Below are 72,089 nucleotides of genomic sequence, written 5' to 3' on the forward strand. Positions count from 1 at the left end.
ATAGTTCCAGGAGAGACAACTTAAGAATCATTGGTCTACTAGAAGACCATGACAAAAGAAAAAGCCTAGACATCATCCTACAGGAAATTATCCAAGAAAACTGCCCTGATATTGTAGAACAAGAGGCAAAAGTGCAGATTGAAAGAATCCACAGATCACTTCCTATATTTAATCCCCAACTGATAAAACCCAGGAATGTTATAGCCAAATTCAAGAACTATCAGACCAAGGAAAAAATATTACAAGCTGCTAAGAACAAGTAATTTGGATACCATGGAACCACAGGGAGGATAACACAGGGCTGCATCTATACTGAAAGACTGAAAGGCATGGAATATAATATTCCAGAAAGCAAGGGAACTAGGTCTACAACCAAGAATCAACTACCCAGCAAAACTGACTATATTTTTACAGGGGAAAGTATGGTCATTTGACAAAATAGAAGAATTCCAAGCATTTGTAAAGAAAAGACCAGACCTGAGCAGAAAATTTGATGCCCATGCACAGAAATAAAGAGAATCATCAAAAGGCAATTAAAAAAGGGGGGGGGGGGAAGAAAACAAAAAACAAAAAAATTTTAAAGACATCCAATAAGTTAAAATGATACATATCCCTATAAGAAAAGAGGTCATTAGTAACTCTTAAAAATTGTTATTATCACCTGGCCAGCCAAAAGAATTATATTTAGAGAAAACAGTGACAAACTGTATAGTAGGAAATGCCAAGACATTAATATGTATACAGATATATGTATGCATAAATACACACACACACACATATATTTACAAATAGAGCTAAAAAAAGAGGCTAATACTAAAAGAAATGGGAAAAGAAACTGAAGGGGGTAAATTTACATGTCACAAAGAAGCACATGGCAAGAGTGGGGAGAAAATCAATACACTGGAAGGAGAAAGAGGTTGTAATTAGGAAATACTCAACTCTTAGGTGCATTGAAATTGACCCAAAGAGGGAAGAACAATCCAATCCATTGGGGCAGAGAATTGATTTGCGCCCTATAGGGAAGTAGAAGGGTAAGAAATGGACTGGTGGGGAGGGAAGTAGTACAAGGGAGGGAGAGGGTGGGGGGGTAATTTAAAAAGACTGTAAAGAACATAAGGGGGGAACAAGAAGGGAGGGCAGTAGAAAGGAAAGTAAAATAAGGGTGAGAATTAGGGGGACTGATTAAAAACAAAACATTGGTATCAAAGGAAATTGTGAAAGGAGAAAAGGCAGGACTAACAGTAGAAATCAATATGCTGGGAAATACACAGTTGGTAATCATAACTCTGAATATGAATGGAATTAACTCACCCATAAAACACAAGCAAATAGCAGAGTGGATTAGAATCCAAAACCCTACCATATGCTGTCTACAAGAAATATACATGAGGAAGGTAGATATGCATAGGGTCAAAGTAAGAGGATGGAGCCAAATTTATTGGGCATCAACTGATGAAAAGAAGGCAGGAGTCACAATCATGATATCTGAGAAAGCCAATAAAAGAGATAGGGAAGGTAATTACATCCTGATAAAAGGCAGTATAGACAATGAGGAAATATCAGTACTCAACATGTATGCACCAAATGGCATAGCATCCAAATTTCTAAAGGGGAAACTTGTGGAGTTCAAGGATGAAATAGATAGAAAAACTATACTAGTGGGAGACCAGAACCTTCCTCTATCACAACTAGATATATCAAACCAAAAAAATAATAATAATAATAAGAAAGAGGTAAGAGAAGTGAATGAAATCTTGGAAAAATTAAAGTTAGAAGATATATGGAGAAAAATAAATAGGGACAAAAAGGAATATACTTTCTTTTCAGCAGAACATGGTACATTCACAAAAATTGACCATATATTAGGACATAAAAACATTGCGAATAAGTGCAAAAGAGCAGAAATAATAAATGCAACCTTCTCAGATCACAATGCAATGAAAATAATAATTAGTAAGGGTACTTGGAGAGGCAAATCAAAAATTAATTGGAAATTAAATAATGTGATTCTCCAAAACCAGTTAAAGTACAAATCATAGAAACAATTAATAACTTCATTGAAGAAAATGACAATGATGAGACATCCTTTCAAAACCTACGGGATGCAGCCAAAACAGTACTCAGGGGGAAATTTATATCCTTGAGTTCATATATTAACAAACTAGAGAGGGCAGAGATCAATGAATTGGGCATGCAAAGTAAAAAATTAGAAAGTGAACAAATTAAAAATCTTCAGAGGAAGATTAAATTAGAGATCCTATAAATCAAAGGAGAAATTAATAAAAGTGAAAGTCAAAGAACTATTGATTTAATAAATAAGACTAGAAGCTGGTACTTTGAAAAAAACAATAAAATAGACAAAGTACTAGTCAGTCTAATTAAAAAAACAAAAGAAGAAAACCAAATTGACAATATCCAAAATGAAAAGGGAGACCTCACCTCTAATGAAGAGGAAATTAAGGCAATCAATAAAAACTATTATGCCCAACTATATGGCAATAAATATGGCAATCTAGGTGATATGGATGAATACTTACAAAAATATAAATATCCTAGACTAACAGAGGAAGAAATAGACTATCTAAACAACCCCATATCCGAAAAAGAAATTGAACAAGCCATCAAAGAACTCCCTAAGAAAAAATCCCCAGGTCCAGATGGATTCACAAATGAATCCTATCAAACATTCAAAGAACAACTAATCCCAATATTATACAAACTATTTGGCAGATTAAGCAAAGAAGGGGTTCTATATTCCTTTTATGACACAAATACGTACTGATTCCAAAGCCAGTGTGAAGATTGGATTTAGGTATTTCCTGATTGTAACAATGAAGATACTTAGTTTAACAAAATCAAGAATGTCTTGGGAACTTTAAATTACTCCACCCTACTTAGACATACTTTAGGGGAAGATAAAGTTGTAATCTCCTGATTGAACAATGAAGGAACTTAACTCTTATCTTATAGTGAAGCTAGAACTTTAAGTTAAGTCTATTTTAAGATCTTAATACAAAAAATGTGGTAAGTAACTATAAAGGTTAAATTAACCACAAAATGGTCAAGTAGCTTAATTCAAAAAGATTTTAAGTAACTAAAAAGGTTAAATGAATCACAAAAAGTTCAAGTAACTACCAAAAGGTGAACTTAACAAAGAAGTGTTAAGTAACTCTAAAGATATAATCTAATAAAAAGAAGATGAGAATTAAAAGTATGGGTAGTCCTGGAGAAAAGACTTTGATGTGATTGGTAGACATGAAAATTTAAAGGAGGAGACACAAGGGTGAAATATCTATATATTTGGATCAGTTCCTCTGTCTAGCACTCTTTGCGGCAGAGAATTGGCTGATAGCAGCCAACGTGCTGGCCTTTTGGCATCTTAGCGTGGCTACAAGCTATAGTCTGGTTCAGTGGTGAGTTTCTGGCTGAGTTTCCCTCCTTTACTTTTACAACTTTATCCTCTTAGAAGCCTCTAATCTTCAGAGACCTAGAGGCGGGGATTTTAAAACTTCCCCTGTCACAGCCCAGGCAGGAGTATCCTATATCCTCTTCCCCTCCTTCTCCTTAAATTCCCTCCCTCTATATTAATTAAATTACCATAAATTTCCAGACTGATTTGGATATTTTATTTGGGATTTTCCCAGGCAACCAATTAACTCTTGATTTTAAGTCACAACCCTAAAATATTCTTTACACCAGGCAGGTCAAAAACAAAGAAAACTATAGACCAACCCCCTTAATGAATATAGATGCAAAAATCTTAAAAAGGATACTAGCAAAAAGACTCCAGCAAGTCATCACAAGGGTTATTCACTATGACCAGGTAGGATTCATACCAGGAATGCAGAGATGGTTCAATATTAGGAAAACCATCCACATAATTGACCATATTAACTAGCAAACCGACAAAAATCACATGATTATTTCAATAGATGCAGAAAAAGCCTTTAACAAAATACAACACCCATTCCTATTGAAAACACTAGAAAGTATAACAGTAGAAGGGCCTTTATTAAAAATAGTAAACAGTATATATCTAAAACAATCAGCAAACATAATCTGCAATGGGGATAAACTAGAAGTCTTCCCAATAAGATCATGACCTGAATATAAAGAAGGAAACTATAAGAAAATTAGGTGAACACAGAATAGTATACATGTTAGATCTTTGGGAAAGGAAAGACTTTAAAACCAAGCAAGAACTAGAAAAAAATCACAAATGTAAAATCAATAATTTTGATTACATCAAATTAAAATGTTTTTGTACAAATAAAACCAATGCAACCAAAATTAGAAGGGAAGCAACCAATTGGGAAACAATCTTCATAACAAAAACCTCTGACAAAGGTCTAATTACTCAAATTTATAAAGAGCTAAACCAATTGTACAAAAAATCAAGCCATTCTCCAATTGATAAGTGGGCAAGCGACATGAATAGGCAATTTTCAGATAAAGAAATAAAAAATATTAATAAGGACATGAAAAGGTGCTCTAAATCTCATAATAAGATGCAAATCAAAACAATTCTGAGATATCACCTCACATCTAGCAGATTGGCTAACATGACAGAAAAGGAAAGTAATGAATGCTGGAGGGGATGTGGCAAAGTCTGGACATTAATGAATTGCTGTTGCAGTTGTGAATTGATCCAACCATTCTGGAGGGCAATTTGGAACTATGCCCCAAGGCCACTAAAAGACTGCCTACCCTTTGATCCAGTCAATAGCACTGCTGGGTTTGTACTCCAAAGAGATAGTAAGGAAAAAGACTTGTACAAGAACTTGTACATAGCTGCGCTCTTTGTGGTGGCCAAAAATTGGAAAATGAGGGGATGCCCTTCAATTGGAGAATGGCTGAACAAATTGTGGTATATGTTGGTGATGGAATACTATTGTGCTCAAAGGAATAATAAAGTGGAGGAATTCCATGGGAACTGGAACAACCTCCAGGAATTGATGCAGAGCGAAAGGAGCAGAGCCAGGAAAACATTGTGCACAGAGATCGATACACTGTGGTACAATTGAATATATTGGACTACTCCATTAGTGGCAATGCAGTGATCCTGAAGAACTTGGAGTGATCTATGAGAAAAAACACTATCCACATTCAGAGGAAACCTGTGGAAGTAGAAACACAGAAGAAAAAGCAACTGCTTGAATACATTGGTTGTTGGGACATGGCTGGGGAGGTAGACTCTAAATGATCACCCTAATGCAAATACCAACAACATGGAAACAGGTTTTGATCAAGGACACAAGTAATATCCAATGAAATTGCACGTTGGCTGCGGGAAGGGTGGGTAGAGGGGAGGGAGGGAAATAATGTGATTATTGTAACCAAGGAATAATGTTCTATTTAATCAATTGACTAAATAAATTAATTCAAATTAAAAAAAAAACATAAGAGCTGATAGTAATATGAATTTTGCAGCTCTAGAAAAAGAACACTGCATTTAGAAATGGAGATTCCAACTTAAAAAAAAAATACTTTTGAACAGATCTAGACTGAATGTCTTATTGTAGGATGAGTATGAACTGTTTTTCTGTGATCCTTATGGACTAAATTATATAAATAAGGTTTCCTTGGTGCCCTAGACACCCTTAGCAATCATCCTGCAATATTTAATACCTTTTTGGCAGCTTTTTTGCTTTTCTGAGTTTGTTTGATTTAAGAAATATATATATAGCCTGCCTGCTGCAGTGAGGGGTGAGTTTGGTCATCCATTTGAAATATCCTATGTGTTGTAATGACCTGTTATAGAAATTATGGTTTTCGTAAGTGATAGAGGGAGAAATTTATCTTAGAAACTTTTCTCCAGGCCTTGAATAGGAATAAAGGATAGAAAAAGCATTTATTAATTACTGTGATAATTTGATGTTGCCCTACATGTTTCAGAGATCAGATGAAAGAATTTGGGGAATGTATTGCATATATACATACGTATTGCAGATGCTGGGGTGTATGGGGTGTTCAGGGAGGGGTAATATCTCTGGTATGGAGGGCTTGTCATGCCCTCCTAGGGCAGCTCTCCAGCCTCTGACCCCCACCTGACACCCAGCTCTCACTTGTGGCTCCCAGTAGCTGCTAGCATGCAGCAGTGGCCACACCCCGGGCAATGGCTTCAACAGGCCGGCTAAACCTTGTGAGAGTAGCCATTGGGTCGTTGACCCCTGGTGAACCAGGGCTTTGCTCACCCAGCATGTGAAGACTGTTTCAGCTGAATAGACGGAAGAAACCAATAAGAAGGTTCAACGGCTGAGATGGAGACGCAGCAAAGCACTGTGGAGTGCTTAGGGCGTGTTGGAGCACAAAGGACAACACAGCCATCCAATGCAGCTGAGGAAGTCTCCAGGTGTAACGATTTTTTGTGCCACTGGACCCAGGCTTCCAACACCGAGAGAGTGGGACTGTCTCTGTGTATCGACTTTTCCACTTAAATCTCCTTCAAGCACAAGTGTCTTTGTGCACACTCATCTATAATAGATGAAAATGCACAAAGACAATCATCATCCTTGGTTACTGAGAGACCACTACTCTACTATTGCAGATGCTAAGAAGAATTTTTACCCAGAATACTTTGGTTTCTTACCTGAGGGTGAGGGGGTGACTTGCTGTCAGCATCAAGCCCCCAGTCCATATTGAAAGAGAATCAAGTGCACTGGGAGCTTATTTGGAGCCAGATTTTTCTCAAAGAGGAGCTATTTCTCTCTCTCTCCCTCTCTCCCTCTCTCTCTCTCTCTCTCTCTCTCTCTCTCTCTCTCTCTCTCTCTCTCTCTCTCTCTTTTTAATTGGTTTTGAGTCAGGTCAGCCATTTCTAAGTACCAAGGTAGGTCAACCTATAAGAATTTTTTAAATGCTGTGAATTTAAATAACTATGTATCTGAAAAACCATGTATTCTGACTGAATATTATCTCTCAGTCCATGGCAGGCCTAGACACTCATGAAAAACTCGATTCCTGGATGTCTGGGAACTGTGCCACTTGGATTTTGTTAACACTCTTCTGTATAATGCTTGGAAGGAGGAAGGTGCTTAATACTACAATGCTTGAGCCTATCAAGTCACTAGAGAGCTATCTAAAATTGGAATATGGACAAATTTCCCAAAGGTGCCTCAGCTGATTTTCTGGAGACAGCAAATATTTAATGGGGGGGAGAGATTGATCAATTGAATTTTCTTCAGGCAACTTGACATTACAGAATACAAGGGACAGGTATTAGGGATTAAAGAGTCCTAAAGGAGTGTAGGGACATGTTCACACCTTATTAGGAGATATCAAGTCAGCATGAGATGACTAGTCATGGATTGATTGAAGAACCAGCACAGCTTGTGGCTTTTAAAAAGCAGGACACATTCTCTGAGAATTTAGACAACAGTTCTTAGAAGCACTGATAACATAATTCTGCAAAGGGGAGAAGGGGTTTCTTTCCCCTCATTGCACCTCCATGGCAGTATCCAGTGGAACAGATTCAGATTATAACTCATGTTAGGCATACTAGAGGAAGAAGAAAACAGAGAAAGAGAGGAAGAGAAACACACAACAGAAGGGAGAAGGAGAGGGAGAGGGGGAGAGAGAGAGATTAAAAAAGAGTTTTCCCTGATAGTTGATTGAGGAATTGAATTACCTATCAAAGCAATAGAGTAACAAGTCAGGGAATCTAATGGAATGACCCAACCTGTGAAAGGACCAATGTAAGAGTTAAAATAGTTCTCTGTCATAAACTGTAACATTTAAAAGAGTGGGAGCCGTAAACTGTAAGAGTTAAAATAGTTGTCTGCCATAAACTGTAACATTTAAAAGAGTGGGAGCCATAAACTGTTATAATTAAAATGGTTGATGTTGTAAACTGTAGTGAGTTAAAATGGTGGAAGATATAAATTATGATAGATATAAGAGAGGGTGAGTAAATTTGACTGCAGAAAATATGTTTCACTACAGTGTCTTGGTTTCTAAATCAAATATATAAGGTGGTCTCCAGGGAAATATTCCCAATTATTCAATATACCCAAGTCAACTGGGTTTTATAGATATTTTAATTAATAATACAATGAGTAATTAAAGGAAAGAGAGAAAAAAGGAAATAAGTATGAAGGGCCTTAAGCCAACATGGCCTAGACCTGAGACTTAAGAGAGCGAGATCAGTCAATCAGTCTTTTATCACTCACCACAAGGTCTGTCTAAAGCAAGCATGTCTGGGGAACAGAGTCTCCCCAGAGGGAGTTCCAGCCAGAGTCAGCCTCCCAAGGGACTTCTTCTCAAGAGATCTTCAAAGGGCCTCCTCCAAAAGGATCTATCTCCAAGGATCTATATCCAAGGATCCCTTGCTCAAGAGATTCCTTTTCTTATATAGGGTTTTTTTTCCTATGTCACCTCCCCTAAGTTCTTCCATCTACCAATCACCATAGATGTTTTCTAAAAGACAGCCCATCTGAATTCCAGCTAAGTCCACTAATCCCCTCAGTAAGTCTGAACCAGAGAAAACACAGCTGAGTCAACTAATCCCATCAAGAGAAAACCTGCCCAACCTTTATAGGTACCTAGCATCCCATTGTATCAATTCTAAAAACAGGCATGGCTCAAAGAACTCCTTGCCTTATTATAAGTATGGTTTTAAGTACTTTCATTGTTTAGCAAGGAGTTTTCTCCCCTAAAGCAGTTTTAAGTACGGATGGAGTAGAGGTCCTCCCATAGCAAGGAGTTTTCTCCCCTAAAGCAGTCTTAAGTATGGGTGGAGTAGAGGTCCTCCCATTTCTGATCCTGGCGAGTTCTCACATCAAAATGGGGAATGTTTCCAGTAGGGAATTTGTTCCAATGGAGGATTCCTCAATGTGGAAATTTTTAACATTCACAAGTCTGAGAGATTTCAAGATTTACACCAATATCTGCTATGATTTCCCTTCCTATCTTACTATGGGAGTTGAGACTCAATTTGCATCCCTGTTGATACATCTTCAGTGGAGTGAGGGGTTGTCAGGCTGTATTAAAGTGGCTACTTGAATTTTTAAGTACATAAAAATACCTGTTCATGTGGAGTTGGGAGCAGTCAATTACATATAGATGCAAGAGAGAACTTATCTACCAGAGTGAGGGTTGCATCTTTGTAGAGTATCCTTTTTTAGATTGCAGCTTAAATAAACTTCTGGGCATGGTTGGGGGGGCAGCTAGGTGGCTCAGTGGATAGAAAGTCAGTCCTGAAGATAGGAGAACCTGAGTTCAAATTTGGAGTCGGACACTTCCTAGCCACACATCCTGGCCAGATTTCTTTCTTTCTTTTAATCAGTAAATGAAAGTTTATTATGAAAGTTTTGTGAAAGGAAGCAAAAATATAACAAAACCATATATTCTTTTTGTCAAAAAAGAAGCAGAGAATTAAGAAATGTATTAGTAAAACTCAGGAATATACAGTTTTTGAGCTAAAATGGTTTCCAAGAACCTTTTTTTCCTACAAATTAGCAAGTCATGAAGTAAACTGCTTTGAATCCCTATTCAGTACCCTTTGTCCTCTCTTCACCCCATGAGCCAAAACTGTTATAGTGTCAAACTAGAAATGGTCTTCATTCGCTAAGAAATAATTCATTTCAATGCTCTCCCCTGAACCTAAAACTAAAAAAATTTGGGAGCCAAAAGAAAAGTGAAGAAACATCACAAAAGTTTCTCATTTTAGCTGAACACATGCCCAAAAAGACATAGATCAATTGACTGAATAATTTGACCTCTAATCCCACTATACCACTATTTTATTCATATATGATATGCTGCTGTCCAAATTTCTTAAATACAATTACCTAACCCTCACCATTCTTCTACTTTGGAACTGATGCTTAGTATCAATTCTAAGACAAAAGGCAAAGTTTTAAATAAGTAAATTAAAAAAACACTTCCTTTTGTTAACTGTTTTAAATGACCTTACCACTGTTTCATTCTATTATAGTTTGGGTCTTAAATGATAAGGTGACTAACCTGAGTGAGGCCTATATAACGACATACCCAATGCAAATGCCATACCTATTGGGAAACTGTATGAGGGAATCACAAAAACATGAAAAACTCTCAGAGCTTAGCAACATCAACGTGAATTTCCTTGACCACACATATTATGCCTCCCTGCTAAAGTACTCTGCACATATATGCTGATTCTGTACAATTGATTTAGCTCTTTATAAATTTGAGTAATTAGACCTTTGTCAGAGGTTTTTGTTATGCAGATTGTTTCCCAATTGGTTGCTTCCCTTCTAATTTTGGTTGCATTGGTTTTGTTTGTACAAATACTTTTTAATTTGATGTAATCAAAATTATTGATTTTATATTTTGTGATTTTTTTTTCTAGCTCTTGCTTGGTTTTGAAGTCTTTCCTTTCCCAAAGATCTGACATGTATATATAGTTTCCTTTTTTTTATTCAAGTCATTCACCCATTCTGAGTTTATCTTGGTGTAGGGTGTGAGATGTTGATCCAAACCTAATCTCTCCCATACTGTCTTCCCATTTTCCCAGAAGTTTTTTTTATCAAATAGTGGGTTTTGGTCCCAAAATCTGGGATCTTTGGGCTTGTCATCAATTTCTTGCTGAGGTCACTTAGCCCATGTCTATTCCACTGGTCCTCCTTTCTGTCTCTTAACCAGTATCAAATTGTTTTGCTGACCTATAGTTTGAGATCTGGGACTGCAAGGCCTCCTTCCTTCACATTTTTTTTTCATGATTTCCCTGGATATCCTTGATCTTTTGTTCTTCCAAATGAACTTTGTTATGGTTTTTTTTCTAATTCAGTAAAAAAATTTTTGGTAGTTCAATGGGTATGGCACTAAATAAGTAAATTAATTTGGGTAGGATTGTCATTTTTATTATATTAGCTTGCCCTACCTATGAGCAGTCAATGTTTTTCCAATTGTTTAGATCTAGTTTTAATTGTGTGGAGAGTGTTTTGTAGTTGTGTTCATATAGTTCCTGTGGTTGTCTCGGCAGATAGATTCCCAAGTATTTTATATTGTCTAGGGTGATTTTAAATGGAATTTCTCTTTCTAATTCTTGCTGCTGAGCTGTGTTGGAAATATATAGAAATGCTGATGACTTATGTGGGTTTATTTTGTATCCTGCAACTTTGCTAAAATTATTGATTATTTCGAGTAACTTTTTGGTTGATTCTCTAGGGCTCATTAAGTAGACCGTCATATCATCCTCAAAGAGTGATAGCTTGGTCTCCTCATTGCCTATTTTAATACCTTCAATTTATTTTTCTTCTCTAATCGCTATAGCTACTGTTTCTAGTACAATGTTAAATAATAGAGGTGATAATGGGCATCCTTGTTTCACTCCTGATCTTATTGGGAAGGCTTCTAGTTTGTCCCCATTGTAGATGACGTTTGCTGATGGGTTTAGATATATACTGTTTATTATAAATCAAGCCATTCTCCAATTGATAAATGGGCAAAGGACATGAATAGGCAATTTTCAGTTAAAGAAATCAAAACTATTAATAAGCACATGAAAAAGTGTTCTAAATCTCCTATAATCAGAGAAATGCAAATCAAAACAACTCTGAGGTATCACCTCACACCTAGCAGATTGGCTAACATGACAGCAAAGGAATGTAATGAATGCTGGAGGACATGTGGCAAAGCGGGGACATTAATTCATTCCTGGTGGAGCTGTGAATTGATCTAACCATTCTGGAGGGCAATTTGGAACTGTGCCCAAAGGGTGCTAAAAGTCTGTCTGCCCTTTGATCCAGTCATAGCACTTCTGGGTTTATACCCCAAAAAGATAATAAGGAAAAAGACATGTACAAAAATATTCATAGCTGTGCTCTTTGTGGTGGCAAAAAACTGGAAAATGAGGGGATGCCCTTCAATTGGGGAATGGCTGAACAAATTGTGGTATATGTTGGTAATGGAATAGTATTATGGTCAAGGGAATAATGAACTGGAGGAATTCCATGGAGACTGGAATGAGCTCCAGGAAGTGATGCAGAGTGAGAGGAGCAGAACCAGGAGAACATTGTACACAGAGACCAATACACTGTGGTACAATCGACTTCTCCATTAGTGGCAATGCAGTGAGTCTGAACAACTTTGAGGGATCTATGAGGAAAAACAGTATCCACATCCAGAAGAGAAACTGTGGGAGTAGAAACACTGAGGATAAACAACTGTTTGATTATATGGGTTGAGGGGACATGGCTGGGGATGTAGACTGTGAGATTTAAAATGGTTGAGGTCTTAAACTGTAGTGATTAAAATAGTGGAAGATATAAATTGTGATAGATATAAGAGAGGGTGAGTAAATTTGACCACAGAAATATGTTTCACTACAGTGTCTTGGGTTTTAAAATCAAATATAAGGTGTTCACCAGGGAAATATTCCCAATTATTCAAATACCCAAGTCAATTGGGTTTTATGGAGATTTTAATTAACAATACAATGAGTAATCAAAGAAAGAGAGAGAAAGTAAGAAAGGAATAAGTATGAAGGGCCTCAAGCCAATATGGCCTAGACCTGAGTCTTAAAAGAGAAATCAGTCAGTTTTTTAGCACTCACCACAAGGTCTGACTAAACAAGGATACTAGTGACACCAGGCCAGTGTCCTTCCTCAAAGAGTCTTCCAGCCAGAGATTGTTTCAAAGGGCCTCTCTCAAGAGCCTCCAGAGCTCCTACCCCAGAGGGACAGAGCCCCTCAGAGGAGCCCCTCAAGGAGCTCTCCTTCAGAATGAAATTTCCTCCAAGAGCACTTCTCCTCAAAGAGATCTATCTCCAAGGAAAGAGCCCTTAAGCATCAGTCCTCAAGGAAATGATTCACTCAGAATGAGATCCTCCAGAATGAGAATCAGAAATCGAGATCCCTGAATGAGATCCAAGCTCTTATTTTTAAGGGCAAAATTTCCTCTGTCACCTCCCCTAAGTCCTTATTACATCTACCAATCACTCCGCCCATTTTGAATTCACAGCTGAGTAGTTTTAATCTCTTTAGTAAGTCAGAAAAAAATGCTGCTGTGTCGACAAATTTCATTAAGAAAAAACCTCTGAATAAGTTATCACCCTTTTAGGTTTAAGTAGTTTACAAGTTGCCCCACCTTTTTAGGTACTTAGTATCCCATTGTATCAATTCTAAAACAGTCATGACTCAAAGAACTTCCTGTCCCTTCCATAAGCATGGATCAAAGTACTTTCATTGTTTAGCAAGCCATTTTCTGTCCTAAAGCAGTCTTAAGTAGGGTGGAGCAGGGACACTCCCATAGCTAGGAGCCCCCACACTCAAGTAGAGTTCTAACCATCTGCTAGGGAATTTTTTTTAAGTAGAAGATTCCCCAATGGAGGAAACCCCTAACATTCATAAGTCTGAGAAATTTTGAGGTTTACAAGACAGACTCTAAATGAACATTCTACTGCAAACACCAATAACATGGAAATAGGTTTTGATCAAGGACACATGTAATACCCAGTAGAATTGCGCGTTGGCTATGGAAAGGGTGGGTGGAGAGGAGGGAGGGAAAGAATATGATTCTTGTAACCAAGGAATAATGTTCTAAATTGACTCAATAAATAAATAAATAAATACTTTTTAAAAAATCCTGATTCTTCCCAATAATAATGTATTTATTTCTGAGAGAGTATATCCTAGGTCTATTGGAGGAAATGTTTTGTAACTGTTCTTATATATCATCACGGTTTCCTTTAACTTAATTGTATAAACTGATTGTCTGTTGGAGTGACCTATGAGCAAAAGTTTTAGGAATGCATATCCCTACGTATTATACTGGACTCAGGGCAGCCCTCCCACCAGAGCAGGGAGTATGCTTCATTTAGATATAAATTGAACAGACCCTAGGTGCCACAAATCCTACAGTCATAATTCCCAAGAAGTATATTGAAAACTAACTTTAGGATCAGAAAAAAACTGAATTTGTCTCACCTCCAATATATCTATATATCTATATATATCTAGCTAATTTATATTCATTAATTTATATTAAGATTTGCAAAGTGCTTTATAAATATTATTTCAATTTATCCTCACAATAACTCTGGGAGATAGGTGCTATTAATATCTCTATATGGTATAAGTGGAAAAAAATTGAGGCAAATAGAAATTAAGTGATACCCAGGGTTTTGTAGCTAATAAGTATCTAAAAAGGAATTTGAATTTAGGACTTCCCAACTCCAATTTGCATACTCTATCCACTGTCTCACATACTTGTATATTGACTTTTTGTCCTTGAACAAGTCTTTGTGACCCAAGTAACTCTCTAAAACAGTAAGTTGTAGAGGTGTTCTTAATATATTGTGGTAGAGTGAGTTTCCTGAGTGGAAGTTACTTGTCCCAATAATATCACAAGGGTAGTTAAAAATAATAACTCACTGTTTCTCTGAGGAAAGCAGTATTTTTGTAATCCTAAAAATATTCTACAAATATGTATTATTATTACAATATTTAGGAAGCAGATTAAAAGCCTCATTTGGCAGAAAGATATCTATCTGAAAGAATAATATGTATGCAAGTTCAGGGGAGAGAAATGTGTTTCTCTTAATGTCCCTGAAGTGGCAAATAAAAAAAAGGAAATATTTATTCACCTATTTTCAGCCAGCCTTTGATCAATGTACAATAGAGAAAAAGAAATTAGTTGAGGTATCTAAGAAAAGTAGGTTGTTGTGACTGAATTAGCTAGACTTCTATCAACTACAAATTTAGGGTTCAATGTTTTCATCTCTTCAATTCTATTTAAAAAGTCATTTGAAGGGAACAATAATTAAGGATTACTACCAAAGTGATGAAAAGGTCAAATGATAGGAAGGAAAGAAAGGCAAAAATAAAGGAAAGTAAAGAAGGAACAAGATGGGGCCCAATGGGAAAAAATAATAACTAGAATCGTATAGAGTTTTAACTTTTATAAAGTGCTTCATATATATTATCTTATTTGATGTATATGTGTACTAAAGTAGTTTGGAAATATACAAGGATAAGAAAAAGTGTCTCTACATGCCTTCCTATATAAGATAAAATGGAGTGGAAGAAGGGATGGCTGAAGGATGGTTACAGAGAACATATGGAGGAGCAAACTACAAATGAAGATATCATTCTTATCTCCTAATACCATCTGGTCTATTGTCAAAGTCATTTTCTCGCTTTCTTTTCTAGTGTCTTCCTTTAAATTATCAGCTTTCACATCTGGTGGCTTCCCAAGTATGCTCAACATCAAATGTATAGTTAGGCCCCTACTTTGTTAAAATACAAGGAACATTTATTAGCATCTACTATGCACCAGATTATTGCTAGGTGCTGAGGAAAATAATTTTAGATTAAATAAAGGGATATTTCCTTTATTCAATTAAATGCAAAGCATTATATTTTTAGGGATGAAAGGAATATTTGAAGTTATCTAGTAAATGGATTCCGACTCTTCCCTGGAAGGCCAAATACTGAAGATGAAGCTTAAATACTTTGGCTATGTAACAAGAAGACCCTGATGTTTAGAAAGGTTGAAGACAATAGGAAAAGGGATGTCAGAGGATAAAATAGATAGTGTTATGGAAACAATAAACATGAACTTGGGTAGACTTTGATAGATAGGAAAAGTTAGAAGGGCCTAGCACTGTGTTGTCCATAGTTATGAAGAGTCAGACAGCACTGAATGGCTGAACAACAGCAAAAGTAAAACCCCATAATTTTTGAATTGAGAAACTTGCAGTTCATTTTAATTTAATTCAACAAGTATTTACTGACCCTTGGACACTTAGTGTTCCAAACACTAAGTATATAAAAATCAGTTTGGTTAGTTAGCATGTATTAAGTACATCTATTAAGTGTCAGGGACTGTGCTAACTTTTGAGATATCAAGACAGGTAAAAAGGTAGTCCCTCTTTTTACAATGTAATGGGGAAGATTACATGCAAATAACTATGTACAAACAAGGCAGAAGTAGGATAAATTAGGGGGAGTCTCAGAGCAAAGGCACTAAAATTAAGATGGAATAGGAAAGGCTTCTCTTTTTTAACCCTTCACCTTCTTAGGATCAATACTAGGTATTAATTCCAAGACAGAATAGTAAGAACTAGGCCAATGGTGGCAAACCTATGGCATGGGTACCCAAGATGGTATACAGAATGCTCTTTGTGGACATGAGGCCACCCCCCTGCTCCCAGAGTTTGTTACTAAAAGGTGGAAGGATTTTGGGTGGAGCTGCTCCCCTCCCCCTCTCCATCACACTTGACATAATTTTTTCATATCCCCAGGCCCTCTGCACAGCAGCCCAATGGGACCTCACAGAGGGTAAAGTGAGCTGTTCATAAGTGGCAGAGCTAGAGGGGAGCAGAGCACTCAGGCCACTCCCCTCCCCCTCTCTACACTCATTGAGGACATTCCTCACTTCACCCACCCAGCAGCCCAATGGGATTGCTTTCTCCTGTCCCTATGTGGGGAGGCAGGCCATTTAATGGGGGCAGGAGCATGGCACTCATTCTGGGGAAGTCAGGTGGAGGAAGCGCCCAGCACTGTTTCTCCAGAAGGTTCACCATCCCTGAGCTAAGCTGCTGGGGTTAAGCTAGGAAGTTTCTGATGTCAGATTTTAACTTGGGACCTTCCATCTCTTGACCTAGTTCTCTATCCACTGAGCCATCTAGCTGATCCTTGGGAAAGCCTTCTTGCAGAAGGAAAGCTTTTAGTGAGAACTGAAGGAAGCCAGAGAATCTCAGAAACATAGATGAAGAAGAAAATTCCAATTAAGGGAAAGGGTCAGTGTAAATGCTGAATCTGGTCAAGAAATGGAGTGTCTTGTCTGAGGAGCAGCCAAGAGTCCAATGTCATTGAATCACAGAGTATGTGGAGGAGAATAAGACATAAGAAGACTGGAAATGTAGGAAGGGTCCAGGTTTTGCAATACTTTCAAAAGCCAAAAGGAAGGTCTTATAATACATCCTGAGACAAAAACTACTATTGAGTATGAGGGAGACATGATTTGCTTAAGGAAAATCTATTTAAAACTGAGTAAAGAATGGACTGAAGTGAGGACACTTGAGGCAGGTGGATCAACCAGTCAGCTATTACAGTAATCTAGGCATGAAGTGATAAGGATCTTTGTCATTGTGGTGGCAGAGAATTAATAAAATATAGTTCTGAGGTCAGAGGGCCTAAGAAATAGCCACACAAAGGAGAAAGTAAAAGAATGATGATCCATTTAAAAAAGACTTAGAAAGAACTGCCAGACAATCAGGAGAACCAAAATAAAACAATGCTACAAAGCCTGACATCCAGGAGGAAAGAACTTAACTGTCTAGTGGAATATGAGACCTCAATACCTATAACTGTTAGACACATTGAATAATTGCATTTCACTCTTATGAAAGAGATAATGTGGTGTAATAGAAAGGATGCTGGATGTGGGGTCAAATCAGAGCTGGGTTTATATAATAGATCTGAAACTTGTGTGACAGAGGAGGACAGGTGAACAACCTTTCCTCACCTTCAGTTTTCCCATTTGTAAAATTGGGATAATTTTTTCTATAATCCTTTCCATATAGATCAAGTGAGATAATGCATGGGAAATGTTTTCTATTTAATAATAATGTTAGTTATTATTATTTCATGTGACTTCTAAGGACTAAGATTATTATCAACTAGAGCAAGAGATGACAGTAATGAGAGAAGGAGATAACATTTGAATTGGGCACTAAAAATGGGCAGTAATTCAAAGGGTAAAAAGGAGGGCATCGAGGAAGTAGGAGAGAAAGAAAGGTACAGAGCTGTCATATTTTTGTGACCTCGCTGACAACAAACATTGCTGTTGCTTATGGTTTATAAAAAAAATTACAGACTTTCCCAAATGACCCTGAGATTGCAATCCTGATTAGGATGACCATTTTCAAGATCCCCTGGGGCTATAGTTCTAGTGGTAGTAAAGCAACTGCTTCCTGATCAGCTTCCAGTGGCTCCTATGCACTGGGAAATCGTCTTCTTGTTCCTTTTCCCTCTTCCCCTGCACATACAATGATTCACACTAATAGAATCATGACAAAAAAAAATAAGGAATTTCAGTATAAAAATTGGACATATATATTCTAATAAATATTGTAGTTGTTTCAGGGACACACATTCTTCCAAATCCCTACAAATAAGTGCCAAAAGTAAAATAAATTAAATTCTTTCCTTTTCCTATGTTCTTTCATGAGTTTTCTGTCTGATATATAGGAATAACAACAAAGAAATGCTGCTGGGTCCCAGGGAATTGAGAGGCTTATCTTCTCTCTCTTAGGGGACCCTTCACTCCCTCTCTTGTACATGGATTAGATTCAGTCCTGAGGAACTTGACTTCCAGAGAGAGAAGCTCTTTTCTCCTATGCTATATGCTGGCAAGTAGCCCTGGGGAGAGTCAATGAAAGGTCAAGTTTGATTTATGACAATGGACATTGTAAATCAAGTAGAGGACAGCTCTTTATGCCTTCCCTACAAATGAAATGCTCAAAACACACAAGCCTCATAAGGGTTCTTGATTAAAAACTTAAATATGAAAAAACAGCTTGTTGGTTGGGGGCAGTTAAGTGATTCAATGGGTTGAGAGCCAGGCCCAGAGACAGGAGGTCCTAGGTTTAAATCTGACCTTAGACACTTCCTAGCTATGTGACCCTGGGCAAGTCACTTAACCTCCTTTGCCAAAAGAAAAAAAAAAGAAAAAAGAAAAAGAAAAAGAAAAAGAAAAAGAAAAGGCAATTTGCTATTGCCATCACACCTTGTGGTAAAGCTGATGTCTTAAAATGCAATAAAACACAAAGCATTTGGTGGGACTTCTGAAAACATTACCCTAAGCTCTGCTTAGGTACCCTAAGTATCCTCAGCTCCCTGAAGTAGATGCTCTACTCCAAGCCAGGCCAGGTGTTAGGCTTCTTCTTGGTGGTTATCTACCTTATTTTAAAAATATTTTCCCTTATTTACATATTTCATTTTCTTTCCCTCCTGTCTTCTCCCCTGCCCCCCAGATCCAATAAATACTTCCACTGTGTGAAGGGTTAGAATTTGGGAGGTAGGAATTTGAACAAAGTCAGGAGAGTAGTTTCTTAAACAAAAATCACTTAGTTAATTATTAGGAAAGTATGGATAGGAAATAGGAGAAAAGTGAGAATAATCTTATAATAGCTTATAACTATATCTAAGATCCCAATCCTAACTAACATTTTCTAAAAAACCCCAAATCTATCTGCCTTCGAGGGCAGTGCCTTCTGCCAAAGCCAGATCCAGGCCTAGATTTCTCTATACTGACTATCTAATAATTTATTCACTATCTAACTAATCTATCTGCCCAAGTTAATCAATAATCAATAAGGCTGTTAAAGCCTTAAATCTGTTTCTCAAACTGCCAGTCCCAGAGAGAGCACTTGGGCCACACACTCCTCATTCTAGGGGCCCCAAAGATAAAGCCTCTTTTCAACTGCCTGCAACTTACTAACCAATTCCTAGCCACACCCTTCTAACTTGCCAACTGACAGCCTGCACAGCAGGGGAGGGGGGAGGGCTCTTACTCAGAAATCTTTTTGCTCTCTTGCCCTTCATTTATTTATTTATTTATTTATTTATTTATTTGCTTATTTATTTATTTGCTTATTTATTTATTTATTTGTTTGTTTATTTATTTATTTATTTATTTTGCGTTTTCATTTTTAATCCATTTTCCCTGGGGACTAAGATGATTGTTGTTTCTTTTTTTTTTTCCTCTGGCCTTTTAAAGAGAAAAAGGGAGAAATTAAGAAAAAACTCTCTTAACAACTGGGTTATAAAAATGTTATTACTTATACCTATTTCCATATCATTTATTTTTGCAATAAAGCAGTCTTTTAAAACCAAAATCCTCAATCATATGTCCATGTAAACAAATGATAAGTCATTTGTTTTTCTTCTGCATTTTTACTCCCACAGTTCTTTCTCTTAATATGGATGGCATTCTTCTTCATAAGTTCCTTGGGATTGTCTTATAGTAGCAAAGTCCATTACACTGGATTGTTCCACAGTGTATCAGTCTCTGTATATAATGTTTTTCTGGTTCTGCTCCTTTCACTCTGCATCAATTCCTGGAGGTTGTTCCAGTTCACATGGAATTCCTCCAGTTCATCATTCCTTTGAGCACAATAGTATTCCATCACCATCTGATACCACAATTTATTCAGCCATTCTCCCATTGAAGGGCATCTCTTCATTTTCCAATTTTTTGCCATCCCAAAGAGTGCAACAACTATGAATAGTTTTGTTCAAACATTTTTCCTTATTATCTCTTTGGGGTATAAATCCAGCAGTGGCATGGCTGGATCAAAGGGCAGACAGTCTTTTAAAGCCCTTTGGGCATAGTTCCAAATAGTCTTCCAGAATGGCTGGATTAATCCACACCTTTGGTGGTTGTCTTCTTCAAGAAGCAGAAGAGTAGTTGCAGGGGGCTCCTTCCAAAGCCCATTTAGCACCAACCTCAGAAACATAGAAATGCCTGAGGCAGCCAATTCTGAAAAGTCTATCTCTCAGGATTCCTGCTTGGTTACCTATGCTCTGATGAAGCCAAAGAGGCAGCCAGAGATCTGATATCCTGACATAACCCAGGCATCATGCTCACACCACAGCAATTCCCTTCCCCCCAGGCATCACTGGGGGTCTGGCAGAGTCTAGAAATTTTCCATGGTTAGCTGCATCATCTCAAAATGCTAAGTGCTGATCCAGAAGACATGGAACCACCAGGCATTCAGTCAATAAACACTTATTTTAATAATTTATATAATTTGATTTAATTTATATTATAATATTTGTATATATGTAACATATAATATAATAAATATAATATATAATTATAATTTAACAACACCTGGTATGTGCAAGAATTGTGCCAGGTGATATAAAGAAAAGGCAAGGACAGTCCTTGTTCTCAAGGAACTCACAGCCAAATGAGACAACATACAGATGCTAACTATGTATGGCTAAGATATATTTAGGTTTGTTTGGAAATAATCAACAGAGGGAAGACATTAGAATTGAGAGAGATTAGAAAATATAGAAATTGGAATTTTTAGCTGACACTTCAAGGAACTCAAGGAAGCCAATTTGGGGGGTATGAAAAAGGAGAGAATTCCAGATATGGGAAAAATCCAAGAGTTGGAAAATGAAGTGCTTTGTTTCAGGAAAAGCAAGTAAGACAGTGCATTACCACTAAATCACAGAGTACATGGGGCAGGGTATGGTATAAGGTATAAGAAGCTGTTATGACTATAATTAAGCTGATAATATATTGGTAATAGGTATTAATGGACGGTTGATAATGCAAAGCTATTATAGTAAACAAAAGCTCTTAGGGTTTAACTATTGTGCAGCTGGTAAGGAGAGGAAATAGAAGGATAGAAACTAGGAGTTAGGAATAGGATAGGAAATATCTTAACCTTATACTAAAAATCTCTAAATAATCCCCCTCCCCCAAAATCTACTGCTTTCTGTGAAGCTTCTTCTTGTCTGCAGAGCAAACCTCCTTACACTATTCTCACTATCTTAAAAACTATTTCTATCTAACTAAACCTATACTAAACGATTAACCTTAAATTTGTAATGAATTCCTTAAAAGTAACATGAAATACCAAAGCTGCAAGAAGCCAACTGTCAGATGTAACTGTCAGAATCTCTTGACAAAGAGTCTCAGACACAGGCCCTCCTTCCAAGTCAAAAAGACTGGACAGCTCCTTCTCCCTTCCCAGAAAAAGCTCTCAGTGAAACACACTCTTCCTCAGCTTCCTTCTCAAAGGTAATTGTCTCAAATAACTAACAGAGTCCTGAGGGATATGGATAATGGACATGATGTAGGTGAAGATACAGAAAAAGAGAAAGTGATTAGTTAAAAAATTGGAGAACCAGGAGAGGTCCATATCATGAAAACATAGAAAGAAGGAAAGAAAAAGAAAAAAGATGGTGATTGAAAGTATCAAAGTCTGCAGAAGTGGTCCAGCATCCTAAGAATCAGGAGACACATTTATTTGTCTCCATTACAGGATGGCAATAGTATGCATTGCAATGGTTTAAGAATTCATTGTGAAATGGTCAGCTTGTCCTGATAGGCCACTCTGCACTAAGCTGCCCTGATTCTTAGAAAACATACTTTGCAGGTAATAACAACTAACACAAAGGGAAATCAGTTAAACTATTCTAGGAATATGAGAAAAAATAGACAGTCCATTGTTGGTGTCATAACAATTAACACAAATTGTAAGAAGTTAAATTATTCTAAGAGTACAAAGTAGCTACATAGAATAGTGGATAGAGCACTGAGCTTGGAAGATTCATCTTCATGAGTTCAAATTCATCTTCAGACACTTACTAGCTGTGTGCAACCCTGTTTGCTTTAGTTCTTCTTCTGTAAAATGATCTGGAAAAGGCAATGGCAAACCACTCCAGTGATGGTGCCAAGAAAATCCCAAAATGAAGTCATGAAGAGTTAGACATAATTGAAATGACAACAACAATGAGTATAGTGTATGTGATTAATCCATTAATCACAATGTTTTCTTAATAGTGAAAGTTTTAAATTTATTTAAGTTTTAAATTTAAAAGTTTAAAAATTTTAAAAATTAAAGTGAAAGTTTTAAAATTATTTTTGATAGCTAAAAAACTACACTGTTCCTGCTTTTCAGAAACATGTAATAATTGATTATTAGGACAGATTTTCTTCACTTTGGGGGTGCTCCAGGAGGAGGGAAACTTATTTAGTAATCTCAGTAATCAATTGAATGTACCATATTTTAATTTAAATGCAGATTTTGCAATAGAAATAGTTTTGAGTTGGAGGTTGCTGGTGGGCATCAGGAATGGCAACAACAGAAATGTTGCAGACATTTTACAAAGAATTTGAAAGTAAAACATTCCAATCTCAATATCATTAATAATCTGCAATCTAACTAACTGATTCGCTAACTATTCTAGCTAACTGATGTTAACATTTCCTCACCATTTAAAGAAAACAGATGGTCCTTACGTCACTCCTCAGAGAGCTGCATTTGCAGAACAGACAGCAAAAAATAGCCCAGCATCCATACATCTTTCTGTACATTTAAGATCTTTTGCCAATGGTCTATAAGTAGATTCTGAAATATTTAAATCTGGAGGGATCAAGAAGGAAATAAACTATTAAAAATTGAGGACAATCATAATTCACCACACAAGCTTTTGCCTTTAGCATACATTTTCTCTCTTCTCAAAAAGTTCAGCACTTGGCTCACCACCTTTTTCTCTTCCCAAACTTATGCCCTTTTACTAGGGGCTTTATTTAACATTCCTATAGATGTTCCCTCAAGCTCCCTAACTTTCCAATTCCTCAACCTTCTTAAATCATATGATTTCTTTCATTCTATCTCAGGCAGACTTAGGAATTGTGATACACTATAACTCACCATCTCTTACAAATGCCCCACTTCCCTAATTAGAAACTCTGACATTCCCCATAATCTTCTATCATTCTACTTATCCCTATGTCCAAACCTATTCTTTGCCCTGAAACCCCCAATTCTTCCACTTCTCAGTACTTTCTTAAGCTTTTACCTCTATACTGATTTTACTTTCCTCCTGTTATGTCAAACCAATACTTAGTCATTTCATCTCTATACTATTCTCTGTCATTAAATTCCTAATCTCATTGCCACTGGTCTCTTGCCAAACCTCAGCCCTGGTTAACTTTAAGCAGTCTCTTCTTCTCTCTCACAAAAGCAGCTGAAGAATATATTACAACTAGGTGATCTGATAATATATGCAAGAAATTCATGTTTTCTGACCTCACCAGGATCCTCATAGTTAAAAGGAAATCCTTTTAATATTCTTAAATAATTTCATATTTTGCTCCCTACAGAACCTATTTCAAATCTCTTCTCTCCTCAAACTTCCACATAGCTTCCTCTTATTCTATACCCCATCTGAGAATCCTACATATTATTTTACAGAGAAATTGTATGCCATTCAATGTGAATTTCCTTTCCTCTCATTCTCTTTATCTCAAAATCCCTAGATAACACCTCCTGCTCTCTCCTCCTTTCCCCAGGCTCTGAAAAAGAGGTAGCCTTATTTTCTTGCCATGTCCAACTCCTCTATGTATATACCAATAGTTAGTATTGATTCTATGACAGAAGATAAGAATTTAAAAATAAAAAAGAGAAACAGCAGATCAGTAAATTATGTATGCAATTTAAAAAAAGATAATAGAACAAATTAAAAGTCTAATTAAACACCCATATAGAAATCCTGAATATAAATGGGAAAATTAATCAAAAGGTTTTTTCAATCCATTGAACAAATAAATAAAACTTAAATCTGATTTTATGGGGGAAAAAAACAAAAAATAGGTAAACCATTGGTTATTTTGATTTAAAAAAAAAAAGAAAGAAAACCAGTTTACCATTATCAAAAATGAAAAGGGTGCCAATGAAGATGAAATTAAAGCAATTTTAGGAATTATTTTTCCCAATTATATGCCAACAAAACTGCAAAGCTAGGTGAAATATGTGAATATTTTTTAAAATGTAAATTGCCTAGATTAACAGAAGAAATAAAATACTTAAATAAGTATTTTAGAAAAAAAATCAAACAAGACATAAATGAGCTCCCTAAGAAACACCCTCCATGATCAAATATATTTACAAGTATTCAACTACCAAACATTTAAAAAAGTTTATCCCAATAATATATACACTATTTGAAAAAAAATAGGTAAAAATGGAATCCTAACAAAACCCTGCTATGACACAAATATGGCTTTAATATCTTAATCAGAGAGAGCAAAATATTTTTTAAAAGCTATAGAGTATTTTTCCTAATGAATATCAATACAAAATATTTAAATAAAACATTAGCAGGTAATTATAACAATATATTACAAAGATCAGATATTTTGATGAGGTAAGATTTATGCCAGGAATGCAGGGATACCAGGAAAACTATAAACATAATTGACAAGACTACTAACAAAAATAATAAAAATACACAAAAAACCCATATCTTTATGGATGCTGAAAAAACTTTTGATTAAATGCAATACCAATTCCTATTAAAATGCCAGAAAATATAGGAACAGATGGAGCTTTTCTTAAAATGATAAGTAGTATCTATCTAAAACAAAAAACAAGAATCATCTGTAACAAGGATAAAATTGATGCCTTCTAAATTACATCAAGGGTGAAGTAAGGATGACCATTATCCGTGCTATTACTCATATTGCATTAGAAATCAGAAATTGCTAACTATAGCAATAAGACAAGAAAAGGAAATAGGAAGAATAAGAACAGATAAAGAAGAAACAAAATTATAACTCTGCATATAATATGATGGTAAACTTAGAAAACCCTATGAAATCAACAACAACAAATCTAGCTGAAACAATTAAAACCTTTGGTGCAGGTTGCAACATATAAAAAAACACATATAAATTGTCAGCATTATAATCAATCATCAATAGATGATAATGCACAAAGACAATTGTCATTCTCGGTCACCACTATAATCTATTACCAAAGAATCTCAGCAGGAAGAGACAGAAAGAGAAATTTCACCTAGATTAAGTGTCGATAATACAAAATTTTGGCATTTTACTTGTGAAGACAAACTCAAGAATTATTTTAACACAATTGCAAAAAACTTTTCATACAAATAAGGATAAATCTCAAAAGGCTAGAGAAAAATAGGCTGAGTCAATATAATAAAAATGACAATTTTACTGAAATTAATTTATTTAATGTCATATTAATCAAACTACCAAGGAATTGTTTTATAGGTTTTTTAAAATCATAAAATTAATCTGGAAATATACAAGGTCAAGAATATCAAGGAATCAATAGGAGAAAAAAACATTAAAGAAAGCAGTCTAGCAGATCCAGATTTAAAGTTATATCATATCAAACTATATTATGTCAAAGCAATCTGGTACTGGCTAATAAGAAATAGAGTTGGGAATTAATGAATAGATTAGCTACACAATACACAGTGGCAAATGATTGTAGTAATCTAATGTTTGATAGGCCTAAACATTCAAGTTTTGGGGACAAGAACTTACTATTTAACAAAAATTGCTGGGAAAACTAGAAAGCAGTTTGGTGGAAACAAGGCATAGGCATCTTATATCATATATCAAGATAAACTTAATCTGGGTACTGTGGAAGAGAGGAATGCTGAAGTAAATGTAAGGACTGGATTTGCAAGATTATCTCATGAAAAAAGGAGATAGAACTGTGACTGCCAACAGGGTATGGGAATGGAACTTCCAGCTAAGAAAAGGAGAGGAGCAGTTGGGGAAGGGCTTTTCCCTTTTTGAAATGAGGAGAGGAGCAAAAATTCTCATTGAGCCTACTTAAGCTACAAATCTCTTGTTGAGCAGAAAAAAGATCCAGACTAATCATCTGTTTTACAGTGGTTGGATAGAGACTTTTTGTTTTTTTTTTTACCTTTGGGGAAGGCAGTAGCCTATCCTTCAGAAGACTCCTTTAAAGCTATATTTCTGTGCCAAGAAATACCATCATCTTGAACCTACAAAGATACTAAGATCGTCTGGGACTTAGTGCCTAGACTTGAGTCTCAAATCCCTGAAGAAAACTATAGGAAGAAGATATGTCAGGGACTTCCTGTTTCCTCTTCCCTGATTTATTCTGTCTATCTCTTTATCTAATAAACAGATATTTTCAACTTACTGAGAACTCAGACATCTTAAATGTACTAAAGGGGGATCATAGATACAATCAATTATAGAAGAAAGAGATTAAAGGGGATTTCCTCTTACCCTTCAGCTCTGGTCAAATTTAACTCCATTTTCCAGACAGCTCTGCCTGGAGTGGGGGTTGGGGGAAGAAGTGGTGTTCCTCTTTATCTGTTCCCTCCCTCTCAGTGACTTGTTAAAACTTTGGTTCCTGATTCCATGCTAGTACAGTACAAGATTTAGATGTAAAGGATCATATCATAAGCAAATTAGGGGAGCATGGAAAATATTACCAGATGGATCTATATGTATAGGAAATGTTTATGATCAGAGAAGAGATAGAGAAAACCTCAGGAAGGAAAATGTATAATTTTGACTATATGAAATTTAAAATATTTTGAATAAAACCAATGCAACCGAAATGAGAAGGAAAATTAGAACTGGCAGGAAAAAAAATTTAAATCAAGATTCTTTAATAAAGGCCTCATTTTGTGAATATGTAGGAAACTAAGTCAAACTTATAAAAAAATGAGTTGATATATGATCAAAGTATATAGAACAGGCAGTTTTCAAAAGAAAAGTGAGCAGAACTAGAAAGTCATTGTACACAGTAACAATAATCTTGTAAAGGTGATCAACTAGGAAAGACTACTCTGATCAAGACAGTGATTCAAGATAATTCAAAAGATCTTATAATAAAAAATGCTGTCCACTTGCAGAAAGAGAACTGGTGAACTCTGAATGGAAACAAGTATGGTGTTTTCACTTTATTTTTATTGTTTTTTTTTTTTGCAATGTAGCTATGTGGAAATTTGTTTCACATTATTTAATATGTGTAATTACTTTCATATTGCTTGCCTTCTCAATGAGTAGAAGAATGACTGGAGGAAGGGAGAGAATTTGCAACTCAAAATTTAACCAAAAAGAAATGTCAAAAACATATAATAAAAATTTTAAAAGCTTTATACTCAAAAATGTTTAGGAACACTTATTAACTTAATATTTTCCCCTAGTTTCCCAAGATTCAATTTTAGGCAAAACATTGTTCTAAGGAACAGTTCAGAAACAAAGTTATAAGTGGAAAATAACCTTCTGCACTCCTTCTGCTCCCCATAGTTCTAGGAGTCTATTTCCTCCACTGCTAGACTAGTAAACCCAATATCTTCCACTATATTTCATCTTGAGAATGTGTTCTCCAAATACCATGTAAATATTTCTCCACTTTCTTCAATAATCATATTGGTTCAAAGAAGATAGTTCTAAAACACTCTTTACTTATTGCCAGAAAAGTTTGTGTTCCCAATATGCAGAACCTTGTAAGAGTGAACTCCTTTATTTGGGTTTTGCTAATTACTAACCATCTCTCAGTCTATCAAAAGCAGTCCATTTTAAGTAATTTAGCAAAATGCCTGGCACATAGTAGTCACTGAACAAATATTTATTTATTGATTGATTAACACTGCTAAATAGAGACTTCTGGTGCCAAGATGGCAGAGTGAGGCAGAAACTTGTTTAATCTCTCCCAAATTTCCCTGTAAAAAACTTTAAAACAAAACCTCTTACTGAATTTTGGAGAATTTAAGTGTTTTTACACCCAGGACAGCTTACAGGGTCAGTAGGAAAGATCTATTTCTGGAACAGGCTACTTATATAAGCCAGTGACAGTCCTCACCTCCATAGGAACAAGCCTTCAAAACAACACAAGCCCCTGGCAAGGCCCTGCCCCCAATAGAAACTAGCAATGAGGCCTCTACCCCTAGTAAAAGATCTACCTCCAGTGAAAGCTAGCACTGGCCAACATGGGGACTTTGTCCCCAGTACAGGTCAACAGAGAGGCACCTCATTGTGCAAGCAAACAGTGATGTTCCCCACTGTATGAGCCAACAGCAAGACCTCCCCAGTGCAAGCCAGAAACAAGACCTCCCACGTGTGCAATAAAATAGGTAGGCTATAAGGCATTGTGAAAACCAGCAGCAAAGACCTAAGCCCTGGCACAAGAGGCTTGGGACAGGACCCTCTTCAATCCAGGATCAGAATCCAACTTTAAAATACAGTGAAAAGTTATAAAATAAAATGTAAAACTAAGCAAAAAAAAAAAAACCTAACTTTTCAAAATTACTAAGGTTACAAAGAAAATCAGGGCACAAACCTAGAAGAGGATGACAATGTCAAAATGGCCACATACAAAACCTCAGAGAAAAATGTGAATTATGTCAAGCCCAAAAAGAACTCCTAGAAGAGCTCAAAAAGGACTTACAAAATCAAACAAGAGATTTAGAATAAAAATTGATAAAAGAAATGACAATAATGCAAGAAAATCATGAAAAACAACACAACAGCTTGGTAAAGGAAATACACAAAATGGGAAAAGATATACCAAAATTAATCAAAGAAAACAATATCTTAAAAAGTAGAATTAACTAAATAGAAAAGGAGATATATAATCTTACTAAAGAACATAATTCCTTAAAAATTAGAATTGGGTAAATAGACTAATGACTCCATAAAATATCAAGAAATAATCAAAGTCAGAAGAATGAAAAAAAAAATAGAAGACAATGTGAAATTTTTCATTGGAAAAACAATTTACCTGGAAAATGGATCCAAGACAAATCACTTAAGAATTATTGGTCTACCTGAAAACCATGACCAAAAAAGGAACCTATATATCATCTTCAAGAAAGCATCAAGGAAAACTTCCCTGATATTCTAGAACTAGAGAGTAAAATAGAAATTGAAAGAATTCACCTTGGGATCTGAAAGAGATCCCAAAATGAAAACTCAGGAATATTATAAGCAAGTTTAGAAATTCCCAGATCAAGGAGAAAATATTACACTCCCCCAAATAGAAACAATTCAAATATCATGGAGCCATACTTAGGATAACATAAGTTTTAGCAGCCTGAAATATGATATTCTTGAGGGCAAAGGAACTAGAATTGCAACCAAGAATCACTTGCCCAGCAAAACTGAGCATATTCCTTCATGGGGAAAGGTAGACATTTAAAGAAATAGAGGAATTTCAAGAATTTCTGATGAAAAGACAAGAACTGCATAGAAAAATTGACCTTCAAAGAGAAGACTTGAGATAAGAATAAGAGAATAAACAAAAAAGAGAAATCATATAGTATTCCATAAGGTTAAAGTATTTATTCTCTTGTGTGGGAAGATAATACCTATAATTCCTAAGAACTTTATCAATATTAGGACAATCAAAAGATATATACAAAGAAAGAGGGCATGCATGTGAATTGACCATAATGGAATGATACCAAAAAATTCAGAAAACCAATGAAGGAATGAGAAAGAGGACTACTCTGGAAGAAGAGAGAAAGGAGAGAAAGAATGGGGTCAATTATCTCAAATAGAAGATGCAAAAGAACTACTACAATGGAGGGAAAGGTGGATATGGGGGTGCCAAGCAATGCTTGAATCTTATTCTCATCAGACTTGACTCAAAGAGAATAGCATACACATTCAATTGCATATAGAAATCTATCTTATTTCACAGGAAATGGGAATAAGAGAAATAGTTGGCAGGAATGATAGAAGAGAAGACATTGGGGAAGGTGACTGTAAGACAGTTTGTTAGGAGGGATAAGGTGAGAGGTGAGAGGAAGAAGAAGAATAAATAGGGGAAAGGAGAATGGAGGGAAATAATTCATTTTCATAACTATAAATGTGAGTAGAATGAACTTACCTATAAAATGGAAGGAGTTAACAGAATCCTACAAAATTTTATTTATAATGAACATTTGAAACAGAGACACAGAGTAAATGTAAGGAACTGTAGCTGAATCTATTATGCTTCAGCTGAAAGTAAAAATAGTAAGGGTAGAAATCATGATCACAGATAAAGCTAAAGCAAAAATAGATCTAATTCAATTGCTAAAAGTTGCCATAGGTAATGAAGTAAAAATTGATACTTAACATAAATGCACCAAATAATATAGCACTCGGATTTTTAAAGAAGTTAAATGAGACACAGGATTAAATAGACAATAAAACTATAATAGTAGGGGGACTTTAGCTTCCTCTTCTCAGAGCTAGAAATTTCTAAACAAAAAATAAGAAAGAAAGTAGTTAAAGTGGCAGATAAAAATATTAGAAAAGTTAGATATAATAGATTGTTGAATAAAATTAAATGGGAATTGAAAGGAATAAATAAACCCTTTTCCTCAGCAGCGCATAGAACCAACACAAAAATGACTATATATTAGGGCACAAAAACCTTATAAACATAGAAAAGCAGAAATATTAAGATCACAATGCAAAAAATTACATTCAATAGAGGGCTTCGACACATTAAAATTAATTGGAAACTAAACTAATTTTAAAGAATGAGTAGATAAAGGCAGCTAGATAGCAATGTTTGGAGCACCAGGCCTGGAGTGAGAAGGACCAGGATTCCAATTTGGCCTTAGATACTTCCTAGCTGCATGCACCTGAACAAGTCACTTAACCTCAAATGCCTTTCCCTTGCTGTTCTTCTGTCTTAGTATTGAAACTATGAAGATAAGGGTTTATTTTTAAAGGAAAAAATAAAAGAAACCCTCAATAATTTCATCAAAGAGAATGCCAACATTCTAAAATTTTTGAGATGTGGACAAAGCAGTACTTAAGAGAAAATTTATATCTCTAAAAGCTTCCATTAATGAAATAGAGAAAGGTTAGATCAATGAATTGGGCATGCAACTAAAAACCTAAAAAAAGAAAAGAACACACGAGAACACCCCAATTAAACACCAAATTGCAAATCTTGGAAATCAAAGATGAGATGAATAAAAATTGAAAGTATGAAAACCATTGAACTAATAAAACTGGAAATTGATTCTATGAAAAATATGAACAAAAATGAGTAAGCCATTGGTTAAATTTATTTTCAAAAGAAAAAAAAGAGAAACAAATTGCCAGTATCAAAAATGAAAAGGGTGAATTCACAACCAATGGAGAGGAAATTAAATCAATTATTGAGAATTCTTTTATCCAAGTATGTGCCAGAAAAATCTGATGATATGAACAAAATGGATGACTATTTATAAAATATAAATTGTCTAGATTAACAGAAGAAATAGAATACTTTTAAAAAAACATTAAAAAGAGAAAATTGATGGAATGTTATTGTCCTGAAAGGAATAAAGAAAAGGAGAAATTCCATGTGAACTGGAAGGACCTCCAGGACTTAATGTAGAGTGAAAGGAGCAGAACCAGAAGAACATTGTACACAGAGATGGATACATTATGGCACAATTGAAAGTAATAGACTTTTCTACTAGCAGCAATGCAATGACCCAGAACAATGCAGAGGAACTTAGGAGAAAGAACACTATCCACATCCAGAGAAAGAACTGTGGAAATGCATTAGAAAAATATATGATCGATCACGTACTGCAAAAGGAATGTGATTAAGGTTTTGACGTTAAAAGATCATTCTACTGCAAATATGAATAACATGGAAATAGGTTTTGAACAATGATATATGTAAAATGAATGGAATGGTTTGTCAGCTGTAGGAGGGGAGAGGAAATGGGGGAGAGGATCATGAATCATGTAACCAGGGAAAAATATTCTAAATATAATTTTAAAAAAATTTTTAAAGGAAATTGAAATTGAATAAGCCATTATTGAACTCCCTAGTAAAAATACATAAGGCCAAATGAGTTTACAAGTGAATCCTACCAAATTTTTAAAGAACAATTAACCCCAATCTGACAGGCAAACTATTCCATGCTCCCAGAATTTTCTTATGGTATCACCCTTTATGTCTAAATTATATACACGTTTTGGTTTTGTCTTGGTATACAATGTAAGATGTACAATTTGGAAAAGCAGGTAAAGAATTATACCAAATTTATTTTTCAGAAAAAATATGATATTGGTACCTAAACCAGGAATAGGAAAAAACAAAGAAAGAAAACTATAGACCAGTTTTCCTAATGAATATTGATACAAAAATTTTAAATAAAACACTAGTAAGGAGATTACAGCAAAATTTCACAAGGATAATATTCTATGACGAGGTGAAATTGGTCCTAGGAATTCAGGTTTCATTCATTAGGAATACCACTAGAATAATTAACATTATCAATAACAAAACCAATAGAATTCATATGATTATCTACATAGATGCAGAAAAAGTCTTTGCCAAATACAATATCCATTTCTATTAAAGATATTAGAGAGCATAGGAATAAATGGAGGTTTCCTTAAAATGATAAAAAAAAGTATCTATCTACAATCAGCAGCAAGCATTATCTGTAATGAAAATAATCTTGAAGCCTTTCCAATAATATCAGGAGTGAAGCAAGGATACTCATTATTACTACTACTGTTTAATATCATGCAAGAAAATTTGCTATAATAGTAAGAGAAAAAAACTAAATAGGAATTAAAATAGGCAATGAAGAAACTGAACTATCACTCTTTGTAGTAATAAGAGACAGAAAAAGAAATTCCAGTTAAATTAACTGTAGGTAATATAAAATACTTGGGTGCACACCTGCCAAGGTACATAGAAACTATTCAAATAAATATACAAAACACTTTTTTTATGAAGTCAGAGCTAAATGATTAGAAAAAATATTAATTACTCATGAGTAGGTCAAACCAATTGGAAAAATGACAGTTCTTTCTAAATTAATCTATTTATTCTGTGACATACCAATCAAACTGCTCAAAAATTATTTTATAGAGCTAGAAAATACACCAATTCATCTGGAAGATCAAAAGGTCAAGAAATCCAAGGAAATCAAATGTAGACGAGGATAAGCGGTAAGTGTCAAATCTCAAACTGAATTATGAAATTGTAATCATCTAAACAATTTGGAACTGGCTAATAGAATGGTGGATCAGTGGAAAAGATTAGATATATAATAAATAGTAGTAAATGACTCTAGCAACTTGGTGTTTGATAAATAAAAAGATTCAATTATCTGGGACAAGTGCTCACTATTTGATAAAAATCATTGGGAAAACCAGAATACAGTATTGCAGAGATTGGGTGTAGACCAGCATCTCACAATGTATACCAAGATAAAGTCCAAAAGGGTATATGATTTAGACATAAAGGATTATACCATAAGCAAATTAAGGAAGCATGGAATAGTTTACCTGTCAGCTGTATGCATAAAGATAGAATTTGTGACCAAACAAGAGCTAGAACGCATTACTAGATGTAAAATGTTTAATTTATGGTTACATTAATTTTTTAATTGGATAAACAAAACCAAAGCAACCAAGATTAAAAGGAAATCAGAAAGCTGGGGAAATTTTTTTTTCCCAGGAAGTAACTCTGATAAAGGTCTCATTTCTAAAATAGATAGAGCACTGATTCAAATTTAGCATCATTCTCCAATTGATAAATGGCCAAAAGATATTAATAGATAATTTTCAGATGAAGAAATCATAGTTATGTATAGTTATATATGAAAAAATGCTCTAGGGACAGCTAGGTGGCTCAGTGGATAGAAAGTCAGGCTTGGAGATGGGAGGTCCTAGGTTCAAATCTGGCCGCAGATACTTCTTAGCTATGTGAATCCAGGTAAGTCACTTAAACCCAAATGCCTAGCACTTACCACCCTTCCCCCTTGGAATCTTGAATCTATTTTAAGACAGAAGGTAAGGGTTTAAAAAATGTTCTAAAACATTCTTGATAAGAGAAATGCAAATTAAAATAGCTCTGAGATAACACCTTACACCTATTATATTGGACAATATAACAGAAAAAAAGATAGTTGTTGGAGGGAATGTGGGAAAATTGCAGTTGTTAACAAATCCAACCATTGTGGAGAGCCCTTTGGAATTATGGCTAAAGGACTTTAAAACTATCCAGTCCATATCATTTGATCCAATAATACCACTACTATGTCTATATTCCAAAGAGATATAAAAAGGGAAAATGACCTATTTGTACAAAAATATTTATAGCAGTTTTGTGGTGTCTAAGAATTGGAAATTCAGAGAATGTCCATCAATCTGGGAATGTCTGAGCAAGCTGTGATATATAATTGTAATGAAATATTATTTTATTGTAAGAAAAGATGAGCAAGAGGATTTAAGAAAAACCTGGAAAGACTTGTACTACTTGATGCAAAGTGAAATGAACAGAACCAGGAAAATATTATACATATTAGCAGCAATCCTGCATGATGAATAATTGAGAATGGCAGCTATTTTCAGCAATACAATGATCCAAGATAATCTTAAAGGACTCAAGATAAAAAAAAAAAAGCTATCCACCTCCAGAAAAAGAAGTGATGGTGTCTGAATGCAGAGTGAAATAGACTATATTTCATCTTCTTTCTTCATTTTTCAAAATTCTCTTCCACAAAATGCCTAATATGGGGGGGGGGAGAAGTATATCAGATTACTTACCATCTCAGGGAGAGTGAAGGAGAAGGAGGAAGGGAGAAAATTTAGAACTCAAAAGAAAACAAATACAAAAATAATTCTTGTTAATCATTGGCATCTAGTTTTATTAGGATCATTACTTCTTTTCATCGGTTCAATCTAATTTAAGAAAAAATAAAAAATTTAAAAAGTTAATTGATTCATCTTTCCTTTATTACATATTATGGACTATATTTGTGAATTCTCCACAGTCTCTTTCTTATAGAAGTCATATTGAACTTGGACTGAAATGAAGTCTTTGGTACAAATAAAGACATTGCTTCACAAAAATAGATCTGTTCTGATCAGATAATTGACTTGCAGAAGAGAAAACCTATTTCAAGGTATGGGGGATTGCTGCCCTTAGATATTTTTGAGAAGATAAATTAAGCTTAATTATGTCTGGTTCTGATAAGCAATATGGTATAGGAGATGACTTTGAAGTAAGGATAACCTGTCCTACTTCTGATCCCCGTTAATTGTGTGAAAATGAGCAAATCACTTATCTTCTCAGTTTCCCAGACAAATCTCTAAAACTGTCAGTTACAAAACAATTTCAGATATGCATTGGGAGAAGGAGTTTTCCTCACTAGGAAGTTTTCTACAACATTAAAGTCACAAAACCAAAAGAAAAGAAAAAGGTTGGCTCCAAATTGAAAACTCCAGGGAAGCAGATTTTGTCTCACTTAGGCTTTCTGAATTTCAGCTTCCTTATTTGTAAGTTTGAAATATACGTGTACCTTACAGGATTACCATAGAGAAAATAACTACTGTCCATAGATGAAACAGACTTTCTCATGAGCTTCTACACTTTCTAAAATTGAAAACATTCACGTAGAGATTGAATGGGCCAATCTGAGACACCGTAAAGGAACTTTATATATAAAGCAGACAGTTGAACTAGATAACCTCTAAAGTTCCTTCCACCATAGGATTATATAATATATAATAGAGTTTTAAACAGATCAGATATTCAATAGATGCTTATTGAATTGAATTAAATGAATGCATTAAATATAGAGGCCCAACTGATAAATGGTCAAAGGATATTAACAGGCAGTTTTAAGAAGAAATCAAAGCTATTAGTAGCCATGTGAAAAAATGCTCTAAATCACTAAATCATCAGAGAAATGCAAATTAAAACAATTCTGAGGTAGCACCTCACACTTATCAAATTGACTTTCATAACTCAAAAGGAAAATGACAAATGCTGGAGAAGATATGGAGAATTTGGACTATAAAACTCTGCATTCTCTTTGATTCAAGGGATAGCACTATTAGTTCTGAATCTGAAAGAAATCAAAGATATGGGAAAGAGACCTATTAATAATAGCTCTTTTTGTTGTGGCAATGAACTTGATATTGAGGAATAGAAGGGGTGCCTATCAGTTAGGTAATGACTGAAAAAGTTGTGGTATATGATTGTGATGGAATACTATTGTGCTATAAGAGATGATGCTTGGGATGGTTTCAGAAAAGCCTGGGAAAACTTATAAGAACTGATGCAAAGTGAAGTGAGCAGAACCAAGAGAATAATTGTATACTGTAACAGTGATATTTTAATTATAATCAACTGCAAAAGCCCTAACTACTCTGATGAAAAAAAATGATCCAAGACATTTCCAAAGGACTCATAATGAAAAATGCTATTTACCTTCAGAGAAAGAATTGATGAACTCTGTATGCAGATTAAAGTATACTTTTTCACTTTATTTTTCTTGCTTTCTTTTTCTTGAGACATGACTAATGGGAAATATATTCTGCATGACTTCACATGCACAATAGGTATTGTATCTCTTGCCTAATATGGGGTACAGGGAGGGCTTGAGGGAGAGAGTAAATGTGGAACTCAAATTTTTTTAAATGACTTGAAAATTTTATTTAAAAAGCATGCATGGGTTTTATGCAACTTTGAAGAATTATTTTCTTTAGAACTGATGAATTTGGAGTGGACATTGAAACATAATTTCTTCATTTTATTTTTCTTGCTTTTTGAGTAATAGCTAATAATTTGAAATATATTTTGCATGATTTCACATAGATACTTTCTGCCTTCTTAGAGTCTGGGAAAGGAACTGAAAAGGGGGTTGGAATATAGAAATCAACATTCTAAATAATAGATATTAAGAATAAACAAATTCTTTTCCTTCTCTCCCTACATGCCAGTGTATAAAAACAGGTGTGGAAGGAAAATTGCTCATCCATTTTCTAACCCAAATGGTCAGTTTTTTACTTAACGAAAACATGTCTTGAAAACTTGCTTTGTGTGTGACAAGACACACTGCAAGGGATAAGAAGATGTAGATGAGCCAGAAATTTAAGGAGCAATAATAATCATCCAAAAACATGGTTGTGTTGTGATGAGGAGTAAGGGATACACAGAACTGCTCTCACCTGTTTATTTGCTGTTCACAACTGTTTGCAATAGTGTAGATTAGGGGAGAAAGGTGGCAAGCCAGCACTGAGCAAATCAGGGTCATTTAAATGTAAGCAACCCATAGAGACTCTAGTTCAAACTATAACTGTGAGTCTAAGCTATTTAAACAGTTAGGAAGACTAAGGCATATACAAAGTGTAAACACAAGAAGGGCCATTAGGAGGTATAGTGAATGGAGTTGCTAGGTCTACAGACAGAAAGACTTCTCTTCTTGAATTCAAATTGACCCTGGACAAGTCACTTAACCCTTTTGGTCTCAATTTCCTCAAAAGGGGAAGGAAATAGCAAACCATCTTCAATATCTCTGCCAAGAAAACCCTAAATGGAGTCACAAAGAGTCAGATGTGATTGAAAACTAATGAACAACAAAAACAAACAAAAAAGACTTCTTGTATCCTCTTTTGGCTTTAGGGGAAATTAAAACTGCTTCAGGACCAATATGAATAGCAACTCAGTACTTAGGACAAATTCTGAGAAAATCTATGCTATAGGATCTAAGATTTGTATTTTGCATATTGGTGACAAGTGTGTATAATTTCACAACCTATATCTATAAAAGATAGTTAATCCATTGAATTTTGGAACATTTCCCCAGTGGTAATGATGGGGCTAGCCTGAGTACTCTTTTTTAAAATGAAATTTATATTTTAAATTCTAAATTTAGCAAATTCCAAATAAAATGATCATTTCCATATGTGTAGTAGAATAGATGACTCTACATGAAACCAAATTTATAGTTTCTTTAAAAAAATTTTATTAATATCTTTATTAATGTCTTTTCTTATATTACCAGAATTTCTCTCAGTATTTTTCCTCCATGTTACATAGGATGAGAATCATTCCATATAACAATTTTAAAATAAAAAGAATTTTAAAATAGACCAAAAATCAACAGAACAAATCAATACATTGAAACAGTTTGTAAATATAATATGCAATGTAGCAGTCTTGTTTATTTCCCATTTCTGCAAAGTAGTGGGATATTGATGACTTCTCATTCTTCCATGAGACTGTTTGTTCTTTAGAATTTTGTCATATTCGTTTTTTATTGTTTTGTGGTTATTCTTTCAATTCACGTTCTCATAGTCATCAAGTCTACCATTTTCTTGATTCTGCTTCACTCTTGAGAAGATTAAAATTGAACCTGTATCATTGTATTATTAATCCTATTTACAAGTAATTGATTTTATCTCATAACTGCTTAAGTCATGGCCTTTTATCTCTGAACTTGGTCCAGAGACTTAGCTGGTCTGCTGTGAATTGATAGAAGTAGATATTGATTTAGTATTATATAATCAATTCTCTCTCATTCTCTTCTGTTTTATATTTTATTACACACTGTAAGTGATTTTACTCTTTAACAATATCATACATTCCATGTAATAGGACCAATCTTTCTCTGTATCCCTAAACTAGCAGCTCATGAGTTCAAAAGTTCAGTCTACCTCTCTGTGGCTGAATGTATAAGCTATAGCTTTCTCATTAACACTACCAGTTTAAGAGAAACTGTTATAAACAATACCTATAAATCAGATCTCCTAAGGGTGGCTTATTATTTTGCATAACTTTCAGTATCTGAGAAGCTGAATGATATCTATGTGCTCTCCTTAGAAGTGAACCAAATTGACCTCTGCTGCATCCTAAGCCCTCATCCTTGTAGATTTCAGGTGCCCTTATCTCCTGCCAGGGTACATCCAAGTCTGATACTCCTATCTGGTGACTTTGTCCTCAAGATGCAGCTAGACCCTGTACCTTCAGAAAGGTATTCCTTAGAGTCAGAGAGGCGTGTACCTGATCTTTTGGATACCTGTGCCCATCTTCATTAATGTAACCAGTAATAGTTTCCTAAATCCATGATGTTATCAATCTCATAATTAATAATGTGATTTTTTGTTCTGCTCTTATTCTATGCTTATAAAAGCATATTGTATCCCCAGTTTGGGGTCTTTTGGCTTCTCAATGGGCCAAGAGATCTACTTTATTGGTGAGCAAGTACCCCCATCAACAAAACATAACTTTGCTCTTTTCTTAATGGCATGTCTTGAATTATCCTTTTGGTAATAAATTCTACTGGAACATTGTGTCAGATTTTATAACTCTTTTCATACTTCTCTTAGCATATTCATCATCTCTTATAGCACACTTGCCACAATTTATTTAACCAATCCCGAGCCTGGAAGATGGTAAGTATTTTATAAATGTTAACTATTATTATTTGTATTAAGTGTAGTTATTCTATACTGCTTTTGAATGCTATTGGTATAGAACCATGTTGGTGAACTTATGGTACACTGCCAGAGTGGACTGCTTCATTTCCCCTCTCCAGGCATGTCTGAGTAGACATTTCTCTCACCACCCTTTCCTCTTCCCAGCAACCCAATAGGAGCACTTCCTCCCTCTTCTATCTGGGGTAAGGAAGAAAGGTTCACAGGCAATATCAAGGTTGTAGTTTGGGTACTGTGAAGATTAAATTAACTCCCCTGCCCATTTTTAGATTTAATCACCAAAAATGTAAATATCCCACTTAAAGATTTAGTAGGAGAGGTCTGTGACCCATGTATGTAATCGTGGGTAACGAATCAGAATCAAACCGACTGTCCCTTGGGCAGTCCTAAGCAAAGCTTTAGCAGTAATTGGTAGATGTAAAAAGTGGAGGAAGGCACAGGAAGTGACACAAAAGAAAGTGTCTTTAAAAGGGAGTTACAACTTCCTGTGGGAACTTTTTCTTCTGGAGTTCTTGAGTTCTTTGTTTTTGGGACTTCTGGCTGCTCTCATTCTTCGGAGTTCTGAGTTTGAGTTGGAAGCTGGTGAAGAATCTGCTAACTGGACCTGAGACCTATACTTGGTGAGACTGTTCTTAAATCTCTCCCTTTGGACTGACATGTGGTGAGTGAAAGAGCTGACTCCTTTCCTGGATTTTCTGAAGAGACTAGCCTCAGGAGAGACCTATCCTCTTGGGAGAGGCTCCTTGGATCCCCAGTTTCTCCTTCTGGGTTGAGAAGGTGTTGGAGCAAAATACTTAGTGCATAGGCTAGATATCTTACCCTATCCTCTCTCTGATTTTCTTACTTTGCTCTTTCTAAATTTTGTAAATAAATTGTTAAATAAATCTCTTGGAATTAATTAAAATTCCTGGCAACTCTATTCTTAAATAATCCAGTCCAACCTTTATATAGAACCTCTTTTCTCCCCCTTACAGGACTCAGTCTCTAAAAGGTTCATCAACACTGGTATAGAATGACAAATTTATAGTTGAATAAAGTGATTTTCTATATAAGAGGATTCAGAAATGCAGTCAATGGAATTAATATTAATTTCCTGGCATAAAAGTTTTGAATTTGTAAAAAGTCCATTATGCTGTTAAGTTATTGGTAGGCTTCTAACTTTTCTTATGTTGTGATTTTTGAGAAATCATTGTATATAAAATGCTATTACTATAAGAAAAGTGATATCCAGAGGATGTTTCAATTATATAATTAGAAAAGTAATTTCTCTTTTAACTGGCTACTGTACTAAATTGGAAATCCTAAAATTTTAAGGCAAAATTAATAAAATTGAAAGAGAACCATTGAACTAATAAATAAGACAGAAGGTGGTTTTATAAAAAAATAAAATAGAGCATTGGTTAATTTGATTTATAAAATGAATGAAAAAAATCAAATAACCAATATTTGGTTTGAATTCACCACCAAGGAAAAAGAAATAAAAGCAATCATTAGAAGTGATTTTTAATAATTACATGCCAATAAATCTGAAAATCTAAGTGAAATATATGAATATTTACAAAAATATAAATTGTCCAGATTAACAAAAGAGAAAATAGAATACTTAAATAATTCCATCTCAGAAAAAGAAATTAAACAAAACATCAATGAACTCCCTAAGAAAAAACCCCAGGGCCAGATGGATTCACAAGTGAATTTTATCAAACATTTGAAGAACAATTAATCCCAACAGTATATAAACTATTTGGGAAAATAGGCAGAAAAAGAATCCTACCAAATTCTTTTTATGTTACAAATATTACCTATTACCTAATCCAGGAAGAGGAAAGACAGAGAAAGAAAATTATAGGCCAATTTCATTAATGAATATAGATGCAAAATTTTTAAATAAAATACTAGCAAGGAGACTATAGCAATATATCACAAGGTTTATTGTGATAAGGTGGGATTTATACCAAGAATTCAGGACTGGTTTAATATCAAGAAAACTATCGGTATAATTGACTGTATCAATAACCAAACTAACAGAAAGCACATCCCTATATCCCTATATCCCTATAGACGCAGAAATATATATAGATATAGATATAGATATAGATCCCTATAGATGCAGAAAAAGCCTCCAACAAAATTGAAAACACTAGCAAGCACAGGAACAAAGGGGTCATTCCCTAAAATGATAAATAGTATCTACAAAAAGCTATCAGCAAGTATCATCTGCAAAGGGTATAACTTAGAAGTCTTCCCAGTCAAATTGGGAGTGAAGCAAGGATGCCCATTATCACCTTTATTATTTAATATGGTTTTAGAAATGCTAACTTTGACAATAAGAAAAGAAAAAGAAATTGAAGGAATTGCAACTCTTTTCATATGATTTGATGGCATTCTTAGAGAATCCTAGAGAATCAACAAAAAAACTTGTTGAAATAATTAATAACTTTAGTAAGGTAGCAAGATTCAAAATAAATCCATATAAATCATCAGCATTCTTTATATTACCATCAAAGTTCAGTGGCAAGAGTTAGAAAGAGAACTTCAATTTAAAATAATTAGACAATATAAAATACCTGGGAATCTACTTGTCAATACAAATCCAGGAATTATATGAACACAATCACAAATAGATTTAAGCAATAGGAAAAATCATTAATTTCTCATGGATAGGATGAGCTAATATAAAAACAACTATTCTATCTAAATTGATTTACTTATTCAGTGCCATTCCAATCAAACAACCAAATAATTATTTTATAAAACTAATAATAACAAAATTCATCTGGAAGAACAAAATATCAAGAACATCAAGTGAATTAATGAAAAAAAAATGTGAAGGAAGGTGGCCTAGCAGTACCAGATCTCAAACTGTACTATAAAGCAGTAATCATCAAAACAGTCGGGAATTGTTTAAAAAATAGAATGGTAGATCAGTGGGATATATTAGATTCACAATATACACAATGACCTTAAAAACCTTATGTTTGATAAATCCAAGGTTTTTGGAATAAGAATGCATTTTAACAAAAACTGTGGGGAAAATTGGAAAACAGTATGGCAGAAACTAGGTATAGACCAATATCTCACACCCTATAGCAAGATAGTCAAAATGGGTATATGATTTAGATATAAAAAGGGATACCATAACTAAATTAGGGGAACATATAATAATTTACCTGGCAGATCTTTGGAGGAGGGAAGAATTTATGGCCAAAGAAGAGACAGAAATTATTATAAGATGTAAAGTGAATAATTTTGATTAAATTAAATTTTAATGCTTTTGTATAAACAAAACTAACCTAATCAAGATTAGAAGGGAAACAACAAACTGGGGAAAAAATTTAAACAAATTTCTTTGATAATGGTTTAATTTCTCAAATTTATTAAGAACTAAGTCAAATTTATAAGAATACAAGCCCAAATGACAAATTATCAAACAAGCAATTTTCAGATGAAATCAAAGCCATCAATAATCATATGAAAAAAGTTCTAAACAATAAAATCACTCCTGAAAATTAAATCAGCTTTGAGGTCCCACCTCACACCTACCAAATTGACCAAAATAACAGTAAAGGAAAGTCATAAATGTTAGAGGGGATATCGTATAATTGGGACACTAATGTATTGGTGGAATTGTGAACTAAACAAACTGTTCTGGAGGGCAACTTGATACTTTGTTCAAAGGGCTATAAAATTGTGCATATCCTTTTATCCTTTAATTCCAGAAATAGGTCTGTATCCCAAAGAGATAATATAAGTGGGAAAGGATCTACTTGTACAAAAATATTTATAAGAGCTCTTTTTGTGGTGGCAAAGAATTGGAAATTGAGGGGATATCCAACAATTGGGGAATGGTTGAACAAATTGTGGTGCATGTTGGTGATGGAATACTATTGTGCTATAAGAAATGGTTTAATAAGAAAAAGATGGTTTCAGAAAAAGCTGGAAAGATCCGTATGAACTAGTGCAGAGCAAAATAAGCAAAACTGGGAGAACATTGTCACAGTAATAGCAATATTGAATGATGAACAACTGTGAAAGCTTGGCTCCTCTCAATAATTGATGGGAGACAATCTTTAAAGACTTATGACAAGGAATGCTTTCCATCTCCAGAGAAAGAACTGTTGGAGTTGAATGGATGCAGATCAGAGAATGCTAACTTTCATATCCATATATTTACAGTTTTATTTTGGGGTTTTGGTTTTGCACCAGTGTACTTTTACAATAATGACCAATATTGAATTATGTTTTGTGTGAATTGGAATTAGAATGAAATTCAGAACAATAATGCTTAAAATATTATAACACATGAACAACAGGACTGATAAAATAATAACACAACTTTCCATGTGTATGTGTGTATGTCTTCTAATCCTTTTACAGGTTTAGTTTGTAATCTAACATCCAGATTAAAAAGAAATATTTTTTACAGACTATCTTTACAATTATTTAAATTATACCTTATAATAAAGAAAATTAAGAATTTAAAATATGAAACAAAACTCAATATCAAAATTTTATGTTATATTACACAGAATTGCTTTAGTTTGCATTGTTGTATCAAAACTAAAACCCTACATAAAGTTGTCTAATATGAAGTAATTATATTCTAGTAAATAAATTATATTTATCAATATTATTATTTATAATAAATTGTGATTTCATAAAAGTATAACCCAATAGAAAAAACACACCTTACTGTTAATGATACCACAAAATGATTTCAGTACCAAGATGATAAAGCATTTCAAAGATCACAATAACCAATATTCATATAGTGTTGATATACATTATGAAGCAAAGTCCTGAAGCTAAGCAAAATTCTTCATAAGACATGCTAACTACCACTTGCTTATTTAACTTTGCCTGAATTAGAAGAGTTAAGACAGTTTAAGTCAATGGAGAGTGCTCAAAGTTGAATTTGACCCAATCTATTATATTTCCTAAAACCATTTATGTTTGGCTAACAAGTTGGTAAACTGAGGTAATGTGACCTAACACCTTGTTACAATTCCATATAACCTAATTAATCTGCTTGATACCAATTGCTTTGCTACATTTACTCCAATACTAACTGGATCAAATGATATCACACAGGATACCTAGAACTTTATTTTTATAACTTTTGTAATTCCTAACCACTTAAAGGTTCAAAATATTCGCCTAATCTAAGGATTGAAATTCAAAATAGCTGTGAATCAAATCAAATCAAAGTTTGTAACTGCTCACATATATTTCTCCTTTATTTACTTTGCAATTACTTGCCCAAAATTTCTCACATCATAATTTATTTATTTTTATTTTTATTTTTTCACATTGTAATTTAGATATTTTTCTAATAGGAAAGTTTCTCACTAACAAATTGAGTCTTGGATTAATTTTTAATTTATCTTCCCTAGTTTGTCTGAAAGTATTTAGAGAGTAGAGTCAAAATGGTGAAGATACATAAACCCAGCTGATCTCTACTAAATTACCCTACAACTTTGAGATAATACCTCAAAATAAATGCTATAGTAGCAAAACCCACAAAATGATGGGGTACAACAACTTTTCAGAACAAGATAACTTAAGAGGTCAGCAGTAGGAATCTTTAACACCTGGATAAGAGTGGAGCACAGAACAGCATGCCAAGGCAGGCTCCACCTCATTAAGTTAGCACAGGTCTTGGGAGTGGCTGAATCAGCATCAAAGATTTCTAGTGCTCTCAACCCCAGATGGTAAATCAGAAGGAGGTTACTCACTCTGGGGTAGGACTCTGCTACATTGCCCATACCCAGATTTAGGTTGGTAGGAGAGAGTATTGGTGAGAGAGACATTAATATGAAGGTTCAAGCCAGCTTTGTTTGTTATGTATTGTCATTATTTGTTTAGTAATTAGGTGAATTAATCAGATTTGTAAGGTTTGGATTCAACTTGGTAATCATTGCTTAGGGGATGTAAAAATAAGACATGGGAATAAAATAATTTGTAAAGTTGTAATGCCTATAATTTTAGGTGTGATGAATGGGACAAATACATTTTCATTCATTTTTTCCCTCAGGGTAAGATAATTTTTATGGGTTTTGTTTGTTTTGTTATAGGAGTAATTGGAATTATGTTTGATTTATTATTTTTAGTTGTTAAATGCAAAATAGTGAAATAATTATTAAAATAATAGTTAAGGATCATGTGGAAGTATCTAGTTGTGGCATGCTATTTTTGAGGAGATATATCTCATCTATACTATCAAGCATTATATCAATTTACTCAAAAACAATTGCATTATAGAGGATCATTTTTCAAAATATTTTAGTATAAAACTGTGATTTGATCCACAAATTTCTGAGCATTGCCCATAAAATATGCCTGGATGAGATGGTGTTAAGATAACTTGATTCAGTCAGTTTGGGCTTGTGTCTGCTTTTAGACCTAATGAAGGGACTGCTCGTGTGTATAAAACATCTTCTGAAAAAATTAATATACAAATAAAAAGTTCTATTGGTAAGACTACTCAGTTATCAACCTCTAATGATCATATTGGCCTGGATTAAGATCTTGGGTGAGGACTATATATGAGTCAAATGTAAGATCTTCATAGTCAGTATATTCATAGCTTCAGTATCATTGATGAGCTATGGCTTTGACTGTCAAGTATGGGTTATGAATTTTGTATATTATATACAGATTTTGTAAGGATGGTAGGGCAATTAGCACAAGAATGACAGCTGGCATAATAGTTAAGAGTGTTTCTACTTCCTGAGCATCTATTGTACTTGTATGAGAAAGTTTTGTGGTCAATATTAGGATAATATTATATAATATTAAAGAGCTAATTAGGAAAACAATTATTAATGTGTGATCATGGAAATATATAAACTCTTCTATGACTGGGGGATGTGGTGTCTGAGTAGTAGTCCCAGGGTCAAGAGAAGCACTAGCAAACACTCCACTTGCAACTACAGGGAATAGGATACTCTGGTCATAGTTCCTAGATATAAAAGAATGCTTGTAGTTACTCACAGACCAAAGCACAGATGGAGAGAGTATTAAACACCTTTCTCCTTAGAAACACCTTGGAAAAATTGAAAATTTATAGATCCCCTATTATGGCTGGTGTTCAACCAGAAGCTTGGAAGAATGTACCCTTTACCACAGGAATGGAGAATGTAAGTTAAAAGGTAAGAAAGGAGATGGAAAATGAACAAACAAAAAGAAAAGAAGCTTAATATAGAAAGTTATTTTGGTAAGAGAGAAGACCAAAACATAAAGTCAGACAAAATCAATATGGCTGGATCCAAGGCTTCCACAAAAAATATGAATTGGCCTCAAGACCAAAGAGAATTTATGAAAGGGCTTAAAAAGAATTTTAAGGATCAAATAAGAGAAATAGAAAAAAATTGGGGGAAAATGAAAGTGAAGCAGGAAAATCATGAAAAAAATCTCTATGGCTGGGTAAAAAAGGCACAAAAAATATTGAAGAAAATAATACCTCAAAAAAACAGAATAGACCAACTTGTAAAAGAGACACAAAAATCTGTTCAAGAGAAGAATTTTTTAAAAAGAAGAGTTGACCAAATGGAAAAAGATGTACAAAAACTCACTCAGAAAATCATGTCTTGAAAATAGAATTGGGCAAGTGAAAGCTAATGACCCTATGAGACAACAAGAAATGAATGAATGAAAAAAGAATTAAAAAAAGAAGAAAATGTGAAATTTCTTAGTAGAAAAATAGTTGGCCTGGAAAATAGATCCAGGAGAGCTTATTATCAGTTTTCAAGAAATTGTCAAGGAAAATATCTCTGTTATACTAGAACCAGAAGGTAAAATAGAAATGAAAAGAAACCACCAATTACTTCTTGAAAGATATCTTAAAAAGACAGTTCCTTATAGCAAAATCCCAGAACTCTCAAGTACAGGAGAAAATATTGCAAGCAGACAAAAAAGAAACAATTCAAATATTGTGGAGCCAAAATTTGAATAACACCAAGTTTTAGCAATTTCTGCATTAAAAGACTGAAGGCCCTAGAATATGATATTGCAGAAGACAAAGGAGTTAGGACTACAATCAATAAATTACATACCCAGCAAAACTGAGTATAATCCTTAAAGGGGGAAAAAATGGTCATTCAAAGAAATAGAGGACTTTCAAGCATTCCTGCTGAAAAGACTGGAGCTGAAGGCTCTCAAAGACTCAAGAGAAGAATAAAAGGTAAACAGGAAGAGAAATCAAAAGAAACTCAGTAAGGTTAAGCTGTTTGGGAAGATGGGAAGATGATACTTGTGACTCCTAAAAACTTTATTACCATTAGAGAAATTAGGAGTATATGTAGGCAGAGGGTAAGAGTGTGAGTTGAATATGATGGGATGATATCTAAAAAATTTAAGGAGAAAGAAGGAAGAAATAGAATGGGGTAAATTGTATCACATAAAAAAGAAATGAAAGAGCTTTTATAGGGTAGGGGAGAATGGAGAAGGTAAGGAAAGGAGCACTTCAATGAACATACTCAGTTGGGTATAGAAATGTATCATATCTTACTGGAAAGTAGAAGGGGAGGAAGATAAAAGAAGGGGAGAGGAGATAATAGAGAGAGCAAACTAAGAGGGGTGGTGGTTAGAAACAAAGCACTTTTGAGGATGAACAGAATGGAAGAAAAGAGAGTAGGATAAACAATGGGGGAATAGGACAGAGGGTAATATACAGTAATCATAATAGTGAAAATGTTTCTCTAATATCTTGTTATATTAAATTCCTAGAGAAATGAGTCAAATATATAAGAATACAAATTGTTCCCCAATTAGCAAATGGTCAAAGGATATGAATAGGCAATTCTCAGACAAAATAATTAAAGCCATCTATAGTTATGTTAAAAACTGCTCTGAATCACTATATATCAGAGAAATGCAAATTAAAACAATCAGATTGACTATTATGACAGAAAAGGAAAATGGTAAAAGTTGAAAGGAATGTGAGAAATTTGAAACCCTGTTCAGGGATTTGTGAACTAATACAACCATTTTGAAGAGCAGTTTGGATTATCCCCAAAGGACTATAAAGAAGTATATATCCTTTGACCCAGGAATACTATTACTGAGTTCGTATCTCAAAAAGATAAAAAAACAAAAAGGAAAAGAACCTACAGGTACACAAATATTTAAAGCTGCTCCCTTTGTGGTGGCAAAGAACTGGAAAGTGAAGGGAATGCCTGAATGAGTTGTGGTATATTTTTGTATGGAATAATATTGTGCTATAAGAAGTGACAAACAAGAGGATTTCAGAAAAACCTGGAAGAACTTACACAAACTGACACAGAGCAAAATAAGCAAAGCCAGAAGAAAAAGGTACATAGTAACAGCAATTATAGTAGGATGAACCACTGTGAAGAACTTAGGTAGTCTCAGTAATGCAATGATCCAAAATAACCCCATGGGACTCATATTAAAAAATTCCATCTGTTCCCAAAGAAATAACTGATGGAGTCTGAATCCAAACCAAAGTATATATTTTTATTTCTTTATTAATTTTTTTGTTCAAGTTTCCTTCCACAAAAGGATTAATACAAAAAAAAAAGTTTTACATGATTGCACATGTGTAGTCTATATCAGATTGTTTATTGTAGGGCAAGGTGAGGAAGAGAGAAAAGAAGGGAAATAAAGATTCAAAAGTTTTTTAAAGCAAATATTTAAAATTGTTTTTACATGTTATTAGCTAAAAATAAATTATTTTTAAAAATTTAGAAAAGTTAGCCTTTCAAGGCCCTTTCCTTCCCTGCCTATTAGTGGAGAAGAAGCATCACCTTTTCATTGCTCTCTTTGCTGAAACCTAAACTCTGATTGCAGCTTTTAAGACAGCTCCTTGCCTGCTTCTATCCCCTCAAATTCCTTCAAGGTAGCATTAAACAGAATACAACAAAAAGATTTTTCTATATTTTACAAAGAAAATAAATAACACAGATAAAACAATAAGACAGACAGAAAGCAGAAAAAGATGTTTCAAATGACTCGCCATTGATAATTTCTTTTTTTCATATAATTTGTAATAGTGGTAAGAGCCAAATTAACAAATTAAGCATACTTGCTACCTTAACTTTATAAGTTTGCAAAAATAAAGAATAATAAGAAACTACTGAAAAAGAAGGGGCTAATATAGGTTAGTGATACAGAGATGGGATGTAGGAATTGGCAAAAAAATGATTTCAGAGAAGCTTGTATGGTCAGGAAAGAAAAAAGTTGTTCTTAAAAGCAAACATACAAACACATCAATATTCATGTAGGGGACAAAATTTTCTCAACTATAATTTAAAACTGTGGGATCTAGGGTGCTTCAAAATTGAAACTCATCTCAGAATTTCTTAATTTAAGTTTTTGGAAGAATGGTATCTCCTATCTGGAAAGCCCTTTTCTGAAGAATTAATTTTTCTTGAGAGGATCACTTCTTGATGGGAAAGTCTTTCTAATAAGTCCAAACACTCCTTAAGAGCTAACCATACACATAGGAACTATAACTTATTTTGAGAACCTATTTCCCTCAAATGCCCTTCACTTCATAGGTATACTCTCTCTCAACATTTTTTCAGTCTTAAAATAGGTAGTCACCTGGGACTAGATCCAATTATTTTTAGAAAATTGCAAGACATATGCACATAAAATACACGTCTTACCCTGAAATGGTTGCCAAATGTGAATAGAAAGTTTTAAAGCTTCTGCTTAGTTAGTTATTTTGGCTAACAAAAAATTCTCTTTACTCTTAGCCTTCAGAAAAATGAAATAAAAGACAAATAGACCAATACTTCCCTACGATCTAAACTAGGACACCAGGTCAAAGTAAAGCACCATACTTTAAACCTTTAAGTTCCTGAACAGAAAGTCACATAATTGCAGGAGCCATATGGCTATCATGGTCTCAGCTATACTTCTAGGTTACCTTGCTATATGATGGCTATCATAGTGATTTTTCTAGGACTTCTCCAACTCTTTAAATTCAGAAAATGTTATATGATGCCTACTTCACTCACCCCCTTCCCCCCTGACTTTTTAAGGTGAAAGTGCTCTCTAGAAAGCTTTAAAAGTCCAATTATGAAATTTTCCTTCAAGGGGGAACATCCCCCACTCTTATTCAAATCTATAAAATACAGTAAAAGGAGTTCCACAAACCCCAGAATATGGAACGCCTAAGAAAATATTTTCCTTTTTTTCCCCCAATCTCCAAACATAAGGTGGGAACTCAAGTTGCAATTTGAAAAAAGCATACAAAACACACAAAATACAGTTATTCACTCACCCTTTTTTGTTTCTTGGAGAAGATCTGACTCGTGTATAGGGAGAGAGTTTTCCACCATTACAGATTCCCTAAACTAGAAAGCTCTCTCACTAGGCACAAATTTGCTTTTGGACCCAGTGAGATTTCTCACTTTTTTGGACCCAGAGAGAGATTTCTGGCCAGGTTCTGAGGTGAGAGGCTCTTACTCCCCATCCCACCAGAGTCACCAAATTGTAATGTCTAGATTTTAACCAATAAAGGGTATGAGGCCATTTCCCTGAGAATAACAATGTTATTCTTCTTTGTTGTGATCCCATTAACAAAGAATGTATCCTTCCTTAGCCTCCTAAGCAAAGAGACCCTGAGTGAGTCTAGATCTCTTAAAGGATGACGTGTCCTCTTTCTGATTTGCTTGATGGTTCATCCCTGGACCTCCTCTGGCGGTCCCCATTGTTGGATATTTAAAAGAGGAGGTGAACTTAAGGACCCCAACTCCTTCATTTCTTCATCACAGGGAAGGAGGGTCTTTGCCCTAAAGGAGGAAGACAGCACCCATAGCCATATGATTGGCCTAAGGTATTGTCAATGGGTTAGTGTTCACTATGGCTCATCACCCCTGCTTTTAAATCTTTTAAGCTCTTAACAAAAGACCAAAGACCCTAGTCCAGTTCTAAAATCTTGGGGAGTGTTAGGGGACTAGGAGTAACCTCAGCTTGAAAGCAGACCATTTCAGTTTGATTTTGGAGGCCAAGTAGAAAATGATTTCATATAGAAATACTACTAATAAATAGCAAATCTGATCATTACTTTTCCATACACACATAGAGTAGAACCTCATTTTATGTGGCCAGTATATTCCAACACCCTTCAAGTAAGTTGAAAATTGTGCATAATAGTGAATCCCATTATTTAATAAGTATATATGAACATACCTAGGCACCATGTAATTTATTTTTAGACTTATCAGTTACCAGCATCACTACTGTTTTACCATGGAGTCATTATTAATAACTAAATAGTGTTAGTGAAACAATGAGAAACACTGCTCTGACTGGGACAACAAAACTGGGAATTCTTGAGACACAGAAAATTACCTACAAAACTACAAAATACCCAGATTTTCCAATGCAGGAGCTAATGTTTAGTGCAAAGACTCACACTAAAGCTTCTCAGAGTGAGAGTGAGTGTGATTGGGCAAATTGCTAAAAGACTTTACACTGCTTAGGAAAATGGCATGTATTTAGCATGTAATTTAAAAAAATTATGTAGTTTTCCCCCTTTGTTTCAATTGCCAGTTGTGTATACCTGAATTCACTTGTATTGAGTTCACATAAAATGAAGTCCTTTTGTATATATGTATGTTGTTAAAAATCATTTTCTGTTAAAATCTCAACATAAGTATTTTAGCAATTCAAGTGATTATTTAAAGTAGAGCATAATGGGAAAATAAGCAGTAAAGACCAGAGTCAGCTAAAGGAACAAGACTTGATACTAGGTTATAAAGAACTTCCTTTTACACAGGACCAGTTTTGTATTCTTATCTACAAACACATTTATTAGGATGGTCATCAGAGTAAGGCATCTGGACCAGATGTCTTAGGGTTAGTTTGTTTGTACATCACCACCAAAAGTCCAGGCTGCCAAATGTTCAAAGCAGAATGCCCTGGATACCTTAGGATTCCCTCATTAGAATATCTGGTCTGGGTATCTGGTTGGAGATTGTCTGGAACTGGTTCATATGATCTTATCAGGGCTGTCAACTTCTTAATAGAAGTCACAGACTTCTGCTCCTAGAATTTAGCAGATATGTGATACATTCCTAATAGTCACATTCTACTTTATTATAATTAAAACATACTCAGGTATGTCTATATTATATTTTTTAATATCAAAAGTTAACTATATATGCAATAGTTATTATGCAAATTTCTATTATTCCTTCCTGGGATTTGGTTATTGCCATGTTGCTTTATATTTTTGTGGGTTTATTGTTTTCTTTTACTTTACTAAAGCTAAATTGCCTGGATTAGTTTAGTTGCTGATTTTGTGGTGTTTTCTATATAAGCCTTCGTGTCATCAGTTAAGAGACATAGTCTTTTTTCCTGCTTTGCCAGTCTTTTTTATTTCAATGTTTTTTCTCTTGTTTTATTACTATTACTAGCATCTCTAGAACTATGTCAAATAACAGCTGGAAAAGGGAATATCCTTGCTTGACATGTGTTTCTCTATTGCATATAATGATAGCTGTTGAGATTAGATTTTAACTTTTAACCATATTGTAAAAAAAGAATATTATATAACTATGCTTTGAAAGGTTCCTAGAATAAATGGGTTTTATTCTTTGCTATAAAAAATTTTTGCAGCTATTGAGATAATTATGTGGTTTGAGATTTTGTTTTTGTTTTTGTATCACAGTAGTGAACAAATGAATAAAAGAACTTGAGAAATATTTAAACCAGTAGACCACTGTGATCTTAGAATATTGGGACAAATGCTGACATCACTTAATATTTGGATGACAAATTCTTGTTGTAAATGTAAACCATGGGGGACTTGAAGGAATAGTCTATAGAAAAATGAATTGTCAAATAGAATATATTGCCTTGATATGAACCTGCAGAACACTGTGCTAAATTTTGGTTTGCTAAATTCCTTATGAATACATTTCAGCACTTCAATCTGTGATCATTTTTTGACCCTACACTGTCTCTGTCATCAGAAGGGTCCAGCCAAAAACTCTAATCATCTCTGGCTGTGGGGAAGGTATTTGGATGGGGAGATTTCTCTTCTCACAACTTCCCCCAAAGACATTAGGGCAGAGAGGCCAAGACCCCCTTCAAACTGTGGCATAGCAGATGACCCACTTCACCTTGTTTTGTTTTTAATATGGTTAATGTGCTAATAAATCATCTTTGCATGCCTGGTATATATTTAAGTTGATCATAGTGAATGATAAATTAGTTAAATTGCTGTAATCTTTTTGTCAAGATTTTATTCATATTTTTATGAATTAATATAATGATAGTGATCTATAGTTCTCTTTTTTCCTTCCAAGATTTTGTTATTAGGATTATATTTGTCGACAATATCCTTTCTCAGTTTATGAGAGTATTTTGCATGGTATAATTACACTTGTTATTTAAAAAATTTGAAGAACTCTCCTGTAAATCTATGAAGATCAGATTTTTTTCTTTAGAACTAGTACAATTTTCTTTTCTGAAACTTTTACTTAAGATTTACATTTAATATACCGAGAATCTGGGTATTTTATATTTTTGTAGGTAATTCTGTGTTTCTTAAGAATTTCCAGTTTTGTTGATATATAATTCTATGCCTTAAGTTCTAATAATTTTAAATTTCTTCTGTTTCATATGTTAATTTGGTTAATTGGATTATCTCCAATTTCTTCTTATTCAGGTTGGATAGGTTTATCAGTTTTGTTACTGTAATGTCAGGCTCAAAGTATGAGTAATGGTAGAATTAGAGAATAGAGATCTTGGTCTTCTGTCTTCCAGATCAAAAATGAGCTTCCAGATTCTCATCAATATCCTTAAGGGAAAGAAAACTCTGGAATGAAGCCAACATACCCAACACTTTGATCATGTACATTTTTCTAGCTTACTCCATTAGAATCTTCTGGAAATTTCCTTTTGAGTGAATTCTGACTGTCTCTGTCTGTTTGTCTCTAATCTTGTTTCTATTAAGAGAGCTGATTCATTCTGTATATTCTTATCTCTATGACTTCTCTTGATTTCTCTTTGTTATTGGTTTGGATAAATGGATTAATTCACTATTCACAATATTAATTTAATTTAATAAGAACTGACAATAAGAAGAGAATTAAGCCTGAGGACTCTTCTTCATTGTGGTAGAGCTATGAGGAATACAATTTGAATCTAAAAATTATCTTTCCTAGACTAACAATATTTGGTTAGAGCAGATAGATATAATTCTAGCCTGGTAAATTTCTCTGAGGAGAGTGACATGGCCAACCTTCTCCCTTCAATCTCTTGCTGCTCCCCACCCTTGATGAAGGATATGGTAAAGAGACTCTAGAGACAATGTTGCCTCTGTGAACCACATTTATTTTTTATTCCTTAAAAATTAATTTATTCATTTAGAATATTTTCCCAGGGTTACATGATTCATGTTCTTTGGCCCCCCCCTTCCTTCCCTCCCTCCCTCCCTGAGCCTATGAGCAATTTCACTGGGCTATACATGTATCATTGTTCAAAATCTATTTCTATGTTATTCATATTTGCAATAGAGTGATCATTTAAAGTGTGAATCACATTTAGACTGACCTATGTGGACATATGTATGTCTTACATAGACAAAATAGCAAATACATTCTTCTATATTAGACGTTTTACCCCTTTAGGGGTAGCTATGTGGATTGAAAGTTAGGCCTAGAGAGGAGTTCCTGAGTTCAAATCTAACATCAAACACTTCCTGTGAACCTGGGCAAATCACTAAACCCCAATTGCCTACCCCTTGCCACTCTTTTGCCAAGATAAGGGTTTAAAAAAAATAGCAGTCAGCTTTTAGCCTTATCAATTCTATAGTCCTTTTATTCCCAACTTATTTATTTGTACTCTAATTTTAAAGATTTCTTCCTTTATGTTTATTTTTGCATTTATTTATTTGCTCTTTAGTTCATTAATCTTGTTTTTATTAAAATATGTTTTTAGGGATATGATTATTCCTCAAAATTCTATATTTAAATTCTCTCAAGTGGTGCTTTACTTTCTGGATTTAGATGTTCTGAGCAGTTTTCTTATAGTATTTCCTTTATTATAGTACTCGTGTTAGTTTTTAATTTTTTAAATTTCTCATAATAGACAGGATCCTTTTTTCTCTTGAAACTTAATTTTTTCAAGTAACAAGTTATTTTTTTTAATTACATCTGTTTTTCTCACTACCCTTCTTCCACCAAGAAAACCCTAAGCAAATTAAAAACAAAAAACCAAATACCTCAATATGTATCCACATGGTCTAGGATAACAGATTCCTATATAAGCCAGTTATAAAAATGTTTATCTTTCTACACCTATATTTCATGTGGTGATATGCTTCATAATCATTCTTTGGACTTGGGGTTTCTTACAGCATTGATCAAGGTTACAAAGTTTTTCAATGTTGCATTTTTCTATAGTGTTGTTATCATAATATAAATTGTTCTCTTAGTTTTCACTTCATTCTGGTTTAATTTATAAAGATCTCCCCAATTTTTCCTGAAATTGTACATTTTGTTATTTTTTATGACTCAAAACCATTTCATTATATTCACATAGCACAATTTGCTTAGCTATACCCCAAGAGGATACTGAAATAGTTTCCAGTTTTTGACTACTACAAAAATAGCTGCTATAAATAATTTTGTACATGTAGATCATTTTCCTTTTCCTTCTTTGGTGGGGCAGGGGAAGTACTGGCCTACTAATAGTATAGCTACTTTATAGGATATGCACAGTTTGGAGACATATGATCCTTAAATTGTTCCTGAGCATCCTTCCTTCAAGACAATCATATTAGTTTCTGAAGAGTTTGAGATTTTTTTTAAACATTTTTGAGATTTTTTTTGTTTGAGATTTTGTTTGAGATTTTTTTTAACATTATTGTCTTTTGTGCCTTTTTTGCCAGATTTTCCTCTACTTTAGTATTTTTGTTTTCTAAATCTATTCATCTCTCTTCTACTTCTCTACATGCATGTTTTGTCATGGATTCAATTTTCTCTTACTCAGCAAATTGACTTAATTTTAATTAATTTATCAAAACTTCCTCATTTTTCCTTTTTAAAAATTTTTTTATTCTGATCTCAAACACCACAAAGTATTTTACATGTGTACAGAAGAACAGATAAAGAAAATTCTCTATAAAATCATTCATTTCCATTTCATACTGCTTTGATTTTTTAAAAATGTCATAAATTCTACATATTACTATCAAAATCGACTTTATCTATACTTCCTTCTGAGCTGCCTTCTTTGTATTTAAAAATTGTTACAATGGCCCCTTTGCCCTCATCACGTTAGCTTACCTCCTATTTCTAACTCCTACCCCAATTAAAAATTAAGGAAAGGAGTGGGGGAGGAAATCTTGTAAGCATAGTCAAATAAAAGGAATGTATACAGTGACCATTTCTAAAAGTTTTGTCTCTGCACTTTTTGTCTGTCACCCCCTATAATCAAGAGGCAGGTGACATCCTGTGGATATGTAGCTGGTCAGTGCTTTGATCACAGTTAAGTCTTTCAAAGTTGTTTTCCCTTATAATGTTATATAATTTGTACTGGTTCTGCTTTGCAATATATAGCCTAAGAGAATTATCTAGGTCACTGAAGGGTTAAATAAATTGCCCAGAGACAAAGAGCTGGAATGCATCAGAGGCAGGATTTGAACCTAGGTCATCCTAACTCTGAGGATGGTCCCTTACCCAAGAGATACCATACTTGCCTCTTTTTTTGTTTTTAATAGGAATCCACACTTTGCCATAACTCTCTTATCCTATATTTATGAAGGTAAAAAGAATGAAATTAACACATGACTAGAGTTCTGGTGACTATAGGCTAATAACAATAATAATAGATTGGCATTTACATAGTGCTTTAAAGAGTTTGCAAAGTGCTTTATATCTCTTATCTCACTGGAACCTCATACATCCCTTCTCTTGAGTCCACTGAAATCTGCTTTCCCAACAGCTAGAGTATGTCCAATTATGCCCAGAATTCATCTCCTCTATCATTAATTCTAGGACAAAGTGATCATTTCCTCCTAATGTATTTATCACTTCTGACCCCCAAAAGCTAATTCATTTTTGTTAGTGAGAATCAGATTCAGAATAGAATCTTTTTGGTTCCTTCACCTTTTCAAGGATGAAATGTTCAATAAAGCCAAGAAGTTATTAGTGTCTCTGCTCATTTTGCAGAGAGAGTAAAAGCAGATGTCTGGGTAATTGAAATACTTCATCACTACTACGTCATGTCTTTGTGCCAAGTTTGTGATATTTTTTCCAAACTCCTCATCTATTTTTGTTTCTGTCCAGGTGGTCTGTAGTATATTCCCATGGAAAAAATCACTTACTTCCCCATATTTTGACCTTCACTCAAATACTTCCTCACGCTTCCCTCTCTAGTTCTTCTATTTTCTCATGTGAGTATTTCTTCTTAAAATTCAATGATATTCAACTTGCCTCCTTTTATCTATTCCATTTTTAAAATATCACATTCATTCAGAACCATTTGTAAAGTCAGGGGTTTCAACCCAACAAGTATCAATGATAACCATTTATGAGTTTTGTCTCCTATGACTTCTTGGGTGCCTCATTTACTATACTTCCTTCCTCTTCTTTCTACCTTATTTTAATATCTAATTTTGAAGATAAACAGTCTTCTTAGTTTAAAGACCTTTTGATTAGATTGGCAGGATGTTTAGCAAATACATTTTTACTAGCCTTTTTTTAGGAGGAAAGTGATTCCTCACTTATCATGAGAGTTATGTTCCAGAGACCCCCATGATAGGGAAAATCCGTGAAGTAGCAATATTATATTTATATTATTATTTATATATATATATATTAAGTCTTTATAAACCCTTCCCACTCTGCTATAAACCTTTCCCATACTCTTATAAACACTGAGCCAATAAGCACCCAGGATACAGAACACAGTGCTGTGGTTGTTTGCCTTTCATTCCATCAGCCTATAGTGTGCTGTGTAAAATCTCAAGGCAAACTTGCACAAATGGTAGTGGCATACTGCATTTCCATTGTAGTACAGTACAGTATTTATCTGCAAAATCCCATGATGTAGCAAATACTCCGCAATCCAAAAGTAGATAAATATTTTTTTTTAAACCAGAAATACAATGGAGTCACAATACGTGAACTACAATATAGTAAGGAACAACTGAACTTAATCTCTGGTCAAAAATTTGCCAACCCTATATTATAAGCCATGATCTAAAAATACTAATCCCATTCTTAGAAGGCAAATTCTTGGCCAACTGTTCATTTCCCAAATTAATTTTCCTTTTTTGTAACCCTTGAAAATACAACCATTATAGTTGTTCAGTTTTTGTAAAACATTTTATAATCACTGCCAGTTATTTTTAGGTTTCTTCTGTTTGTACCATTTGTGATCACTGCTTATACAGCTCATCTTCAGTTTTTTAATAAGAGATAAGTAATATATACTATGAGGAATGAGAATAGGAATGAATTTATTGGAGGAAATAGAGATGCTGAGTCTGGAGAAGCAATACTTTGGTGAAGAAGGTGAAGAGTCAAAAGTGTTATCATGTGAAAGACTGAAAAGAACTTGTTCTACTTGCCTCAGAGGGCAGAATTAGAAGCAGTAGATGAAAATCGCAAAGGAGCAGATTTCAATTAAATTTAAGGAAAAATTCTCCACTGATTAAAATGGGTTACTTTGATAGCTACCAGTCAAAAGCTATATCACTATTCTTCAGATAATTATTGGGGAAGTAGCCTGCACAAACCAAATGATGTCTGAGCTCCCTTCCAATTAGAGATTCACTTTTTTGTAGGAAGGTCTGAAACAATTCTCTTTCCTGTTAATAGGCTTGCTTAAACGTTTGGGGCTTAATGTGATGCTGTGCCACTTATTTCTTCAATTGAAATAAAAAAAAAACACCACTACCTTTCTCCTCTTATTTCAAACACTAGCCATTTCCTAGGGACATGGCAGTGACCCTAGTAAACTTAGTCATCATACTTCATTAGCAATCACTTTAATTAAAAAAAAAATAAAACCAAAACCAAACACAACACAACTCTTCTATGTGTCATGAACAATTAGGACAAAAGCATGTGTAAGTGGGGCAGCCAGATAGCAGTGGATAGAGTGCCAGGTCTGGAGTTGGGAGGACCTGGGTTCAAATATGACTTCAGACACTTTCTACCTGTATGACATTGGACAACTCAATTAACTCTAATTATCTAGCCCTTACAATTCATCTGTCTAAGAAATTTTACTAAAATAGAAGGTAAGAGTTTTTTAAAAATATGTGTAAGGACCCGCCCTGGACCAGGAACTGAATCCTGTATCACTGAATCTGAATTTAACAAAAAATATTCTTTTTTACTGGTACATGATTTCACCAACTTATTTTAAATTTCAGAGTTTTAATACCATTTAAAAATACTTTGTGTATTTGACATTTGAAATTATGTCAATTGATTAGGATATTTCAGAATACTAATCAGTTGAACAAGGCATCAGTGACTGATAATTTTTTAATACAAAATTGTTTAAGTTGTAAAAATGTCAGAAAAAAGTCAACAAGTTTTCTATCAAACTCAGGAGTACTCACTTTTTGTTGTTTTTTTTCCTCCTCAACCCCATCTCAAACCTAAAATCTTGTGTTAGAGTTTCCCAAAAGGAAAAGGAACTCATTACTCTGGGGTCCTAGCAGTAACCCTTTTGGGGTAATTATTCCTATTAATACTGTAGCTAATGAGTCTCCATGAGTGAATTTCCTATGACCAAAACAATCACAAATATAGTCAAATTAACCTTAATCAAAACATTTCTTTTTTAAAAAAGCATTTATTTATTAAGAATAATTTTCCATGGTTAAATTATTCATGATTTTTCCTACCCTCTTCTCTCTCCACTCCTGAAGCTGACAAGCAAATCCACTGTGTTATACGTGTATCATTGTTCAAAATCTATTTCCATGTTTTTCATATTTGCAATAGAGTGATCTTTTAACGTCAAAACCCTAATCCTATCTCTATTGGACTATGTGATAGATGATGTGTTTTTCTTCTGCGTTTCTACTCCCCCAGTTCTTCCTCTGACTGTGGATAGTGTTCTTTCTCATAAGTTCCTCTGGATTGTCCTGGATCATTGCATTGCTGCTAATAGAGAAGTCCATTATACTCGATTGTGCCACAGTGTATCCTCTGTGTACAATATTCTCTGGTTCTGCATCAATTCCTGGAAGTCTTTACAGTTTACATAGAAATCCTCCAGTTCATTATTCCTTTCTGCCCAATAGTATTCCATCACCAACAGATACTGTTGTTCAATCATTCCCCAATCAATGGACAAAAGCATGGCTATGAATGTTTTTGTACACATATTTTTCCCAATTATTTCTTTGGGGTACAAACCCAGCAGTGGTATGGCTGGAACAAAGGACAGGCAGTGGGCATAGTTCAAAATTGTCTTCCAGAATGGTTGGATCAATTCACAACTCCACCAGTAGTGCATTAACACCCCAATTTTGCCACATCCCCTCCAACATTTGTCAGTTTCCTTTGCTGCCATATTGGCCAATTTGCAAAGTGTGAGGTGGTACTTCAAAGTTATTTTCATTTGCATTTCTCTAATAAAGAGAGATTTAGAGCACTTTTTTCATGTGCTTATTGATTGTTTTGATTTCTTCATCTGAAAACTGCCTATTCATAGCTGTTGACCATTTGTCGATTGGGTAATGGCTTGATTTTTTTGTAAAGTTAACTTAGGTTTAATTTCCCAAATATATAAGGAAATTTGTGAGAGAGTTTTGTTATAAATTTTTCCCCAGTTTGTTGCTTTCCTTCTAATTTTGATTACATTGGTTTCATTTGTACAAATTTTTTAAATTTTATATAGTCAAAATAATTCATTTTCCATTTTGTAATGTTCTCTATCTCTTGCTTGACCTTATATCCCTTCCTTTACCACAGATCTGACAGGTATACTATTCTATGTTTGCCTCATTTATTTTTGATTTAGCTTTTTATATTTAAGTCCTTTTTCCATTTTGAATTTATTTTGGTATATAGGGTGTGAGATGTTGATCTAAGCCTGATTTTCCCCATACTGTTTTCCAATTTTCCCAACAATTTTCGTAAAAGAGTGAGTTCTGTTATAGGGTGGGTTAAAAGAAGGGCTCAAAATAGCTATCTATATAAAATAAAAGGTTTATTTAAGTAAAGGGAGAAAGGAAGGGAAAGGAATCAGGGACTAACTTACTTCTAACCTACACCAGATATTAAAACCCTAAACTTTCTATAATTATACTAAACTAACTAATTAATTAAAGTTAAGGAAGGATTGGTAGAGTCAAGGACAAAGGGCCCAAAGAAATTTTACAACACAGGAGTCCTTTCTTTGATCCAAACAGCAATCCCAGTAAGAGGTCAACAGCAATAGCAGAAATCCACTTCTCTGTACCAGCAACAGTAGAAATAGGCAGAAGATCAGGACAGTCAAAGAAAGAGACAACCAATGGCTCACTGGGTCCACCCCAGAAAAACCAGACAGCTACCCTCCTGGTTTATTCTGACAGCTAGAGGAAAAGTTGGCTTTCACTCCTCCAAAGTCCACCAACTGCCAACAACAGCCTGTGTGTTCAGTTCCTCACCTCCTAAGAGCTTTGGAATGTCGGCCCTGTCATTGCCCTGTGGGATCTCTTTGCTTTTTGTTTTTTGCAAAGCTAATCTTTTACAACAGTTTCCCCACTTCACATAAAGCCGAAATTGTGTTGAAAACTCTATTTTGGCATTTGTGCATTTACCACACTTAAATTTTCCTTAAACTAACATTTTACCCAAAATAATAAACAACCTACACTCAACTATCGTATCTTATCTAATACTATCCTATTCTAGGGATTTTAATCAAGGAAAGGAAAAAAGGGAAAGTATACAATGAACATACAACAGTTCTTGTCACCAAACCTGGGAATTTCAGGTTTATTGAACACTATCTTGCTGAGGTCATTTACCTGCAGTCTATTCCATTGATACTCCCTTCTGTCTCTCAGCTTTCTTAGCTAATACCATATTATTTTGATGACCACTGCTTTATAGTACAGTTTGAGATCTGGTAATGGTAGGCCTCTATCCTTCACATTTTTTCCCCATGAATTCCCTTGATATTCTTGATCTTTTGTTCTTCCAGATGAGCTTTGTTATAATTTTTTCTAATTCTATAAAAAGGTTTCTCAATAGTTTGATAGTACTGAATGATACTGAATAAGTAGATTAATTTGGGTGAGAAAACATTCCTGAAAATGCAAAGCAAACACTTAATATTTGACATTCCATGAATAAACTTTAACAATACTCTCCCACCAAGATACTCATTTCTATGGGCAGATTGGTGTAGTAGGGTGCATATTTAGGGAAATGTGAGGGCAAATTATACATTTGGGGTTCAGCTTCAGAAACAATCTGCAAAGTTCCTGGATGATTCTGGCTTCTATATGAACAAATAGCTCAAATGCTAAATTTTACTGATTATACTGTGCTGGATTATTATTTCATTTGACTAATACCTCACTGGGCGAGAACAAACTGATCTGTTGGACTTGTACTTTGACAACAAATGTAGTATCAACTACTTCCCTATATGAAGTGGTTATATTCTTTTAGTTATACAATCTTTATCCTAAGATTGGCAAAAGACTTCCTAGTTCTGCTCCTTTGGCAAGGTTCTTCTTCACTTCTCAGAATAAAACCAAAAACATGTGGAAATGAAAAGAAGGACCCTCTGTCTTTTATTCTCTTTCTGTTTTCCGTTTCTCTACAACAGATGGCAATAGAGAGCCAAATATATCTTCTCCATTCCTTTTTCTTCTTTTGGCAACATGTGACAGTAGAGAGAGTAAATAGCCTCTTTTTTTGACACAGCTCTGAAGTATGTAATTTTTACTTCTTTAACTTCCTGTTTCATCATCTAGTCCATTTATGTAACAGACCACTCCTTATCTTAAGATTGATAACCAAATTCTTATCTTTTGTTTTTAAGCTATAATCAGGTAAATTATGTTTCTACCATCCTCTAAAAATAGTTCTGGAAAATTCACATTTCCTCATTGTTAACTTCAAAGTTCTCTTATTTTTCATAAGCAAATGAATCTTTTTTGAAGGACAGAAACGGAAGTCCACTTTGTCCAGAGTTTTATAGCCTACCATATGTAAATATGAGGTTTTTCCTGGTCTTGTATGATAGAGCAATCTCCTGACACTTTCCTCCATGAAAACTCGTTTTTTTTTGTTGTTTTGTTTTGTTTTTTACTGAAAATGAAAAGAGCTTTCCCTCAGACTTAATTATCTGAGGTGGCTAAACTTGTCCTCAGTCCATGCAGTATCCTCACAGCCTCTGACCATATTTACATGACTTGCTGGTGACTAAGGGTATAAAAAAATCCCATCTACATGAACTTGGGGATCTTCAGACTTGGTGATTGTCCTGAGATCATTCAAGCAATTCTACTCTGCCCTAATAACCAAACATATTTCCATATGGAAATGATGAGAGATACATCTGCCTGAACAAGTGCTAGACTATTCATGTTGAAATATCCTCTCTATGCTATGACTAAATAAACCATAAGTCTTCAATGGACCTCTTAGTACCTTATTATTTTCCAATATAAAGCTTCAACTCACAGGGTACCATCCTGAGTCAGGAACATTTCTAATATGAACGAGACTAAGATGCCACATCATGTCTATCTTCATAGCATGCACATGATATAAGCTGAGAAGTACATATAGTTCTCTCACTTCTATCCCTTTGCTTTCTAGCTGCCTTCTACTAGATGGCATTTCTCATTCAATATATAAGCTCCTTCAGAGCTGAGACTATTTTGCTTATTTGTATGTATATCCCCAGGGCTTAGCACAGTGCACAAAAAGAAGCAATCACTTAATAAATACTTTATCATCTATCAATCTATCAGTCTATCTGTCTATCCATCTACCTACCTATCTATCTATCTTCCCTTGTTGACTGGGAAAAAACACAGAACTATTAAGTAGTCAAATTCACTCTTTAATCAAGGGCAAAAGGGGTTCAGTGCTAGGAGGTCTCAACACAGAGCTGCGCGCCACACAGTCTGAGGACTGAACTCTGGCTGCTCTGGTCACTGACCCCTGGGAGTGCCAAACCTAAGAGAATGGCAATTCCAAAGAACCATTAAAGTTGGAGAGCTCAAATACCTTTCTAGGTAAAACATGGGGACTGAGGATGAGAAGGACAGTGGATTCAATTTACAATGGTAAGAAAGGAAAATGAGTTCCAGATAGGAATAACAGTGAGAGGCTGATGCTCTACAATGGACACAAAAGGGAAAGCCCCAGCATAGGGCTGGACCATCTTGGTAAAGGACTTAGCCCAGGGGGAGAAACCATTGGGGCAAAAGAGATACTTAACATTGGATGGGATTAGCTGTTCCCACCCAAACTACCAGGATGTCCATTTGTCTGGTGAAGTGGGACCTTCCCTCAGAGAGAAAACACTCCTGTGCCAAGGTCCAAACCTGGGGTTTCCACCTCCCAACTAAATAAACTGGGGACTTCTAGATTCCACGTTGATATCCTTCACCTAAATTTTATTGAATATTTACATTTATTCATACCCATGTCAATTTACCTGGCTTTCACATTGTCTACTTGGCAAAAATTATTAACTGAATATATGTGGTTCATGTGTGGGTGTTGTCTAAGTCCTATAGAGTATTAACCTTCTAGAGCTTGGATAAGAGGAAATCCTACCTTCTCTCCAGCTCTCTCTCTCCTCTACTAAATAATTCAGGAAATTTCTTGCTACAACTATTTCAGATGCTGGGGTTTGTTCTGAAATATGGGAATAATCTAGATGGTAGCTGTGTAGAAGTGAGATATCAAAGGTTGTTGATTACTTGACACCCCACAGTGAGGATAGGCCCAGAACGCTTATCTGACTCTCAAACCAGGTTTTAAAAAAACTAAGACAGGGTTTATTTGTTATTAACAGTAGCAGGATGGAAGGATTAGGAAACAGGAATCCCTAATCTAAGAAATTCTAAGTAAACCTCTCCCCTTTTGACATGGGCACTGTACCCCCAGAAACTCAGGCAAACTATTGTCAGGGAAACTCCCTTGCTCCCTTACATCCTTGTGACTCTGAGCCTAAAAACATCCAATGACCCCTCCAGGGCCCTGAGATGATTGTCCTCCTTTGATCTTCCTCTAGATTAAGATGGACAGAGAGATGCACCTCCAGGCTACACCTCCATCCTATCAGGCTACATCTCAAGATATCTGTTTGTTAAGGAATCTTTATGCCTCCAGGCTGACCCCAGTCAGATGAGCACCCCACCCCACCAAATGCCTGAGTGACTAGCACTCTAGAGTCATGTCCACACCATGACATAGCATCTGTTGTAAAGAGTATAAAATCCCTAGAGCTGATGTCTTCTGGAGGACAGCCTTTCCATTCATGCTGTCCTCCCAAGGAACTGCTCCCCATCTTGCTGTCCCACCTTGCTATCCTCCTGGCCATTCTCAACATTACCTCCTAAATTAATAAATCTCTCTTTTTGTTTTTAAGCTACGTTTTGGAGTCTTGCATTCTTGCAAAAGGCATCCTTCCTGAACCCCAGTGGTACACATCTGCCCCCATAACACTTTCTAAGACCCCAGCAAAGAGTTGCCTTAATTTCTTCCAGCTGCCTACACTCTGTCTAGAAATTCCCGGCTATCTAACTACCTGACCCAATAATCATCCCAAATGACATTTGGTTAGACATTTATAGTTTGTTTATCAGAGTAGTTAAGTTGAACCCTTTCTGAAAGGGCTCAAATCCTCATGGGGTTGGGCCCAAGATGGCTTCAGGTCTTTTCCCACAGTCAGTTTACTAATTTGCCCTCAGAAATCTTTACATGAGTAGGGAAGTCTCTCTCAGGATGCTGGAACACGAGTGGACAATAAAATAGATGACAACGTAGGTAGGATTTCTCCACCAGGACACCAGAATAGGTAGCATCAGCTCCATGGGGAAAAGGAAGCCCAAATCCCACTAGGCTCCCACAGATGCAAGCAGCAGGAAGTTGTAGCTTCAAGCTCTCCCAGAGACAGGAAACCAAAGCCCAGAGTTCTCTCTGTGTCCACTTTTTATAAAGTCCCCAGATTCCAGAATTGAGCCTATATCATTCCATGGCATGCGGCACGGTACCTCTTTGCACACTTTCCTCTCTGCTGTGGTTTGCAAATCATTTCATTCCTTTCCTCATTTCAGTTCTCACAAAAAGTAATGTGGTATCAGAAGAGTGATTCCATGGTGGTCACTTAAATTAAATCCAAAAGCTCCGAGGCTTCAGAAATCGAATAAATCTTTGTGATTTTAGGATTGAGCATGAACAGGACCTGACCAACGTGGGATTACATCAAATACAATGAGAATGAGTGAATCTCTCACATTCAGGTCAGACACAGTCCAGGCCATGATTTCTGGTGCCCAGAACAGTAAGAAGTTGTGCTTGGCCTTATAGCCCAAGGAAAGCCTTGGGCAGGGTTAGAATTAGTCCAGGCTGCCCTGATTAGTTAAATGAGTAATCCTCCTGAATTGATCACTCAAGGACTTGGTAAACCCGTACTAAAAACAGTTTTAAAATAAGCTGGAGGTCCTTTGATAAAGATGTCTTTTCATTGTTTCATTTTTCTTTTTCTTCTTGTCTTTCTCCTCAATTATTCTGAGATACTTGATCTATGACTGGGTAAACATGGGCATTAGTCCTACACGCATTCATTTAGGATGATCCTAGGTTAGGGAGGGAAATTTGTCTTTGACAGGCAGCAATTTGAGTTTTTGTTTTTTTTAAACCCTTACCTTCTGTCTTGGCTCCAGGACAAAAGAGTGTTAAGGAGAGTGGTAAGGGCTAGGTCCTCAGTTCCTGCTGCTCAGATTCTTTCCTATCTCATATGATAAAGTAGCCTTACTCTCTACCTAGGCTAACCACTCCACTTATTTAGGTATTTCCATTAACTCCTGTCAGCATATTTCTCACTGTCTTCCCCACTGTTTCATGTATTTTCAATCTCCCTTTACCTACTGTTCATTACCTACTGCCTACAAACATGTCCACATCTCACCTAATCTTTTTAACTCCACCAATTACTATTTAATATCTTCTCTGCCCTTTGTTGCTAAAATCTTTGAAAAGGTCATCTACAATAGGAACATTCTCTCCTCTCCTTACAATCCATCTTCTGACCTTTTCATTCCATTGAATCTCTCTTTCCAAAGATATTAAGGATTTCTTAGCTGTCAAATCCAATAACCTTTTTTTTTTCTATTCCCATTATCCTTGACCTCTCTGCAGCATTTGACAATATTGATAACTTTTCCTCCCTAAAACTCTCTTCTTTTTAGGTTTTCAAGAAACTTCTCTATCCTGGTTTTCCTCCCCTCTATCTGACTGCTCCTTGACTCACCACATATTGATTGTTGCACATATTTTTATAAGGAGAAATCAAGAGACAATTGACAGCTACTAGATTGGATGAAGTATGGAAACCGAATGGTCATCTGTGTGCTAAAGGGAAATTATATTGGCAGTGTTATGTAAAATGCAGGGGCAAGAAATTTGAGACAGGGCAACAAAATGGGAAGGCTGAATCCTCTTCCAGATCATACCTGCTAACCATAGCTGTTCCTCATGGTTTTGTCCTAGGTCTTCTCTTTTTACCCTATGCTACTTCACTTGATGAACTCATCAAATCTCACAGAAAAATTAATTATCATCTCTATCCTGATGATTCTCAAATTTATCTACCCCCCCCAGTCCCTCTGCTGACCTCTCATCTCACATCTCTAACTGACTTTTAGACATCTTGAATTGAATATCCAATTTAAACTCAATATTAAATATATATTTGTGATAGAGTGTTTACATATAAGAAAAAGTGCCAGGCTGAAGAATTGATGAGTCTGATCACCTTGATGGGGGAGGGATCCCAGGAGGTCTGGAATGTTGAGGAGACAGAAGAGTCTGACTGGGATTTCAGTTGGATAGCTCTCTCAACCTTGAGAAGCCTAGGAGGAAAGGTGTGACTAAGCCTTTCTCCTGGACATATCTATCTCTTTCCTCTCCTGGTGACTGGACATACCCCCTCCCCCAATTCCCACAAACCTTTCCATTACATATAGTAGTAGTCTCTCGGTAATCGAGGATGACAATTGTCTTTGTGTGCTTTCATCTGTGATGTAGATGAGTGTGCACAAAAACACTTGTGTGTGAAGGAGATTTAAGTGGAAAAGTCGATGCATATTATATTATAAAATATAATATATGTATATTTATACATATATATATCTTGCTTTGAAGATATTTGTTTACATGATGAGTTCCTTAAGGTCAAAGACTGTCTTTTGTCTCTTTTTATATCTTTAGCACTTAGCACAGTGGCACACAGTGTTTAGTAAATATTTATTATTTTACTTGACTATTGAGAAAATTATCAATATAAATGACCACAATAATAACAAAGACAAAATTCATAAGGCTTATAATAGTTGCAGAAAAGGCTTTTGATAGAATATATCTCTCTTTGATTAAAAAAAAAAGCATAAGAAAAAAATTAACTGTTCCTTAATAGCATAATTTGTTATTGTTTGGTTGTCTCTGATTCCTTGTGACCCCATGGACATGGGGTTTTCTTAGAAAGATACTAAAATGGTTTGCTATTCCCTTCTCCAATGGATTAAAGAAAACAGGTTAAATGACTTGCCCAAAGTCATATCTAGTGCGTATTTAAAATCCAGTCTTCTGACTCCAGGCCCAGCATCTACCCAATGAGTCATCTAGCTACTTTATAAATTTTATCTGTTTAAAAACAAGAGTTATCATTTTGAGTAACAGAGAAATGTTAGAAGCAATTCTAAGAAAATAAGCTTATATTGTCATCACTAAAAGAAAGACAAATTGAGGTAATAATTATAGGCACAAAGGATACAGGATTATTGCTTTTCACAGATCAAAGAGTACCCAAGATTAAACCAAGATTAATTTAAATACTTTAGAACCTCTTTAATTTAACAGAGTATAAAACAAATCCACAAAATCATAAAATTTTCTCTATAACAACAACAAAATCTAATAGAACGAAATAGAAAAACAAATTCCATTCAAAATAATCACAAAATATGTGAAATATCTGAGCATACACATACAAGGATCCCAGTAATTATATGACTACAACTTCAAAACACTTATTACACAAATAAAGATGGAATTAAATAATTATTTTAATTGTTCATGGATAGGCCATTTCAATATAATGAATATGACAATATTATCCAAATTCATTTACATATTTGATGCCCTTCCAAACTACCAAAGGGTTACATTAAAAAACTAGACAAAATAAAAATAAAATCATCTGGATGAACAAAAAATCAAGGTTTTCAAGGGAAATAATGAAAGCTGAAAGAAGGGACTACAGCAGTTTCAATTTAAATAACAAAAGTATAGTCTTCAAAACTATTTCACTGGTTTAAAAAATAAAAAGGAAAGCAGATATGAAACACAAGATCCAGAAGCAATCAAACATAATAGGATAAACCCAAGGACAAAAGCTACTATGGTAAGGACTCTATATTGAATAAAAAGGGATGAGAGGAAATTGTAAAGTAAATCATGTGGCAGAAAAAATCAAATATTGACCAACACTTCATATTCTTCCATAAACACATAGCTTCAACCTGAAATAGGCTATAAAAGTAAATTTGATGAGATGGCAGAGGTTATTAACTAAATATTATAATAAAGATAAATTGGATAAAAAGTTTTTACTATACAAATTCAGTGCAATAGCATTTTGAAAAAAAAGACCCAGGGGAAAAATCTGCACTAAATTTCTCTGATATCTGATATTCATGTTATATCAAGAATTGATATATATATACATATATATATTAAAATAAGAATATTTCACAAGAATTTCTCAATAGAACAAATACAAGTGGCCAACTATGTAATAAGTCATGCATATATTATATTAAATCATATTATTGTATATAATATAATATTATCAGTATTATACATTCATATTAAACCTACCTCTTGGCAGAAAGGTCATGGACTCAAAATGCATAATGAGAATCATATTTTTGGAAGCGGTCAATGTATTGATTTGCTTGACTAAAAAGAGTTTCACTTTTCTTGAATAGAGGAGGCTGAAATGAGATTGAAAGAAAATAAATGCTTATTTTTTTTTTTTACAATTAAAAATCAAGATTAGTTGTCAAAGTTCTTTGTTTATACACATTATTCTCTTTGGATAACACCTACTTTTTCTTCTTTATCTGAATTAATTTTGTTTACAACTTCAGAATTTCATTCTTGAAAGTTTTAAAAATTCTTTCTAGGGTGACACTCCCTTTAAATTTTAGTCCATTGGACCCTTTTTCTGAACTCTTTGAAAAATGCTTCCTCCAAGTTTAGAGTATATGCCAGAATATGTTTAGTTTTCTTTTCCTCTATCACTTCCACCAAAGGTTCAAATCCAAACCAATAAAAGCATCTTTATCAGGTTCAAGAGAGAATTCCTACTTGGTTTTTCCTTCACCTTTTGAAGGATAAAATCTTAAAGTTAAACAAGAAGGTATAAAATGTTGTGCTTTGAATAGAGAAAGAGCTCCAGAAAAATTCTGGATTTTTGAAGTTTTCTCTTATTGATATAGAGGCAGCTGAGTTCAAATTCAGGCTCAGGGACTCACTACCTGTGTGGCCTTGGACAAATCCCTTAGCCTCTGTTTTTCTTAATTCACTGGCAAAGGAAAATTCTATGGGCAGTATTGATATACTTATGTTCCTCAGTGTTTCAAAGAGTCAGACACAAGTGAACAACAATTGCTATATTATATATTTGTCAGTTTTGTTATCTATTTTCCAATTCCTCATCTATTTCTTCTTTCTGTCCAGTTAGCCTGTAGCATATTGAGATAAAATAGCTTCTATCTGTACCTACATTCATCTTTATTCAAATGTTTTCCTTTCTCTGATTCCTGAATATTTGTAAGACACAATGCTATATGCTCTTTCTCTCCTACCTGCACCCTTCCTTTTTTAAAATCTACCCTGTTTCCATAACCATATTCCAGTCAAGTCAATTTTGCCTCATTATATTAGGACCTCTAGATCATTTTGTTTATTGACTAATGGGCATTTACCTATAGACATTTGGTACTATAGGTTTTCCCAACTGATTCCTTTCTTTGGTTTTCTGTCCTGTGAGCTTTGGGGGTCTCTAATCTGCTATTTTTATTATAGATACTCTCCATGGCATATAAACTTGGCAAATATGCATAGGCAGTTTTTTCCCCAACTCCATTTTTATTTTAAAACCCCTTTGTAGAGGTTTAA

The sequence above is a fragment of the Monodelphis domestica genome, chromosome 3 (genome assembly GCF_027887165.1).
Source record: "Monodelphis domestica isolate mMonDom1 chromosome 3, mMonDom1.pri, whole genome shotgun sequence".
Lineage (NCBI taxonomy): Eukaryota > Metazoa > Chordata > Mammalia > Didelphimorphia > Didelphidae > Monodelphis > Monodelphis domestica.